Below are 72,089 nucleotides of genomic sequence, written 5' to 3'. Positions count from 1 at the left end.
AAAAAAAGAAGAAAAAGAAAGAAAGAAAGAAAGGAGAAAAAAGAAAAAAAAGGGGGGGTGGGGTTGGGGAAGGAATCAGGAATCAAGAAGAAAGAAAAAAAAAGCACAAAACAAAACAAAAACAAAAACAAAAGACAAAAACAAAAAAACAAAACAAAACAAAAAACACGGGGGAGTATCTTCCGATTCTGTGTACTTTAAGTCCCTTGAGTTCCCCTGGAACTGGTCCGTGTCGCTGGTCTTCTGGGGGAGGGGCCTGCTGTGCTGATTCTCAGGTGTTAGCACTTGGGGGAGCTGCTCTGCCCCTGCCTGGTGCAGGGCTCAGTGGGGGTTGTTCACCCCGTGAGGCCCCGGGAGGAAGCCACAGTGGCGGGGGCAGCTCTGGAGCCCTGGAGTCAGCCCCCGCAGTAGCTCCGGGGCTCTCCGTCTGCAGGGCCTGGAGGCTCCGGGGTGGGGCCGCTGATCTGCTCAGCTCGGAGCAGGAGCGTCCTCGCTGTCCTGGGCCCTCCCGGCCTCTGCCTGTCCCGGGGGAGGCCGGATCCTGGGCTGTGTCCCGGCGCCCTGTGCTCTGGAGCCTGCGCTGTTGGATTCGCGCTCCCGCCCCGCAGCCCCCTCCGCGGAGCCGCCGCCCGAGCCCCTCCGAGCTGTTCCCGGAGCCGCGCCGCCCCCTCCGCGGAGCTTCTTCCTCCGCCCGAGCTGCCGCCGCTGAGCTGTTCCCGGAGCCGCGCAGCCCCCTCCGCGGAGCTTCTTCCTCCGCCCGAGCCGCCGCTGCTGAGCTGCTCCCGGAGCCGCGCAGCCCCCTCCGCGGAGCCACAGCCCGAGCCCCTCCGAGCTGTTCCCGGAGCCGCGCCGCACCCTCCGCGGAGCTTTTTCCTCCGCCCGAGCCGCCGCCGCCGAGCTGTTCCCGGAGCCCCGCAGCCCCCTCCGCGGAGCCGCCGCCCGAGCCCCTCCGAGCTGCTCCGGGTCCCGCCGAGCGCTGCAGCCCTTAGGGAGCTCGGCGCATCTCCCGGGGCGCAGGTGCCTGTTACTGTCCCAGGGAGCCCGAGGGCGTCTCCGCCCTCCTGGGTCCTGCTCTAACTCCCTGAGCCCCTTTCCGCGGGGAAGGTTGGTGCAGCTCCTGCTCCTCCGGGACGGGGCTCTCCTGTCCTGGGGACACTCGCCCCGGCCTCAGCCCGGCTCCTCGCGGGGCCCCTCCCCCTTGGAGGCCTTTTGTGTCTTTATTTCTTTTTCCCCGTCTTCCTACCTTGATAGAAGCGCGAACTCTTCTCACTGTAGCGTTCCAGCTGTTCTCTCTTTACATCTCAGGCCGAATTCGTAGATTTTCAGGATGATTGGATGGTTTTCCAGGTAATTTGTTGAGGACAGGTGACCTGGGGACCCTGCTCTGCCGCCATCTTGCCCCTCCCCGCCATTAAACTTTTTAATAAGGAATTGAAGACACTGATGATCCAGGACACTAGAACCAGCAATCCACTGAGCTGGGGTTTCTGATGACCATGTAGTGCAGGGGGTGGCAGATGTCCACGGAGTGGTCATAGGCCATTTCGGACAGGAGAAAGTAACCCAGTCCAGCAAAGAGTAAGAAAAAGTATATCTGTGTGATGCAGCCTTCATAGGTTATGACTTTAATCCTAGTCTGAATGTTATGGAACATCTTGGGGATAGTGGTGGAGGTGATACAGATGTCTACAAAGGACAGGTTGGTGATGAAGAAGTACATGGGGGTGTGGAGGTGGGGGTCTGACCTGACAGCCAGGATGATGAGCCGATTTCCAATCACAGTGATCAGGTACATGGAGAGGAAAAGCCCAAATATGAGGGGATGCAGTTCTGGTTTGTTTGATAATCCCAGAAGAAGAAATCCTGAAATTTGGGTATTATTGCCTGATCCCATGTGGTGGTTGTGATGAGTAGAAATTAGAAAAAATGATTAATTTCAACACAAATGGGCATTAGTAATTTGGTAGAAATGATAGCATTACAATATCATGTGCAAAAAGGAAGCAGGCATAAAAGAAAATAGATGGGGTGTTATCTTTACTAGGAGTTCAAGGGGCTCTAAAATAAGGTGACACTTGAAGAGAGACCTCAGGGAAGTCTGCATGGAAGACACAAGTTTATTTGTGGACGTGTGGGCCCTGCAGGAGAAAGAGCCAGTGCAAAAGCCCTGTGGAAGGCACCTGTTTCAGATGGATATCTAGGACTCAAAATGGAACTGGAATGGTCAGAAGACAAGCAAGAGGGCGAGTGATGAGAGGGGGTGTGAGGAATGTTGAAGAATGAGATGGCCTCCCCACTGCAGCTGAGACTTCAAGACACAGGGAGGCCTTCATTCACATGGTATTTTTGCACTTCATTAATTTGTTTCCAAGGAATCCTGCCAATAAAAATGGATCCCTTCCTTATTTCCAAGTGTTGGTTAAGACCCTGGAGTCTTGGGGGATCCCTGGGTGACTCAGCAGTTTGGTGCCTGCCTTTGGCCCAGGGCATGATCCTGGAGTCCTGGGATCGGTCTCTCATTGGGCTTCCTGCATGGAGCCTGCTTCTCCTCTGTCTGTGTCTCTGCCTCTCTCTCTCTCTATCTGTGTCTCTCATGAATAAATAAATAAAATATTAAAAAAAGACCCTGGAGTCTGTATTTTAAAGGTACTATATTGGCACACTACACATTTCTGGGACCATGTGACTACCAGGCTCTTCTCAGCCCCTCCTACAATATTTAGGAAAGAAATGATACTAGTTAAGCTCTCAACATCAAATTATCATTGCCATAAAGAATATAGAAAAGTACTCAAATTCCAGTTGGTAAGACGCCCATGATCATGTAACTTGGTGTTTTAATTTAATAGGACCATTTTGTCCCGTATTTACAGAAGTATAAAAAATTCAAAAAGAAGAGAAAATGAAGAGGAGGGAGAAACATTTGATAAGCTCATGTGGTCCTTGAGAGATATAGATGATGAGAAAGCTTCACTGGTCCTGGCTGCATTCCAGCCCTAGGTATTGCCCCTTGATGCGCAGAATAACAAAGTCACAAAAAACCAATTCTCCAAAGAGAAAACAGTGATATATTTATGCGGTGTCAGGACACCTTAATGTATGAACATCCTCTAGAAATATGAGTAAAAGGAATTAATCCACAATTGACCAAAGGAAATACTTAACTTACAAAAATATTGGGGATTTATCAAGATGAAATGGTAAAGGACTTTTCAAAAATGATATTAAATGCAACTTTTGGAATCAGTAAATGAGTTTTGAACCTTGGATCTGCCATATGATCCCTATTTGATTTTGAGAAAACAACCAATTCATTCTAAAATAATAATATTCTCACCGGAATAGTGGGGTAGTGCTATCCATCCTCCTAAGGCAGTTGACAGATTGGGTCCATATATAAAAAGTTGAGCATGGTTCCTTCCTGTTAGTATATGAATGGTTATTCTCTCTGTTCAGACGTGTTTGTACGTGTGTGTAACACACATGTTATTTGTGAGTTTGCACACGCACACAAACTTGATCATAACATATAAGGCATATTTACTGTGGATGGTTAAAAAAAAAGGAATACATTGCAGTAAAGGAAAAAATGGTTTTAATAGAAGGTCAGTGCCTGTTAATGTAGGAAAATAATATAAATAAGAGTTCATAAGAAGACCAGGTCACAGGAAAAAGGCAGTCAGCGTGGTGCTGATGTGACATCAGACTCATGGGAGCCCGCGGTGCTCCACTAGTCTCATCACAGGGTCTGCCTCAGGACCCTGACCTAATTGTTATTACTGTCCTTACTCCCTGTTTATTTGACCACACTGGTTTTTATGTGGCCCAAGTGGATAAGGCTGACTTCCCTTAAATTCCTGGCTGGGTGGCAATCCTTCCTTTGTTATCTTGGACTTTGGGGTTTGATCTTTGTTTGACACAAAATCTTTTTTTTTAAATTTTCATTAATTTTTATTATTTTGATATTTTATTATATATATATTTATTTATTAATTTTATTTTACTTTATTTTTTTCACCATTAATTTTATTTTTTATTTAATTATGTTTTGTTTGTTTTATTTTTTAAATTTACTTTTTATTGGTGTGCAATTTACCAACATACAGAATAATCCCCAGTGCTCATCACCCATACACCCCCACTCCCTGCCCACTTCCGCTTCCACCACCCCTAGTCCGTTTCCCAAGGTTAGGAGTCTTTATGTTCTGTCTCCCTTCCTGATATTTCCCACACATTTCTTCTCCCTTCCCTTATATTCCCTTTCACTATTTTTTATAGTCTCCAAATGAATGAGAACATACACTGTTTGTCCTTCTCCGATTGACTTATTTCACTCAGCATAATACCCTCCAGTTCCATCCATATTGAAGCAAATGGTGGGTATTTGTCCTTTCTAATGGCTGAGTAATATTCCATTGTATACATAAACCACATCTTCTTTATCCATTCGTCTTTCGATGGACACCGAGGCTCCTTCCACAGTTTGGCTATTGTGGCCATTGCTGATAGAAACATCGGGGTGCAGGTGACCCGGTGTTTCATTGCATCTGAATCTTTGGGGTAAATCCCCAACAGTGCAATTGCTGGGTCGTAGGGCAGGTATTTTTAACTCTTTGAGGAACCTCCACACAGTTTTCCAGAGTGGCTGCACCAGTTCACATTCCCACCAACAGTGTAAGAGGGTTCCCTTTTCTCTGCATCCTCTCCAACATTTGTGGTTTCCTGCCTTGTTAATTTTCCCCCTTCTCACTGGTGTGAGGTGGTATCTCATTGTGGTTTTAATTTGTATTTCCCTGATGGCAAGTGATGCAGAGCATTTTCTCATGTGCATGTTGGCCATGTCCATGTCTTCCTCTGTGAGATTTCTCTTCATGTCTTTTGCCCATTTCATGATTGGATTGTTTGTTTCTTTGGTGTTGAGTTTAATAAGTTCTTTATAGATTTTGGAAACTAGCCCTTTATCTGATATGTCATTTGCAAATATCTTCTCCCATTCTGTAGGTTGTCTTTTAGTTTTGTTGACTGTATCCTTTGCTGTGCAAAAGCTTCTTATCTTGATGAAGTCCCAACAGTTCATTTTTGCTTTTGTTTCTTTTTTTTTTTTTTTTTTTTTTTGCTTTTGTTTCTTTTGCCTTTGTGGATGTATCTTGCAAGAAGTTACTGTGGCCAAGTTCAAAAAGGGTGTTGCCTGTGTTCTCCTCTAGGATTTGGATGGAATCTTGTCTCACATTTAGATCTCTCATCCATTTTGAGTTTATCTTTGTGTATGGTGCAAGAGAGTGGTCAAGTTTCATTCTTCTGCATGTGCATGTCCAATTTTCCCAGCACCATTTATTGAAGAGACTGTCTTTCTTCCAAAGGATAGTCTTTCCTCCTTTGTCGAATATTAGTTGACCATAAAGTTCAGGGTCCACTTCTGGGTTCTCTATTCTGTTCCATTGATCTATGTGTCTGTTTTTGTGCCAGTACCACACTGTCTTGATGACCACAGCCTTGTAGTACAACCTGAAATCTGGCATTGTGATGCCCCCAGCTATGGTTTTCTTTTTTAAAATTCCCCTGGCTATTCAGGGTCTTTTCTGATTCCACACAAATCTTAAAATAATTTGTTCCTACTCTCTGAAGAAAGTCCATGGTATTTTGATAGGGATTGCATTAAACGTGTAAATTGCCCTGGGTAACATTGACATTATCACAATATTAATTCTGCCAATCCATGAGTATGGAATATTTTTCCATCTCTTTGTGTCTTCCTCAATTTCTTTCAGAAGTGTTCTACAGTTTAGGGTATAGATCCTTTACCTCTTTGGTTAGGTTTATTCCTAGGTATCTTATGCTTTTGGGTGCAATTGTAAATGGGATTGATTCCTTAATTTCTCTTTCTTCAGTCTCATTGTTAGTGTATAGAAATGCCACTGATTTCTGGGCATTGATTTTGTATCCTGCCACGCTACCAAATTGCTGTATGAGTTCTAGCAATCTTGGGGTGGAGGCTTTTGGGTTTTCTAAGTAGAGTATCATGTCATCGGCGAAGAGGGAGAGTTTAACTTCTTCTTTGCCAATTTGAATGTCTTTAATATCTTTTTGTTGTCTGATTGCTGAGGCTGGGACTTCCAATACTATGTTCAATAGCAGTGGTGACAGTGGACATCCCTGTCTTATTCCTGATCTTAGGGGAAAGGCTCCCAGTGCTTCCACATCGAGAATGATATTTGCTGTGGGCTTTTCGTAAATGGCTTTTAAGATGTCGAGGAAAGTTCCCTCTATCCCTACGCTCTGAGGAGTTTTGATCAGGAATGGATGCTGTATTTTGTCAAATGCTTTCTCTGCATCTAATGAGAGGATCATATGGTTCTTGGTTTTTCTCTTGCTGATATGATGAATCACATTGATTGTTTTACGAGTGTTGAACCAGCCTTGTGTCCCGGGGATAAATCCTACTTGGTCATGGTGAATAATTTTCTTAATGTGTTGTTGGATCCTATTGGCTAGTATCTTGTTGAGAGTTTTTGCATCATGTTCATCAGGGATATTGTTCTGTAATTCTCCTTTTTGGTGGGGTCTTTCTCTGGTTTTGGAATTAAGGTGATGCTGGCCTCATAGAACGAATTTGGAAGTACTCCATCTCTTTCTATCTTTCCAAACAGCTTTAGTAGAATAGGTATGATTTATTCTTTAAACGTTTGATAGAATTCCCCTGGGAAGCCATCTGGCCCTAGACTCTGTGTCTTGGGAGGTTTTTGATGACTGCTTCAATTTCCTTCCTGGTTATTGGCCTGTTCAGGTTTTCTATTTCTTCCTGTTCCAGTTTTGGTAGTTTGTGGCTCTCCAGGAATGCGTCCATTTCTTCCAGATTGCCTAATTTATTGGCTCATAGCTATTCATAATATGTTTTTAAAATGGTTTGTATTTCCTTGGTGTTGGTAGTGATATCTCCTTTCTCATTCATGATTTTATTAATTTGAGTCTTCTCTCTCTTCTTTTTAATAAGGTTAGCTAATGGTTTATCTATCTCATTAATTCTTTCAAGGAACCAACTCCTGGTTCTGTTGATCTGTTCCACAGTTCTTCTGGTCTCGATTTCATTGAGTTCTGCTCGAATTTTGATTAACTCTCTTCTTCTGCTGGGTGTAGGGTCCATTTGCTGTTTTTTCTCTAGCTCCTTCATGTGGAAGGTGAGATTTTGTATTTGAGTTCTTTCCAGTTTTTGAATGGATGCTTGTATTGCAATGTATTTCCCCCTCAGGACTGCTTTTGCTGCCTCCCAAAGATTTTGAACGGTTGTATCTTCATTCTCATTAGTTTCCATGAATCTTTTTAATTCTTCCTTAATTTCCTGGTTGACCCTTTCATCTTTTAGCAGGATGGTCCTTAACATCTACGTGTTTGAGGTCCTTCCAAAGTTCTTGTTGTGATTTAGTTCTAATTTCAGGCATTATGGTCTGAGAATATGCAGGGGACGATCCCAGTCTTGTGGTATCGGTTCAGACCCGATTTGTGACCCAGTATGTGGTCTATTCTGGAGAGAAAGTTCCATGTGCACTTGAGAAGAATGTGTATTCAGTTGAGTTTGGATGTAAAGTTCTGTGAATATCTGTGAAATCCATCTGGTCCAGTGTATCATTTAAAGCTCTCGTTTCTTTGGAGATGTTGTGCTTAGAAGACCTATCGAGGGTAGAAAGAGCTATATTGAAGTCACCAAGTATAAGTGTATTATTATCTAAGTATTTCTTCACGTTGTTTATTAATTTGTTTAAATATTTGGCAGCTCCCACATTTGGGGCATATATATTGAGGATTGTTAAGTTCTCTTGTTGGATAGATCCTTTGAGTATGATATAGTGTCCCTCTTCATCTCTCACTATAGTCTTCGGGGTAACTTTTAGTTAATCTGATATAAGGATGGCTACCCCTGCTTTCTTTTGAGGACCATTTGAATGGTAAATGGTTCTCCAACCTTTTATTTTCAGGTTGTAGGTGTCCTTCTGTCTAAAATGAGTCTCTTGTAGACAGCAAATAGATGGGTCCTGCTTCTTTATCCAGTCTGAAACCCTGCGCCTTTTGATGGGGTCATTAAGCCGTTCACATTCAGAGTTACTATTGACAGATAGGAGTTTAGTGTCATCATGATATCTATTCAGTCCTTGTTTTTGTGGATTGTTCCATTGAACTTCTTTTTAAAGGGGAATTTTAAGAGTCCCCTTTAACATTTCTTGCAGAGCTGGTTTGGAGGTCACATATTCTTTCAGTTCCTGCCTGTCTTGGAATCTCTTTATCTCTCCTTCCATTTTGAATGAGAGCCTTGCTGGATAAAGTATTCTTGGTTGCATGTTCTTCTCATTTAGGACCCTGAATATATCCTGCCAGCCCTTTCTGGCCTGCCAGGTCTCTGTGGAGAGGTCTGCTGTTACCCTAATACTCCTCCCCATAAAAGTCAGGGACTTTTTGTCTCTTGCTGCTTTAAGGATCTTCTCTTTATCTTTGGAATTTGCAAGCTTCACTATTAAATGTCGAGGTGTTGAATGGTTTTTATTGATTTTAGGGGGGGGGATCTCTCTATTTCCTGGATCTGAATGCCTGTTTCCCTTCCCCGATTAGGAAAGTTTTCACCTAGGATTTGTTCAAATACATATCTGGCCCTCTGTCCCTTTCAGCGCCCTCAGGAACCCCAATTAAATGTAGGTTTTTCTTCCTCAGGCTGTCGTTTATTTCCCTTAATCTGTCTTCATGGTCTTTTAATTGTCTGTCTCTTTTTCCTCAGTTTCCCTCTTTGCCATCAACTTGTCTTCTATGTCACTCACTCGTTCTTCCTCCTCGTTAACCCTCGTCGTTAGGACTTCTAGTTTGGATTGCATCTCATTCAATTGATTTTTAATTTCTGCCAATTGGATCTAAATTCTGCAGTCATGAAGTCTCTTGAGTCCTTTATGGTTTTTTCTAGAGCCACCAGTAGCTGTATAATGGTGTTTCTGAATTGGCTTTCTGAAATTGATTTGTAATCCAGATTTTGTAACTCTGTGGGAGAGAGGACAGTTTCTGATTCTTTCTTTTGAGGTGATGTTTTCCTTCTAGTCCTTTTGCTCAGTGCAGAGTGGCCAAAAACAAGTTGTATTGGGAAAAGGTGAAAAAAAAGAGAGAGAGAATGAAAGAAAAGAGAAAAAGAAAAAAGAAAAAGAAGAAAAAAAGGAAAAAAGAGAAGAAAGAGAGAAAGAAAAAAGAAAGGTGAAAAAAAAAGGGGTGGGGGAAGCAATCAGAAATCAAAAAGAAAGAAAAAAAACAAAAAACAAAAAACACGGGGGAGTATCTTCTGATTCTGTATACTTTACGTCCCTTGACTTCCCTTGGAACTGGTCCGTCTAGCTGGTCTTCTGGGGGAGGGGCCTGCTGTGCTGATTCTCAGGTGTTAGCACTTGGGGGAGCTGCTCTGCCCCTGCCTGGTGCAGGGTTCAGTGGGGGTTGTTCACCCCGTGAGGCCCCGGGAGGAAGCCACAGTGGCGGGGGCAGCTCTGGGACCCTGGAGTCAGCTCCCGCAGTAGCTCCGGGGCTCTCCGTCTGCAGGGCCTGGGGGCTCCCGGGCGGGTCCGCTGATCTGCTCAGTTCCAGGCAGGAGCGTCCTTGCTGTCCTGGGCCCTCCCGGCCTCTGCCTGTCCCGGGGGAGGCCGGATCCTGGGCTGTGTCCCGGGCCCTGTGCTCCGGGGCCTGCGCTGTTGGATTCGCTCCCGCCCCGCAGCCCCCTCCGCGGAGCCGCCGCCCGAGCCCCCCCGAGCTGTTCCCAGGGCCGCGCCGCCCCCTCCGCAGAGCTTCTTCCTCCGCCCGAGCCGCCGCCGCCGAGCTGTTCCCGGAGCCGCGCAGCCCCCTCCGCGGAGCCGCCGCCCGAGCCCCTCCGAGCTGCTCCGGGTCCCGCCGAGCGCTGCAGCCCTTAGGGAGCTCGGCGCACTCTCCGGGGCGCAGGTGCCTGTTACTGTCCCAGGGAGCCCGAGGGCATCCCCGCCTTTCTGGGGATCCTGCTCCAATTCCCGGGGAGGCCCTTTCCGCACGGGAAGGTTGGTGCAGCTCCTGCTCCTCCGGGACGGGGCTCTCCTGTCCTGGGGACACTCGCCCCGGCCTCAGCCCGGCTCCTCGCGGGGCCCCTCCCCCTGGAGGCCTTTTGTTCCTTTATTTCTTTTTCCCCGTCTTCCTACCTTGATAGAAGCGCGAACTCTTCTCACTGTAGCGTTCCAGCTGGTCTCTCTTTAAATCTCAGGCCGAATTCGTAGATTTTCAGGATGATTGGATGGTTTTCTAGGTAATTTGTTGAGGACAGGTGACCTGGGGACCCTGCTCTGCCGCCATCTTGCCCCTCCCCCCTCTGCACCCCTTTCTTTCCCAGAGTTAGGAATCTCTCATGGTTTGTCTCCTCTAATTTTTCCCACTCAGTTCCCCTCCTTTCCCTTTTAATCCCTTTCACTATTTCTTATATTCCCCTATGAGTGAATCTGTATGATTCTTAAACTAAGTAGTCAACCTATCAAACAAACATGCAATCTCTTGGCTCTGGTGTAGGTTGGTCGGGCTCTCAGATGATCTCGGGTAAAAGTTCTTAGGTTTTGTTCTCTTTGATCCTTTCTTGAAATACCTGCTGAGCTCTCAGACTCACCTGGGTGGGGTCTATAAGATGAAAGATCTGTGTGAAGGTCCCAATTCCTCCCTGGATGGTTGATGATGGAGACTGAAGCTCTGTTCCCAGAGAGGACAGCAGGAAACTGTGAAGCATAGGTCCTGCAGACAGACTTAGGAACTCAAAAGCAACATTCATGTCCTGTCCCACACAAGGATGCATCATGATAAGGGACTGCAACGGAAGAGGTATTTACAGTTCACTGTGTCTTCTCATTAGACACTGTTTCCATTGTTACTCCCACCCAGAGCATATTATTTCCCCATGGGCCACTAGTCTGGACAGAAAAGAGATTTTGTCCTGCCAATTCTCTGTTCCCAGGAGACCAGATTAGAAGTCAGGTCAATTCAGTTTTTATTACTTCTTCTCTATAATCTTGCCTGCCTTCTAGAGCTCTAACCTCCTTGCATCTTATTCCATTTTTGAGTTCATGTTTTCTCCAAATCTAAGACTGAGGGACCTGGTAACCAGGTCTCATGGACCTTCAAAGTATTGTCTTATGGCAGAGGTCTCCAGATCACTCTAGAAAATTGCTTTTCCTCTCTTCAACAAGAGAAAGGGATATGTTAATTTGCTATAAACATATGGGTTCTGTGCCCTTGTCTTCGTGATGTTTTTGATTAATCAGGTGATTTATGCTGATAACACAAATTAAGAGCTGCCATTTAGCGTTCCATTTAAACAAGTTTGTTAATTATGAGATATTTAAATCTTTTTAGGCACCACACACTGAGTGAGAATCCTATGTGGATTGTTTTATTTCATTTTTACAAAAGTTCACTCTGTAAGATCTGTACAGTAATGAACCCTAATCTACAGTTGCAAAAGTGAGACTCAGAAGTGTGAAATGAGATACCCAGGGTTATTAGCTGAGGGAGGGATGAGCTTTGACTGGAACTCCCCCAAGATATTTCTAGTTCTCATGCTCTAGGTCAGTGATTATCAAGCAGGGGCGATTTTGCCTCCAAAGTACACTTGACAATTATGGAGAAATCTTTGGTTGTCATAACTAGGGAGGTGCTACTGACATCTAGAGGTTGAGGCCAGGGATGCTGCCCCTTATTCTACAATGCACAGGATGGCCCCCACCACAAAGAATCATCTAGCACAAATGTCTCAATGGTGTAGAGGTTGTGAAACACTATTCTAGACCAGAACTTCTTCAATGTTAATGTATATTTAAATCACTTGAGGATTCTGTTCAAATTCAGATTCTGATTTGGCAGGAAGTGGGTGAGGCTCAGAGTTCCTGTAATTATAACTGTTTCCCAGTTGACACTGATGTTACTAGTCCAGGTCTGTGGGCCAGTCTTTGAATATTAAGGGTGTCATTCAGCATTTGAGTCAAGGATATTGTTTTAGATCTTCTCTACCAGGAATCTTCTTGCCCACCTTGGGTCTGACCTTAGGTGCTCAAATGATGGACTCAGTAGGCAAGCTTGTGCATGCTCAAGTTTATGGCTATCTCTTGAGTCCTGTCCTCCTAAGCTGTACTACCTCAGGGGAGGGATGATGCTAGATGGAAGTGATGCATAGGGCAAGGTATGGGGAAAGTGTGTGGACCTTCCATGCCTTCTCCAGGCATGCCACTCTACCAGTCTCCATGTGTTCACCAGCCTGAAAGCTCTCTGAACCATCCTTTTGGGTTTTTATGGAAGCTTCATTATATAGACATGATTGATTAAATTATTGGACATTGGTGATTAAACTCCATCTCCAGCCCCTCTCTGATCCCAGGAGATTAGGGGGTGGGAACTAAGGTTCCAGTCCTCTAATCACATAGTCCTCCTTTGCTTTCCCAAATTCACCTCATTAACCTAATAAAAGACATCTTTATGGCTCTTATCACTTAGAAAATTTGAAGTTTTAGAAGCTCTGTTCCAGAAATGGGGATGTAGACTAAATGTATGTTTTTAAGGTATAAATCACAATATCACAGTATAAATGTAGAACTGGATGAAGCCTTTATTGGAATTCTGTCACAATGCTTCCAGTTCTCACACTGGCACAGTGGTTCTCAACCAGACAGGATTTTGCCCAAAGGGATATTTGACCATGTCTGAAGTGATGCTGCTGAACATTTATAATCAGCAACACCCAACACAAATATTTATCCAGCTGAAGTGTCAACAGTGAGAAGGTGAGAAATATGATTTTAGACCAACATTTCTCCACCTTCATTGTGCATACAAATCACCAAAGTTTGTAGATAAAATGCAAATTCTCATTCATCGGGTGCCTAGTGGGTCCACGGATGATGCATTTCTAACAGACTTCAAGGTAGTGTTGATGCTTCAGGTCCTGGTCTGTGGGGCACAGTTTGAGAGTAAGGCTCTATGTTTCTGTGTTAGAGTCATGTGTGGGTAGCTTTAGGTCTTCTCCACTAGGAGTCTTCTGTGTTTGTAATTTTGAAAGAAAAATTTTTCGCATAACTCTATGGGTATTGATAAATTCTGTGTTCAATTATTTTTAATTTTTAATTTTTAAAAAGATCTTATCTATTTATTTTACAATGGGGGGGGGAAGAGAAAGAGAGAGAGGGAGAAACGGACAGAGAGAAAGAAAGAGATAGAGGGAGAGACAGCAGGGAAAAAGCAGAAGGAGAGGGAGAGGAAGATAATTTCCAGCAGATTCTGCAAGAAGAACAGAGCCTGATGCAAGACTTGATCCTGCATGGATCCCAAGATCACGACCTGAGTGGAAATAGAATCAGAAGCTCAACTGACTGAGCCACCCAGGTGCCTTGAAATTCTTTTGTATAAAGGCTCTTGAGTGTCATAAAAAAATTTATATTTGAAAAAGACTTAGTAATAGGCAAAAAAGGGCTTCCAAAACATGTCCACATCCTCATTCAAAGAACTTTTGATAATTTTTACCATTCTCACTGGTGTGAGATGGTGACATGGATGGAACTGGAGGTTATTATTGCTGAGTGAAGTAAGTCAATCGGAGAAGGACAATCTTGAGGTTTTACTCATACGGGAAATATAAAAAATAGTGAAAGGGTAATAGGGGAAAGGAGAAATTATGAGTGGGAAAAATCAAAGAGGGTGGCAAGCCATGAGAGACTCCTAACTCTGGGAAATGAACAAGGGGTAGTGGAAGGGGAGGAGGGCAGAAAGATGGGGTGACTGGGTGACGGGCTCTGAGGGCAGCACCTGATGGGATGAGCCCTGAGTGTTATACTATATGTTGGCAAATTGAACTCCAATAAAAAATATACAAAAAAAAAGAACTTTTGAAAACCTTTGTTTACAGAGCAAGGAGAATGCAGCCAGTAGATGGAATAAGGCTGCTAATCACTGATCTTGATATAAAGAGATTAGCCTGGGTTATCTAGATGTGATTAGTGTAATCACATCTACAGAGGAGAATGGTCCTTTAAACGTGAAAGAGGGAGGACAAAGAACTAGAATCTGAGAGACATTTTCAGACTCTGTGCTGTGGGCTTTGAAGATGGAAAATGTCCGTGAGACAAAAAAGGCAGGTAGCCATGGGAAAGTGAAATAGGAAAGGGAGTGAATTCCCCTCTGGAGTATCCAGAAGGATCAAAGCCCGGCAGACTCTTAATTATAGCCCAATGAGACCCATTTTGGGCTTCTGACCTTCTAGAAACATAGGATAAATCTTTGTTTTAAGCCACTGATGTGGTCATTTGTTACAGCAGGAATTGAATACAGACATTTGTTCAGAAAAGTATTTTTTGTAGGAATGAAGTTTGAGCCTTTCAACTCATTCAGTCAACTTCCCTTGGGTAAAGGCATTTGATATTGAAATCCCACCTAAAATGGAAGGAGAAAATCAGTTTCAGCTTGGAGATAATCTGCCCCTTTAGCTGGACAATGATTTCCCACTGCAGAAATACAAATGTGGTCATGATTCTGAGGACTTTGAAGATTTGAGATAAAAAGAACCAATTTCTTATTAAAATTAAGGTCACCCATTCTACTTAAATGTTTGTGTCAAAATTCTACGTTCTATGTTGATTCAAATATTTGTTCTTTCAATATATATTCCCTCCAACTTCCAGGTTTTTTCAACACAATAGATGAGATCTAAATAAGTTTCTGTGTGTCTACATAAATGTGTGTGAACATGTTTATTTGAGATAAAGATGTATACAAATGTACACACACATACACATACATTCTTAACCTTGAACATTTCCTTGGACTTCAACAAAGTGCTTCTATACATTTATTTTAGAAGACTATAATAAAGACAGGCTTGGTTAGGGTTCTTTCAGGTCACCAAGAGAGGCTGGAAGGAGATGCCTCTTTGCACAAAAAATGTGACCTTAATCATATGTCTGGATGGGAATTCAATCTCTCTAATGAGTCATTCTTTGATCCTGAGTATATATATGGATGATAAAGAATTGATGATATTGATATTGTTCAATCATCACCCATTTCATAGTTGTGACAAAATTTAGAAAGGAGGAGATATTTCATTTAGAGCAAAGAGTCCTATTTCTATGTTGCAGAAAGAGAAAGACATTTCAGTAAAACATCATAAACATGCCAACCAAACCAAACCAAAACAAAACAAAACCAGCCAAAAACCATGCCAACCAATTCTTCATGCCAACAGAAAAAGCCCAAATTTTGTGCATGGACACCAAACTTCATACTTCAATGAATGGATGGACAGCATACAATGAAATATTTTGCTCAGTAATACAAAGTATACTTTCAATTTTTCTTCATCATATTTAAGATCTTCCCTAGCTCAAAGGCAATATGAAGTTAATCTATTTTAATATTTGTTTCTGTGTAGACCCCAGTTGGAGACATGTACTTGGTAATCATTTTTTCCCATCACTGTGGTAGGCATGGTGGACATAGCTGGATAGGAGAACATGACCCTAATAAGGAGAATGGAACTCAAGACTACCTATAGACAACATATAAGTTAGCCTACATTTTCAGGATAAGCAGTGAAGGCAATGATGTACAAAGTATTGATGTGCACTAAAGAGAAAAATGGGATCTCATACTTCCATTTATTATAAAATTATATAAATATCCTTAGTTAACAAACTATTTTTTCTACATGAAAAATATGACTCAATGTTGGACAGGATGCGGAGAAAAGGGAACCCTCTTACACTGTTGGTGGGAATGTGAACTGGTACAGCCACTCTGGAAAACTGTGTGCAGTTTCCTCAAAGAGTTAAAAATAGACCTGCCCTACGACCCAGCAATTGCACTGTTGGGAATTTACCCCAAAGATTCAGATGCAATGAAACGCCGGGACACCTGCACCCCGATGTTTCTAGCAGCAATGTCCACAATAGCCAAACTGTGGAAGGAGCCTCGGTGTCCATCGAAAGATGAATGGATAAAGAAGATGTGGTTTATGTATACGATGGAATATTACTCAGCCATTAGAAACGACAAATACCCACCATTTGCTTCAACGTGGATGGAACTGGAGGGTATTATGCTGAGTGAAGTAAGTCAATTGGAGAAGGACAAACATTATATGTTCTCATTCATTTGGGGAATATAAATAATAGTGGAAGGGAATAGAAGGGAAGGGAGAAGAAATGTGTGGGAAATATCAGGAAGGGAGACAGAACATAAAGACTCCTAACTCTCGGAAACGAACTAGGGATGGTGGAAGGGGAGGAGGGTGGGGGGTGGGGGTGAATGGGTGACGGGCACTGAGGGGGGCACTTGACGGGATGAGCACTGGGTGTTATTCTGTATGTTGGCAAATTGAACACCAATAAAAATAAATTTATTATAAAAAAAGAAAAATATGACTCATGACTATCCTTTTAGTAAAATAAGAGAAGATTACTTGGGATTATATATGTTCCTTGAGTAGAAAGTATCCATTTTTAAATTAAAAGATTATTTATTTATTTGACAGAGGAGAGGGAGAGAGCAAGCATAAACAGGGGGACTGATAGAGGGATGGGGGAAGCAGACCCTCACCAAGCAGGGAGCCCAACATGGGGCTCAATTCCCAGACCCTGGGATCAAGACCTGAGCTGAAGGTAGCCATATAACCAGACTGAGCCACCCAGGTGCCCCGGTAGAAAGTATTCCTTTTTTTTTTCTACTTTTGTTTATTTATTTTTCTTTCTTTTAAAAAATATTTAAATTCAATTAGCCAACATATAGTATGTCATTAGTTTCAGATGTAGTGTTCAGCTGCATATAACACCTACGGCTCATCACATTATGTGCCCTATTTATGCTCATCACCCAATTACTCCAACCCCCACCCATCTCTCCTCCAGCAACCCTCAGTTTGTTTCCTATAGTTAAGAGTCTCTTAGATTTTTCTCCTTCTCTGATTTATTCCCATTCAGTTTTCTTCCCTTACTCTATGATCCTCTGCGATATTTCTTGTATTCCACATATGAATGAAACCACCATATGATAATTCTTTCTCTGATTGACTTATTTTGCTCAGAATAATGCCCTCTAGTACTGTCCACCTCAATGTAAATTGTAAGTATTCATCCTTTCTGATGGCTGAGTAATATTCTATCTATGTATCTATCTATATGTCTATCTATCTTTCTATCTATCTATATCACATCTTTATCCATTCATCTACCAGTGGACTTCTTGACTGTTTTCACAGTTTGGCTGTCGTGGACATTGCTCTTATGAACACTGGGGTGCAGGTGACCCTTCATTTCACTACATCTGTATCTTTGGAGTAAATACCTAGTAGTGCAATTGCTGGGTCATACAGTAGCTCCATTTTTAACTTCTTGAGGAACTTCCATACTGTTTTCCAGAGTGGCTGTACCAGCTTGAATTCCCACCAACAATGCAAGAGGGTTTCCTCAGTAGAAAGTATTCTTAAGAGATCCATGGTACCCCATGATATAAATGAGAATTTCCAAATATTTTTTACCAAGGTTGAAAAAAACTTTGAAAAAGTAGGATATGGACAAAGGGGAAAACTATGTATATCAGACAGAGTAGAAGTCTAATAAAGCGAGTGTATGGAGAAGCTGAATTCAAACAAATGGAAATTCCAGGAAATAAATAGAATGAGCAGATTCTACTTCCACTGTCTGATCAAAGAATGGCAGTTCCTGGCTCTGAGGCTGTGAGTCCTGAAATCATGGGCACTTCTTCAGCCCCATGACGATTGGCCCTTACATCTCTGGAACCCCAATGATTCTTTTCAGAGCCCTCTTTATATCTTTGTTCCTCAGGCTGTAGATGAAGGGGTTCAGCATGGGTGCAACCAAAGTGTACATTACAGAGACCATTGCACTTGTGTGGGAGCTCTGGGTAGCAGCAGAGCTAAGGTACACACCAAGCATCGTACAATAAAATAAGGAGACAACTGAGAGGTGAGATGCACAGGTGGAAAATGCTTTATACTTGCCCTGAGCTGATGAGATTCTGTGTATGGAGGAAACAATCTTAGAGTAAGAGTAAAGGATCCCAGCGAAAGGACCACCAGCCAGCAGGACAGCTGCAAAATACATCACCAAGTTATTAAGAAAGGTGTCAGAACAGGCAAGTTGGATCATCTGGTTGAGTTCACAAAAAAAGTGGGGGATTTGGAAGTGTGTACAGAAGGACAGCCGCAACATCATTAAACAATGTAGCAAGGAATTCAGGATAGACATGATCCAGGACACCAGAACTAGCAGTTTACAGAGATGAGGGTTCATGATGACCATGTAGTGTAGGGGATGGCAGATGGCCACATACCGGTCATAGGCCATCACACTCAGAAGAAAGATGTCTGACACGGCAAAGAGTATGAGAAAATAAATCTGTGAGATGCAGCCTTCATAAGTGATCACTTTGCTCTGAGTCTGGATATTCAGCAGCATCTTGGGGATGGTGGTGGAGGTGAAACAGATGTCTACAAAGGACAGGTTGTCAAGAAAGAAGTACATGGGGGTGTGGAGGTGGGAGTCAGAGCCAATGGCCAGGATGATGAGTAGATTTCCAAACACAGTGATCAGGTACATGGTGAGGAAAAGCCCAAATATGAGGGTTTGCAATTCTGGTTCCTCTGATAATCCCAGAAGAAGAAACTCTGAAATTCGTGTATCATTTCCTGGTTCCATGTGGTGGAGATGACTTCAAGGACAGAAGCAAATAGCATGACTAATTTTCACACAAACTTATGTTACTCTAAGATTTGAAATGCTTTCTTTTTTATTCCAGAAATTCACTTCAATATGTTATGCCAGTAAATGGTCTCCATAAGGAGATCCCCCGTACCACTATAGTTGTGGAATTTTTGTTCCAATTACGTTTTTCACAAAAGGGCCTGTATTCTACAGTTTTAATTTAAAAATTATTCTAAGTTTTGGAAACATAAATTGAGCTCTGGTCACATTCTGGCATGTCTAGGCAAGGAGTATGGGGTGCTAAAGAACAAAATGATGGAGAAAGAATACATTAATAAATAAGAAAACTAAATAGCATTTCAGTTGGTGGCAGTGGTATGAAGAAAGGGAAAACAGGGATAAAGCAGAGAAGAATAGGGCATGCTATTTTCATGGATGTGGAGGCCATTCTGCAAACAGGAGGGCCCTGGAACACAGACCTCAAGTTAGAGAGGGAGGTAGACCAAGGATTATGGGGGAAGTGTGTGCCCGGCTGAGGGAATGGTCAATGCAAAGGCCCCAAGGAAGGTAGTTGTTTCCAATGTTCAGGTTGAAGAAGTAAAGCCAGTGCTGCAAGAGGAATGAGCAGGAGGGAGATTGAGGAGAGACACCATCAGACACGCTGAGGAGAGGAGTGTTCTCTCTGCTACCTCTGAAATCTCATGACACAGGGACTTCCCTGTCCACAGTGCCTCTCCCACTGTGTTCATCCTGTTGCAAAGGCATCCCAGGAATTGAACCAGATCCCCTTCTTAGTGGCTCTCTTGATTGAGTCCTGGCCCTTGTGTTGTGTCATCTTGGGATTTAGGAGTCCTGGCACCCTGCTGTGAGGACAGCTCACGCTCTATAAGTCACACACCCACAGGATACCATGGCTTCCTGGGTTGTGTTATTTTCCTGTCTTTCTCAGCCCCTGCCATCTTGGTGATGCCATGAATGGATCCAATCCAAATAGGCCAGATCAATGATCTCTTACCTGCAAAATGTAGAAATGGCTCCCAGAAGTGCAAATTCTTAAACCTCTCAGCCAAATAATAATATATATGTATTTCAGTGTACACTCCCCGCCTCCGAATGAGCAAACAGATAAATCAACACCTCAGAAAAGGAAGTATATACAAAACAAAAGCTGGGCATTTTAATGTCAGGCATAGAAGACTTCTATTTCCTTTATCTCCTGCATCATTATTTGGCTGATTCATTTCTGTGTGGTCTGATAGGGGTTGAAGTTAGTCTCTTTCTCCCTTTACTTATGTGGCATCTTTTCATTGATTTTTTTTGGGTTTTGATTTATCTTATGACAAACCCAAAGGGCACACTAATCCTCAAGCTGGATTTCATCCAATGTGTGAAGGGGTCCCCAAGCATGCCCTATAATCCTGCCCACACCATGACAATTATAACTTTTTGTACTCAATAATTTGCTTTGTATCATTCTGTCAGTAGATATTATATCATACACACAATTATTTCATTGTACTCTTCCCTTACTGTGATGATACATGATTCAAAAGTGCAGAGGCTTCATCTTCTTTTTCACTTTTATTTTTTCACCAAGTTACATGAATATATGTGCTTAGCAAAAAGCTTAAAGAATAAAAAAAGCCCTCTAATACAAATATAGAATGAAAAGATTGAAGGGATTACAAAATCAGGTTAAAATGCAAAATAAGTAGTTTCAAAACAACTGTCCTAGGTAAATTTGTATGAAAACCCCAAACAAACTGAATTGGGATATAAAATAGCAATCATTAATGACATCAATATGGATTAATAATTAAATTGGGAAAAACCTAGAAAGAATATAACATGTAGTGTTCCTAGAATGTTCTGGTCCATGGCAGATGCTCAGGTTTTACTTGTTAAATGAGTCAGGAATTAGGTCTCAGTGTATAGAGATTTTATTTATTTATTCATGAGAGGCACACAGAGAGAGGCAGAGGGAGAAGAAGGCTCCCTTGTGGGCAGCCCAACGAGGGATTCGATCCCAGGATCCTGGGATCACACCCTGAGCCAAAGGTAGACACTCAACCACTGAGCCACCCCAGGTCTTAGTGTATAAAGACTTTTTCCACATGGCAAGATTGTATTTCAATCATTGGAAAAGGTTGAATTGCTAAATAAATGCTAGCATAAAGGGATATATGTTTGGAAGGATATGAAATTCATACCACCTCTCAGATCTTACTAAACCCCAAGGTAAGTATAACTATTCAATATATTAGAATGTCAAGAGAACTACAGATAAAATTTACAGTGTGGCAACATCACTTAAATAAAACAAGAAACTCAGGAGTAATAGTAAATAAAAAGCAAAATTTTTTATAGTAAAAATATGTTTCAAAAGTCAATCAAGAAATAATGCTCCAAGGAAGTCATTTGAAATGCTGATAATATTTTAAAAATAAAAGAGAGAGGGGGAGACAGAATAATGAATGAGTATATAATGATAAAAGCCAATCAGAAGGGTCATAAAAAATATGAAGTTCACTGAAACTGAGGATGGTTTAAGAAAACAACAAGAAATCTCTCTTTCACCCAGCAGCCAGTGGTAAAACTTGTAGAGCTTTACATTCTTTGTACTTGGAACTTTGAAACTGGTAACTAAGGGGTTACTGTGAATTTGCTGGCGGAAAAGTGAGTGTTACAAGGTTGAAGGCAGAACCTGAAGGCTGCTGTGTTCCAAATACTAATAGTCTTTAACTCAGGGTTCCTCTGTCTCTGCACTAAGGAAATTCTGGCCAGAGCCTGTTCTGGGGTGGGGTGTGTGCTGTGCATGGTAGGGTGTTAAGAGTATCCCTGGTCTCCATCCACCCCTCTCCAGTGTGACAGGCAAAGCTGGCTCCCGACAGTGATCAATGTCACCCAGGGAACAAAATCACAACTGATATAGTACCACACATTCAGTTTAACACTCTCAACATACTTTTTCTAGCATTGCTATAAAAGTAATTTAATGATAAAGAATATGAAAGACTTTCAAAAGTGTGAGTAACTGTTACCCTGTGAAATTGACATTAGCACTAATAATACATTATTTAATGAAGCAAAAAACAACAAACAGTGATCATTCACTTTGGGCTAAGTTGAATTGGCTCTCAGATGATGATGGATTCAATGTTCTTGGCTTCCATTCTCTCTGACCCTCTCGTCTACAGTCCACTGGGGTGTTGGACTCACCTGGCTGGGTGTCTGACAGGAAGGTCACCTTGTGGAAGTCTGACTTCCTCCCTGGATCGCAGATGATAGGAACTAAAGCTCTGTCATCAAGCAAGGCAGCAGGAAGGAGTAAAGCATTGGCCCCCAGCCAGAATTAGGACTCTGAATGAAGAGACAAGAAGCATGGTCTTCACCGTCCAAGGTTGCAGGGGGTGAGACTGGAGATGAGGAGATATTACAGTTCCCTGTGTCTGCTCATTAGGTGGATTTCCCTCTTGTGACTCCAACCTCTGAGTGCATTATTCCCAAGTGGAAAAGTCCTCTGGACAGAAAGATTGTTTTCCTAATGAACCTCAATTCCCAAAAGACTAGGTTAGAGGTCAAGTGAATCCAGTTTTGTCTTTTTTTTTTACTCCTTTCCCCTAATATTGCTCCCTTCCCAAGGTGTGAATCTCCTATCACCGTATCTCTGTTCCAATTTATAATTTTCTTCAAATCTAAGACTGAGAACTTACCTGGATTAGGTCTCTCTCTCTCTCTTTTTTAAATTTAAATTCAATTTGCCAACATATAGTATAACACCCAGTGCTCACCACATCATTGTGCCCTCCTTAATGTCCATCACTCAGTTACCCTTCTTCCTACCCACTTTCCCTTCATCTATCCTCAGTTTATTTCCTAGAGTTATGGTTTATTTTCCTCTCTAATTTTTCCCTATTCGGTTTTCCCTCTTGCCCTTATGATCCCTCGTACTATTTCTTATATTCCACATATTAATGAAACCATATGATAATTATCTCTCTCTGATTGACTTATTTAACTCTCAGCATAGTGCCCTCCAGTTCCATCCACATCAATGTAAATGGTAGGTATTCATCCTTTCTGATGGTTGAGTGATATTCCATTGTATATATATAACTAATGCCTTTTAGTTTTGTTGATTGTTTTCTTTGTTGTGTAGAAGCTTTTAACCTTGGTGAAGTTCAATAGTTCAATTTTGCTTTTGTGGAAACAAAAAGCTGGGGCATTACAATACCTGACTTCAAGATATCCTACAAAGTTGTGATCATTAAGACAGAATGGTACTGGCACAAAACAGGCATATAGATCAATGGAACAGAATAGAGAACCCAGAAATGGACCCAAGGCAACCAACAGAGGGACTGGGTGGCTCAGTCAGTTAAGTGTCTGCCTTCAACTCAGGTCATGATCCCAGGGTCCTGGGATTGAGCCCTGCATTGGACTACCTGCTCAGTGAGGATCCTGCTTCTCCCTCTGCTCCTTCCCCTGCTCATGCTCTCTCTAGTTCTCTCTCATATTCTCTCTCTCTCTCTCTCAAATAAATAAATAAATAAATAAATAAATAAATATTTAAAAGGCAACCTAGGGAATGGGAGAAGGTACTTGCAAATGATATATCAACTCTATGGTCAGCTAATCTTCCACAAAGCAGGAAAGAATATCCAATGGAAAAAAGATAGTCTCTTCAATAAACAGTGCAGGGAAAATTGGACAACCACATGTAGAAGAATGTAACTGGACCATTTTCCTATAACACACACAAACATTAACTCAAAATGAATGAAAGACCTAACTGTGAGAAAGGAATCCATCAAAATCCTAGAGGAGAACACAGGCAGCAACCTCTTTGACCTTGGCCAGGGAAATTTCTTGCTAAACATGACTCCAAAGGCAAGGGAATCGAAGGTAAAAGTGAACTATTGGGACTTCATCAAGATAAAAGCTTCTGCAAAGTAGAGGAAACAGTCAAGAAAACTAAGAGGCAATCTATGAAATGGAATAAGATATTTGCAAATGCCATATCAGATAAAAGGCTTGTTTCCAAGACCTATAAAGAATTTGCCAAACAACCAGAAAACAATCTAGTCAAGAAATGGGCAGAAGATATGAACAGACATTTATCCAAAGAGCACCTACACATGAATAACATACACATGAAAAAATGCTCCACAGTACTTGGAATCAGGGAAATATAAATCAAAAGCATAATGACGGGCACTGAGGCGGACACTTGACGGGATGAGCACTGGGTGTTTTTCTGTATGTTGGTAAATTGAACACCAATAAAAATTAATTTAAAAAAAAAGCATAATGAGATACCTCACACCAGTCAGAATGGCTAAAATTAACAAGACAGGAAACAACAAACATTGGCGAGGATGTGGAGAAAGGGGAAGCCTCTTATAGTGTTGATGAGAATGGACGGTGTCATAGCCACTCTGGAAAACAATATGAAGATTCCTCATGAAATTGAAACTAGAGCTACCCTACAACCCAGAAATTGAACTACTAAGTGTGTGTCCCAAAGATACAGATGTAGTGACCCAAAGGGACACTTGCACCCCAGTGTTCATAGCAAGCAATGTCCACAATATCCAAACTAAGAGCTGAGATTTCCACTGACAGATAAATGGATAAGGAGTTGTGATATGTATACACAATGGAATACTACTTAGCCATCAGAAGCAGTACTTGCTATTTACAAGGATGTGGATAGAACTAGAGTGTATTCTGCTAAGAGAAATAAGTCAATGAGTGACAGATAATTATCATATGGTTTACTAATATGCGGAATATAAGAAACAGCATAGAGGATCATATGATAAGGGAGAGAAAATTGAATGGAAAGTCATTAGGGGGATCCCTGGGTGGCGCAGCGGTTTGGCGCCTGCCTTTGGCCCAGGGCGCGATCCTGGAGACCCGGGATCGAATCCCACGTCGGGTTCCCGGGGCATGGAGCCTGCTTCTCCCTCTGCCTATGTCTCTGCCTCTCTCTCTCTCTCTCTCTGTATGACTCTCATAAATAAATAATAAAAAAATTAAAAAAAAAGGAAAGTCATTAGGGAGGGAGAAAAACCATGAGAGACTCTTAACTATAGGAAACAAATTGAGGGTTGAAGGAGGGAGGTGGGTGGGGGATGGGGTAATTGGGTGGTGGCCATTAAATAAGGTATGTTATTTGATGAGCACTAGGTGTTATATACAACTGATAAATCATTGAAATCTACATGTGAAGCTAAGTAGGTAGTTTATGTTAGCTAATTGAATTTAAATTAAAAAAGAAATTTCCAGGCATTTGTGATCTAAGTTTAGAGAAACCATTAGCGATATATGAAAATGGAAAAGGGTAAAGAGTCTGTATACGAGACAGAGCAGAATCTTAATAAGTAACTTACTCAAAGGTATGGAGAAGTTGAATTCAAACAAATGGAAATTCCAGGAAATAAATAAAATGAGCAGATTCTACTTCCACAACCTGATCAAAGAATGGCATTTCTGGCTCTGAGGCTATGAGTCTTACAATCATGGGCACATCTTCAGCCCCAGGATGACTGGCCACTGCATCACTGGAAACCCGAAGATTCTTTTCAGAGCCCTCTTTATGTCTCTGTTCTTCAGACTATAGATGAAGGGGTTCAGCATGGGTATGACTGTGTACATCACCGAGGCCACTGCACTTGCGTGGGAGCTCTGGGGAGCAGCAGAGCTAAAGTACACTTCTAGGCTTGTAGAGTAAAATAAGGAGACAACCAAGAGGTGAGATGCACAGATAGAAAATGTTTTATACTTGCTCTAAGCTGATGAGATTCTATGTATGGGGGAAACAATCTTAGAGCAAGAGTAAAGGAACCCAGTGAAAGGACCACCTGTCAGCAGCACAGTCATAAAATACATCACCATGTCATTAAGAAAAATGTCAGAACAGGCATTCCTGATTACTTGATTGAGTTAAAAAAATGAGGGATTTCCGTGCCTGTACAGAAGGACACCCACAACACCATTAAGCTCTGTAATAAGGAATTCAGGACACCGATGATCCAGGACACTAGAACCAGCAGTCCACAGAGCCAGGGATTCATGATAACCATGTAGTGCAGGGGGTGACAGATGGCCATGAAGTGGTCATAGGTCATTGTGGACAGGATAGTCATCCAACTCTGCACATAGTAGGAAAAAAACACATCTGGCTGATGCAGCCTGCATAGTTAATGATTTTGTTCTGAGTCTGGATGTTCCACAGCATCTTGGGGACAGTGGTGGAGGTGAAACCATGTCTACAAAGGACAGGTTGGCAAGGAAGAAGTACATGGGGGTGTGGAAGTGGGAGTCAGAGCTGCCGGTCACAATGATGAGCATATTTCCAGACACAGTGATCAGGTACATGGAGAGGAAAAGCCCAAATATGAGGGGCTGCAGTTCTGGTTCCTCGGATAATCCCAGAAGAAGAAACTCTGAAATTCATGTAACATTTCCTGGTTCCATGTGGTGGAGATGACTACTAGGAAGGTAGAAAAATAACATAATAATTTTCAAGGAAATGGCTTTCATTTATTTGTAACTCTTTATTTTTAAACTTCAATTTAAATTCACATTAGCTAACATATAGTGTAATGTGACTTTCAGTTGTACAATTTTGTGATTCAACACTTCCACATTATACCTGTTACTCATCTTGGCAAATGCACTCCTTAATCCCCATTACTTACTTCACTCATCCCCTCACCCACTTTCCTCTGTCAATCAGCACTGTGTTCATTGGAGTTAAGGGTCTATGTCTTGATTTGCTTCTGTGCCTCTTTTTTCCCCCATGATCATTTGTCTTGTTTGTTAAATTCCAGATATAAGTGAAATCATACACTATTCATCTTTCTCTGACTTTTTTTGTTTACAATAATATACTCTAGGTCCATCCATATCACTGCAAGTGACAAGATTTCATTCCTTTTTCTCGTAAAACAATCAATGTGATTCATCATATCAGCAAGAAAAAAACCAAGAACCATATGATCCTCTCATTAGATGCAGATAAAGCATTTGACAAAATACAGCATCCATTCCTGATCAAAACTCTTCAGAGTGTAGGGATAGAGGGAACATTCCTTGACATCTTAAAATCCATCTACAAAAAGCCCACAACAAATACCATTCTCAATGGGGAAGCGCTGGGAGCCTTTCCCCTAAGATCAGGAACAAGACAGGGAGGTCCACTCTCACCACTGCTATTCAACATAGTACTGGAAGTCCTAGCCTCAGCAATCAGACAACAAAAAGACATTAAAGGCATTCAAATTGGCAAGGAAGAAGTCAAACTCTCCCTCTTCACCCATGACATGATACTCTACATAGAAAACCCAAAAGCCTCCACCCCAAGATTGCTAGTACTCATACAGCAATGTGGCAGTGTGGCAGGATACAAAATCAATGCCCAGAAATCAGTGGCATTTCTATACACTAACAATGAGACTTAAGAAAGAGAAATTAAGGAGTCGATCCCATTTACAATTGCACCCAAAAGCATAAGAAAGACAGTCTCTTCAATAAATGGTGTTGGGAAAATTGGACATCCACATGCAAAAGAATGAAACTAGACCACTCTCTTTCACCTTTTTAAAAGTTATATTCCACTGTATTTATATGCTACTACTTCTTTATCCATTCATTGGCTGATGGACACTTGGCCTCTTTCCAAAGTTTAACTATTATAGAAAATGCTGCTAAATGTTATTTTTTTGAATTGGTATTAAAAATAGAATTAATAGAATTTAAAACATTCTTGGGTAAATACCTAGGAGTGCAAATTATGGATTATATGGGAGTTTTATTTTCAACTTTTTGAGGCACCTTCATATTATTTTCCACAGTGGCTGCACCAGTTTGCATTCCCACCAACAGTGTAAGTGGGTTCCCTTTCTCCGCATCCTCACCAATATCTCTTGTTTCCTGTGTGATTAATTTCAGTCATTCTGACTGGTATGAGGTTAATATCTAATGGTAGAGTTGATTTTTATTTCCATGATGATGGTGATGTGGAGCATCTTTTCATGTGTCTGTCAGCCATCAGGACATCTTTGGAAACGTGTCTATTCATCTTTGCTGCCCACATATTAACTGGATTATTTTTTTGTTCAGTGTTCAGGTTGATATGTTCCTTATATACTTTGGATACCAATAATTTTCCTGTTTGTCATTTACAAATATCCTCTCCCATTCTGTAGATGAAATAATACCTATTTAAAGATGAAATAATACCTATTCTACTAAATCTCTTTCAAAGGACAGAGAGGGAATTCTTACAAACTCGTTTTATGAGGCCAGCATCATTTTAATTCCAAAACCAAAGATCCCACAAAGAAGAGAATTATAGACCAATATCCCCGAGAACATGGATGGAAAAATTCTCACTAAGGTACTAGCCAATAGGATCCAACAGTATATTAAGAGAATTATTCATCATGACCAAGTGGGAATCATCCCCGGGATGCAAGGGTGCTTCAACACTTGTAAAATATTCAACGTGATAGATCACATCAATGAAAGAAAAGACAAGAACCATATGAGCCTCTCAATAGATGCAGGGAAAGCATTTGACAAAATACACCATCCATTCCTAAACAAAACTCTTGAGAGTGTAAGGATACAGGGAAAATTCCTCAATTTCTTAAAAGTCATTTATGAAAAGCCCACAGCAAATATCATCCTCAGTGAAGAAAAACTGAGAGCCTTTCCCCTAAGATCAGGAACATGACAGGGATGTCCACTCTCAACACTGTTATTCAACATAGTACTAGAAGTCCTATCTTCAGAAAACAGACAACAAAAAGAAATAAAAGAAATTCAAATTAGCAAAGAAGTCAAACTCTCACTCTTCGCAGATGACATGATACTGTACATAGAAAACCCGAAAGACTCCACCCCAAGATTGCTAGAACTCATACAGCAATTCGACAATGTGGCAGGATACAAAATCAATGCCCAGAAATTAGTGGCATTACTTTTTTTTCTTTTAATTTTTTTTATTGAAGTTCAATTGGCCAACACATAGCATAACACCCAGGACTCACCCTGCCAAGTGCCCCCCTCAGTGCTCAGCACCCAATCACCCCAAACCCCGCCCACCCCCCCTTCCACCACTCCTTGTTCATTTACCAGAGTTAGGTATCTCTCATGTTTTGCACCCTCACTGATATTTTCCTTTCCCTCAATTCCCACTTTTTTTTGTTTAATGTCTTTAGTCCCTATAAATCTGGATCAGTTCCTGTCTTGTCTTTCTTTTTATCATGTTGTAGCTCAGCCCTTTAATTCGTTTTTTTGTTTTTGTTTTTTTATTGTAAATTTATTTTTTATTGGTGTTCAGTTTGCCAACATATAGAGTAACACCCAGTGCTCATCCTGTCAAGTGCCCACCTCAGTGCCCGACACCCAGTCACCCCCACCATCCGCCCACCTCCCCTTCCACCACCCCTAGTTTGTTTCCCAGAGTTAGGAGACTTTCATGTTCTGTCTCCCTTTTTGATATTTCCCATTCATTTTTTCTCCTTTCCCCTTTATTCCCTTTCACTATTTTTATATACCTCAAATGAATGAGACCATATAATGTTTGTCCTTATCGCATTGACTTATTTTACTCAGCATAAGCCCACCAGTTCCATCCATGTCGAAGCAAATGGTGGGTATTTGTCATTTCTTTTTTTTTAAATAAATTTATTTTTTATTGGTGTTCAATTTGCCAACATATGAATACCACTCAGTGCTCATCCCATCAAGTGCCCCTCTCAGTGCGCATCACCCAGTCACCCCACCCCCCACCCACCTCCCTTCCTACCACCCCTAGTTCGTTTCCCAGAGTTAGGAGTCTTCTATGTTCTGTCTCCCTTTCTGATATTTCCCACTCATTTTTTCTCCTTTCCCCTTTATTCCCTTTCACTATTTCTTATAGTCCCCAAATGAATGAGACCATATAATGTTTGTCCTTCTCTGATTGACTTATTTCACTCAGCATAATACCCTCCAGGTCCTTCCACGTCGAAGCAAATGGTAGGTATTTGTAATTTCTAATGGCTGAGGAATATTCCATTGTATACATAAACCACATCTTCTTTATCCATTCATCTTTCGATGGACACTGAGGCTCCTTCCACAGTTTGGCTATTGTGGACATTGCTGCTAGAAACATCAGGGTACAGGTGTCTCGGCGTTTCATTGCATCTGAATCTTTGGGGTGAATCCCCAACAGTACAATTGCTGGGTCGTAGGGCAGGTCTATTTTTAACTCTTTGAGGAACCTCCACACAGTCTTCCAGAGTGGCTGCACCTTTTCACATTCCCACCAACAATGTAAGAGGGACATTTTCTCCGCATCCTCTCCAACATTTGTTGTTTCCTGCCTTGTTAATTTTCCCCATTCTCACTGGTGTGAGGTGGTATCTCATTGTGGTTTTGATTTGTATTTCCCTGATGGCAAGTGATGCAGAGCATTTTCTCATGAGCGTGTTGGCCATGTCTATGTCTTCCTCTGTGAGGTTTCTCTTCATGTCTTTTGCCCCTTTCATGATTGGACAGTTTGTTTCTTTGGTGTTGAGTTTAATAAGTTCTTTAAAGATTTTGGAAACTAGCCCTTTATCTGATATGTCATTTGCAAATATCTTCTCCCATTCTGTAGGTTGTCTTTTAGTTTTGTTGACTGTATCCTTTGCTGTGCAAAAGCTTCTTATCTTGATGAAGTCCCAGTAGTTCATTTTTGCTTTTGTTTCTTTTGCCTTCCTGGATGTATCTTGCAAGAAGTTACTGTGGCCAAGTTCAAAAAGGGTGTTGCCTGTGTTCACCTCTAGGATTTTGATGGAATCTTGCCTCACATTTAGATCTTTCATCCATTTTGACTTTATCTTTGTGTATGGTGCAAGAGAGTGGTCAAGTTTCATTCTTCTGCATGTGCATGTCCAGTTTTCCCAGCACCATTTATTGAAGAGACTGTCTTTCTTCCAATGGATAGTCTTTCCTCCTTTATCGAATATTAGTTGACCATAAAGTTCAGGGTCCACTTCTGGGTTCTCTATTCTGTTCCATTGTTCTATGTGTCTGTTTTTGTGCCAGTACCACACTGTCTGGATGACCACATCTTTGTAGTACAACCTGAAATCTGGCTTTGTGATGCTCCCAGCTATGGTTTTCTTTTTTAAAATTCCCCTGGCTATTCGGGGTCTTTTCTGATTCCACACAAATCTTAAAATAATTTGTTCCTACTCTCTGAAGAAAGTCCATGGCATTTTGATAGGGATTGCATTAAACGTGTCAATTGCCCTGGGTAACATTGACATTTTCACAATATTAATTCTGCCCATCCACGAGCATGGAATATTTTTCCATCTCTTTGTGTCTTCCTCAGTTTCTTTCAGAAGTGTTCTGTAGTTTTTAGGGTATAGATCCTTTACCTCTTTGGTTAGGTTTATTCCTAGGTATCTTATGCTTTTGGGTGCAATTGTAAATGGGATTGCCTCCTTAATTTCTCTTTCTTAAGTCTCATTGTTAGTGTATAGAAATGCCACTGATTTCTGGGCATTGATTTTGTATCCTGCCACACTACCACATTGCTGTATGAGTTCTAGCAATCTTGGGGTGGAGGCTTTTGGGTTTTCTATGTAGAGTATCATGTCATGGGTGAAGAGGGAGAGTTTGACTTCTTCCTTGCCAATTTGAATGCCTTTAATGTCTTTTTGTTGTCTGATTGCTGACGCTAGGACTTCCAGTACTATGTTGAATAGCAGTGGTGAGAGTGGACCTCCCTGTCTTGTTCCTGATCTTAGGGGATAGGCTCCCAGTGTTTCCCCATTGAGAATGATATTTGCTGTGAGCTTTTCGTAGATGGCTTTTAAGATGTCGAGGAAAGTTCCCTCTATCTCTACACTCTGAAGAGTTTTGATCAGGAATGGATGCTGTATTTTGTCAAATGCTTTCTCTGCATCTAATGAGAGGATCATAAGGTTCTTGGTTTTTCTCTTGCTGATATGATGAATCACATTGATGGTTTTACGAGTGTTGAACCAGCCTTGTGTCCTGGGGATAAATCCTACTTGGTCATGGTGAATAATTTTCTTAATGTGTTGTTGGATCCTATTGGCTAGTATCTTGTTGAGAATTTATGCATCCATGTTCATCAGGGATGTTGGTCTGTAATTCTCCTTTTTGGTGGGGTCTTTGTCTGGTTTTGGAATTAAGGTGCTGCTGGCCTCATAGAACAAATTTGGAAGTACTCCATCTCTTTCTATCTTTCCAAACAGCTTTAGTAGAATAGGTATGATTTCTTCTTTAAACGTTTGATGGAATTCCCCTGGGAAGCCATCTGGCCCTGGACTCTTGTGTCTTGGGAGGTTTTTGATGACTGCTTCAATTTCCTCCCTGGTTATTGGCCTGTTCAGGTTTTCTGTTTCTTCCTGTTCCAGTTTTGGTAGTTTGTGGCTCTCCAGGAATGCATCCATTCATCTAGATTGCCTAATTTATTGGCATACAGCTGTTCATAATATGTTTTTAAAATCGTTTGTATTTCCTTGGTGTTGGTAGTGATCTCTCCTATCTCAGTCATGATTTTATTAATTTGAGTCTTCTCTCTCTTCTTTTTAATAAGGCTGGCTAATGGCTTACCTATCTTATTAATTCTTTCAAAGAACCAACTCCTGGTTCTGTTGATCTGTTCCACATTTCTTCTGGTCTCGATTTCGTTGTGTTCTGCTCGAATTTTTTTTTTTGTTGTTCTGCTCAAATTTTAATTAACTCTCTTCTTCTGCTGTGTGTAGGGTCCATCTGCTGTTTTTTCTCTAGCTCCTTTATGTGTAAGGTTAGCTTTTGTATTTGAGTTCTTTCCAGTTTTTGAAATGATGCCTGTATTGCGATGTATTTCCCCCTTCGGACTGCTTTTGCTGCATCACAAAGATTTTGAACGGTTGTATCTTCATTCTCATTAGTTTCCATGAATCTTTTTAATTCTTCCTTAATTTCCCGGTTGAAACTTTCATTTTTGAGCAGGATGGTTCTTAACCTCCACGTGTTTGAGGTCCTTCCAAACTTCTTGTTGTGATTTAGTTCTAATTTCAAGGCATTATGGTCTGAGAATATACAGGGGACGATCCCAATCTTTTGGTATTGGTTCAGACCCGATTTGTGACCCAGCATGTGGCCTATTTTGGAGAAAGTTCCATGTGCACTTGAGAAGAATGTGTATTCAGTTGAGTTTGGATGTAAAGTTCTGTAGATATCTGTGAAATCCATCTGCTCCAGTGTATCATTTAAAACTCTCATTTCTTTGGAGATGTTGTGCTTAGAAGACCTATCAAGGGTAGAAAGCACTAGATTGAAGTCACCAAGTATAAGTGTATTATTATCTAAGTATTTATTCACTTTGGTTATTAATCGGTTTAAATATTTGGCAGCTCCCACATTCAGGGCATATATATTGAGGATTGTTAAGTCCTCTTGTTGGATAGATCCTTTGAGTATGAGATACTGTCCCTCTTCATCTCTCACTACAGTCTTCGGGGTAAATTTTAGTTTATCTGATATGAGGATGGCTACCCCTGCTTTCTTTTGAGGACCATTTGAATGGTAGATGGTTCTCCAACCTTTTATTTTCAGGTTGTAGGTGTCCTTCTGTCTAAAATGAGTCTCTTGTAGACAGCAAATAGATGGGTCCTGCTTTTTTATCCAGTCTGAAACCCTGCGCCTTTTGATGGGGTCATTAAGCCCGTTCACGTTCAGAGTTACTATTGACAGATAGGAGTTTAGTGTCATCATGATATCTATTCAGTCCTTGTTTTTGTGGATTGTTCCCCTGAACTTCTTTTTAAGGGGAATTTTAAGAGTCCCCCTTAACATTTCTTGCAGAGCTGGTTTGGAGGTCACATATTCTTTCAGTTCCTGCCTGTCTTGGAAGCTCTTTATCTCTCCTTCCATTCTGAATGAGAGCCTTGCTGGATAAAGTATTCTTGGTTTCATGTTCTTCTCATTTAGGACCCTGAATATATCCTGCCAGCCCTTTCTGGCCTGCCAGGTCTCTGTGGAGAGGTCTGCTGTTACCCTAATATTCCTCCCCATAAAAGTCAGGGATTTCTTTTCTCTTGCTGCTTTAAGGATCTTCTCTTTATCTTTGGAATTTGCAAGCTTAACTATTAGATGTCGAGGTGGTGAACGGTTTTTATTGATTTTAGGGGGGGATCTCTCTATTTCCTGGATCTGAATGCCTGTTTCCCTTCCCCGATTAGGAAAGTTTTCAGCTATGGTTTGTTCAAATACATATTCTGGCCCTCTGTCCCTTTTGGCGCCCTCGGGAACCCCAATTAAATGTAGGTTTTTCTTCCTCAGGCTGTCGTTTATTTCCCTTAATCTGTCTTTATGGTCTTTTAATTGTCTGTCTCTTTTTTCCTCAGTTTCCCTCTTTGCCATCAACCTGTCTTCTATGTTTCTCACTCGTTCTTCCACCTCGTTAACCCTCGTCGTTAGGACTTCTAGTTTGGATTACATCTCATTCAATTGATTTTTAATTTCTGCCTGATTGGATCTAAATTCTGCAGTTATGAAGTCTCTTGAGTCCTTTATGCTTTTTTCTAGAGCCACCAGTTGCTGTATAGTAGTGCTTCTGAATTGGCTTTCTGACATTGAATTGTAATCCAGATTTTGTAACTCTGTGGGAGAGAGGACTGTTTTTGTTTCTTTTGAGGTGAGGTTTTCCTTCTACTCTTTTTGCTCAGTGCCGAGTGGCCAAAAACAAGTTGTATTGGGAAAAGGAGAAAAAGAGAGAGAAAGAAGGAAATAGAAGAGAAAAAGAAAAAAGAAAGAAGGAAGAAAAAAGGAAAAAAGAGAAGAAAAAGAGAAAGAAAAAGAAAGGGGGAAAAAAGGGTGGGGTAAGCAATCAGAAATCAAAAAGAAAAAAAACCCACGGGGGAGTATCTTCCGATTCTGTATACTTTAAGTCCCTTGACTTCCCCTGGACCTGGTCCGTGTCGCTGGTCTTCTGGGGGAGGGGCCTGCTGTGCTGATTCTCAGGTGTTAGCACTTGGGGGAGCTGCTCTGCCCCCTGCCTGGTGCAGGGCTCAGTGGGGGTTGTTTACCCCGTGAGGCCCCAGGAGGAACAACCACAGTGGCGGGGCCAGCTCTGCAGCCCTGGAGTCAGCCCCCGCAGTAACTCCGGGGCTCTCAGTCTGCAGGGCCTGGAGGCTCCGGGGCGGGGCCGCTGATCTGCTCAGCTCGGGGCAGGAGCGTCCTCTCTGTCCTGGGCCCTGCCAACCTCTGCCCGACCCGGGGGGAGGCCGGATCCTGGGCTGTGTCCCGGCACCCTGTGCTCCGGGCCTGCGCTGTTGGATTCGCTCCCGCCCCGCAGCCCCCTCCGCGGAGCCGCCGCCCGAGCCCCTCCGAGCTGCTCCAGGTCCCGCCGTGCGCGCTGCAGCCCTTAGGGACCTCGGCGCACTCTCCCCCGGGCGCAGGTGCCTGTTAGTGTCCCAGGGAGCCCGAGGGCATCCCCGCCCTCCTGGGTCCTGCTCTGACTCCCTGCGGGCCCCTTTCCACCCGGGAAGGTTGGTGCAGCTCCTGCTCCTCCGGGACGGGGCTCTCCTGTCCTGGGACACTCGCCCCGGCCTCAGCCGGCTCCTCGCGGGGCCCCTCCCCCTTGGAGGCCTTTTGTTTCTTTATTTCTTTTTCCCCGTCTTCCTACCTTGATAGAAGCGCGAACTCTTCTCACTGTAGCATTCCAGCTGTTCTCTCTAAATCTCAGGCCAAATTTGTAGATTTTCAGGATGATTTGAAGGTTATATAGGTAATTTGGTGCGGACAGGTGATTTGGGGACCCTACTCTTCTGCCATCTTGCCCCTCCCTCCAGAAAACAATTTAATAAAACCAGCAATATGCCACCAGTCTTTCCTCTTAATGAATACATCTTACAAATGTACCGTGATATTCCATATTTCAATGAGTAGATGAAGTGCCTGAGAAAGAAATTCTTTTCTTCAAAGTCTGCATTCTTAGGAAGAGCAGTTAATGTAGTGGTAAACAAAGGATCATGTTCACAGAAGTGAAGCACAGTGGTCTCAGATTTTTCTCTGTCATAAACTTACATAAAAGCTGTGATGGCTAGGAGTAGATTTTCCAGAGTAGTAGTACTCAGTTAAACAAAAGAATACTCACTATGATACATTTTATTTGAGAAAAAATTATTCTTAACAGATCCATGTGGTCCTTTGAAATAACTGAGGATTTCCAAATATTTCACATCCAAAGTTAGAAATAACATTGAGAAAGTAGGGAATGAGAAATGGAAAATCTCTGGAATATCAGAGATATCACAAAGCTTTATAAAGTGTATACTATGTATACATACATTATACTATATATATATATATAGTACACATACATTATGCAGAGAGGTCAAAAATCATAAAATAGAAATTCCAGGAAATAAATAAAGGAGGCAAGTTCTACTTTCACAAACTGCATAAGAAAATCACAACTTCTGACTGTAAGTTAATGGGCTCTGCGATCATGGGCACCTCTTCAGCCCAGAACAGTTGGCCATTTTAGAGCTGACATTCTAGAAAATCTCATAAGAGTCCTCTTAATATCTCTGTTCCTCAGGCTGTAGATGAAGGGGTTCAGCATGGGGGTGACCACCGTGTACATCACTGAGGCCACTGCACTTGAGTTGGAGCTCTGGGGAGCAGCAGAGCTAAAGTACACTCCCAGGACTGTACAATAAAATAAGGAGACAACTGAGAGGTGAGATGCACAGGTGGAAAATGCTTTATACTTGCCCTGAGCTGATGAGATCCCACGTATAGAGGAAACTATCTTGGAATAAGAGTAAAGGATTCCAGCAAAAGGAACACCACCCAGAAGCACAGCTGCAAAATACATCACCATGTTACTGAGAAAGGTGTCAGAACATGCAAGTTGTATCATCTGATTGAGTTCACAGAAAAAGTGGGGGATTTCCAAGACTGTACAGAAGGACAAGCGCAACACCATTATGCTTTCTAACAAGGAATTCAAGATGCTCATGATCCAGGGCACCAGAACCAGCAGTCCACATACCCGAGGGTTCATGATGACCAAGTAGTGCAGGGGGTGGCAGATGGCTACAAAGCGGTCATAAGCCATCACAGTCAGGAGAAAGATGTCTAATCCTGCAAAGAGTATGAAAAAATACATCTGGCTGAGGCATCCTTCATAAGTGATCACTTTGCTCTGAGTCTGGATGTTTATCAGCATCTTGGGGACGGTGGTGGAGGTGAAACAGATGTCTACAAAGGACAGGTTGGCGAGGAAAAAGTACATGGGGGTGTGGAGGTGGGAATCAGAGCTGACAGCCAGGATGAGGAGCAGGTTTCCAAACACAGTGATCAGGTACATGGAGAGGAAAAGCCCAAATATGAAGGGCTGCAGTTCTGGTCCTTCTGAAAACCCCAGAAGAAGAAACTCTGAAACTCCTGTAAGGTTTCCTGGCTCCATGGGTTGGAGGTAACTACCAGGATATAGAAAAATAAATGACTGATTTCACACAAGCAAGCATTAGTAACCTAGCATAAGTTTTACCACTTGACCATATTTTAGAGTCAAGAAATTAATTTCAATATATGTTTGTGGTCTTGTCCCCATTAGGGCATCCCCAGCACCATTTCTCATCAGGAATTCTGCTTCTACCTCAATCCTTTATATATATATATATATATATATATATATATATATATATATATATTCTTGCTTTATTGAGAATATTTTTCATTCCTTTAAGGAGAATGTATTGAGTATTGACCATGTATAGACAAAGTATACAGGGTGCTGATAAACAATGTCCTTATAATCCTATGGTTTTTAAAAAGATTTTATTTATTTATTCATGAAAGACACAGAGAGAAGGCAGAGACGTAAGTAGAGGGAGAAGCAGGCTTCTCGCAGGGAGCCTGATGTGGGACTCGATCCCAGAACTGAACTCTGGGTTCACACCCTGAGCTGAAGGCAGATGCTCAACCCCTGAGCCACACAGGCATCCCCTTATAATCCTATGTTTAAGAGAGAATATAAGCAAATACAAAGAGACAAATAACATGTCAGATGGTGAGAAAAGCTGTGAATACACGGAAAGCAGGTATAAAAGAGAGAGTTGATGGGGTGTTATTATTATTATTATTTTCCTGGATGTTCACACAAGACCTGCAAAGAAGGTGACAGGTGAACAAGACCTTGAGGGAAGTAGGAAAGTAGGTGGAGTTAATCTCAGAAAGTGTGTGCCCAGCAGGGGCAATAGCCAGGGCCAATGCCCTGAGGAAGCTGCTTGATTCAGAAAACCAAGGCTCGAAAGGAGCCAGGGTGTCAAGGGGAAGAAGCAAGAAGGAATGTGATGAGAGATGGTGGCAGTGTGTGTTGAGGAATGAAGCAGCCACCCACTATGGCTGAAAATTCAAGACACATGGAATCCCTCATCTGACTAGTTTTGCAAGACTTTCTTAATTTTGCTATAGAGATGTCCTGTGAATTGAAATGGACACCCCTGTTAGTAACTACTATTGATCGAGTTCTGGCTTCTGTTAATAAGAGTCAGTCTAGATGTGAGCCCTGGTAACCCTGCTCTGAGGATTGCCATCAGTGCGTGCACGCACACACACACACACACACGCATGCACTGTCCTGCTATGGCCTCCTAGTCTACTGACTGCCATGATTTTTTTATCCCCACCCACACTATGTAGAGCAGTAGTGGATACACATCAACCTGGCTAGTCTCTATCTTCACCTGAAGAGTGAAGAAATGGTACCCAGAAATTCCTATGGGCAAATAATCTTGGGGATGCCTATCGGTATGCTCATTTTCTGCCTAATACCAATTTAAAGAAACATGGACAATCTGCTCAATAAATACACAGAGAAGGAGGAATGACATGGACATGAGAGGGAAGACAGATCCAACAGTACAGGTGGCCCCTGAGAGACTGGCCAAGAGAAGAAAAAGTGTCTTTGGTTCTGATGACATTCCTGACCTCCTTAGATCCCCTTGATGTCCAGCAAAAATAATAAAGGAGTGAAAAGCCAAAGTAGTGATATTTTCATGGTGTGAAACATGTTATAGATGGAATGCTGTGAGAGAAAAATGAGCAAAAGCTATAAACCAACACTTTACAACAGGAAAGATACAAAGAACAGCAGCTGGACTGTTTTAATATCATGGAGGAGAAGGCTTGCTTTGCCTGTGGCCAGTGTGTATTTATTTGACCAAGCACTGGTTATTTGGCCCAGTGAGGGGTGAAGCAAGTCCTTCCTCACTTGTTTTATGTGACATATTTTCTTTGTTATTATGGTTTTTTTGGGTTAGATCTTTTTGACAAGTCCAATGGACACTCTCTGGTCCTGGTTCCTGTCTTCACTCCAGGTCCTGCTTGCTACATCCTGCACTCACCATGACAGTCTATCCTCTTACTCAAGACAGCTTCTCCATGTGATTTTTCCATGGGGACATTATGTAACATACACATTTATTGTATTGCACTCTGCCTTTGGCACTTTGTGCAGTACCAAGTGAGCAGGCACTTCATCTACATTGTTCATTTTATTTTTCCCAAACTATGGGAGTAGATGTGTCTTTATATAAAAGCACATTTAAGAAAATGAAAATTACGGAATAAGAAGAGTGGGAAAGGAGATGAAACCCATTACCTAGGGTGATTTTACACAACTGTATTAAAGAAAACTAAAAGGAATGTGAAAAATAAACTAAATATGAAATACCACACACTAACTGAATAGTATCAATATTAATTAGTAGTTAATTTAGCGAACACCTTGACATAAGAGAATATATCATAAAATGTATCTAGAACTTTCTGGCACATAATGATTGTTCTGTAATGATTTGCTGAATAAGTTAGGAATTAGGTCCCAGTAGACATGGGCATTTAACATATAGGACAGTTGCACTTCAATCAGAGAAGATTGGACTGTTGAATAAAAGCTGCCACAAGTGGCTATCTGTCCAGAAGTAAATGAATTGGTTCTTTATTTTACCCACCTTTATTTATTTTTTAAATTTCTTTTTATTGGAGTTCAATTTGCCAACATATAGCATAAGACCCAGTGCTCATCCCATCAAGTGCCCCCCTCAGTGCCCATCACCCAGTGGCCCCAACCCCCCGCCCACCTCCCTTTCCACCACCCCTTGTTCATTTCCCAGAGCTAGGAGTCTCTCATGGTCTGTCACCCTCTCTGATATTTCCCACTCATTTTCTCTCCTTTCTCTTGTAATCCCTTTCACTATTTTTTTTATTCCTCATATGAATTAAATCATATAATGTTTGTCCTTCTCCGATTGACTTATTTCACTCAGCATAATACCCTCCAGGTCCCTCCACGTCGAAGCAAATGGTGGGTATTTGTCGTTTCTAATGGCTGAGGAATATTCCATTGTTATTTTACCCACCTTTAAAAAAAATCAGAGGGATTAAAGATACCAGTATGAAAGTAAACAATCCTTTGTAGATGAACATAGAAAGAAGTGCATTTAAAATCTACGAGTGGGAAAAACCATATGATTAAGTGAGAAAATCAGAAGAAAAAGGAAGACATATATAACTCCATAAAATTAAAACAATTTTTATGGTAAAAAAAAAAAACAACCAAAAATTGGTTGAATAATAACAACTTTGTAAATGTCATTTGAAATGCAGTTAAGGGTGGGAAATAGGGATGCAATGTATGGACAAATAATAGTAATAATAATAATAATAATAATAATAATAAACACCAATGGGGATCTAATATACAAATCATTGCTCAAGGTGAGTGATAGTTTGAGAAAACTACAAAAAAGATTTCTCTCTCATGCCCACCATCTAGGAAAACCCAGGAAGTGCTACCATGTTGATTGGGGCTGGAACTTCTTAACTCACAGTGAAAGGGGAAATCTCTAATTTTGCTGGAAGAAATAAGAATTGTGGAACAATGGGGAAACAACCTGAAGTTGTTAAATATAAGAGTAAAAGAGTAATAATATAAGGGTAAAGAGTAAAAGATATTTTTTTTATTTTTCTTAACCTCTGCACTGACTGATATTCTGGACCAGATCCTTCTCTGTGGAGGGTCTCCCTATGCACTGTAGCATCCTTGACCACCACCTGCCCCCTCCAGTGTGATACTGAAACATGTCTGGATATTGCTTCAATGTTCCTTGAGCAACAAGATGGCTGCTGGTTGAGAAGACTGGTTTTAAGTTAACAATCTCCAAATATATTTGTAGCAGTGACATGATAGTATTTCTTTCAGAAAAAATATGAATGGCTACTGATTACGTGAATAGCACTGCCACACCATGAAATGTTACACAAACATGACATCAGGAGCTAGGATGATATTAGTTGATTGGAAGCAAGTCCATGGGAAATAATTGAGAATAAAGGAAAAGTGAACCCAAGTTAGAAAAAAAAGATTGCACTAAAACATAAAGAGCATTTATGATGTGCATAGGATCTTATTGAAGCATTTGTATGAAAATGCATGAATATGTATACATGCATAAAATGGAAGAGAAGTTGTAAAAGAAACTAAGAACTTATGGAACAATGAATGTCAATGAGAATGACATTCAGTTAAGTCTATTGTTTCTAAACAACTGTATTGAATGAAAAGAGTAAAATGGAATGAAAATCTACTACTGACTTATATAAAGAACTACAAGAACAGTAACTTAATGACACCAAAAAGGGTCACTAATTCTTTCACTATTTCCTATATGAATGAAATCATATGATAATTGAGTGGGGAAAAATTAGAGAGGGAGACAAACCATGAGAGATTCCTAACTCTGAGAAACAAACAAAGGGTTGCAGAAGGGGAGAAGGGTGAGGTGATGGAGTAACTGGGTGATGGGCACTAAGGAGGGCACATGATGAGATGAGCACTGGGTGTTATACTATATGTTGGCAAATCAAATTTAAATGAAACATTTTTAAAAGGCTCCCTAATTCTGATTTGAGATTAAATTGCCCAAGACTTTGAAATAAAAGGATATGTCAGAAAGGCATTTATGACATGGGGGGAAGCAGTAACTAAGGTGTAATTTCACCTTAAGTAAAGATCTATGGATCCAAATAACCAATAGAATGGAAAGGTGATCTTTAGTTAAATGGTAAAGAAAAATCCCTTCCAGGTGATGGCCAAAGGTGATGGAACCTTCAGAAACAGACCTAACTGCAAAAGGCCAAAAAGAGCACTAAGAAATAATGGAGATGTGAATAAGTGAGAAACATGTATAAAGTCTAATATATCACCACTAAGGATGAAACACTTTCTTTTTAATGTATAGTAAGGACTGACACATGAGGAATATTAAAGTGTCTGCTGAAGTCTTTCAGTAAGAAAAAGAAAAAGAGAGAGAAAAAGAAAAAAGCAATGCCATGAGATGGAATGTACAGAGTGGTGATCGCAGTGAATAACAGCGTGTCACAGTTGCCAGGAGAGTAGAGCTTAAAAGCCCTCATCACAAGATAAAATCTTGTTGACAGGGCAGCCCCGGTGGCCCAGTGGTTTAGCTCGAGCCCCACGTCGGGCTCCCTGCATGGAGCCTACTTCTCTCTCTGCCTGTGTCTCTATCTCTCTCTAGCTCTCTCTGTCTCTCATGAATAAATAGATGGAATCCTTAAAAAAAAGAAATCTTGGTGACGAAGCATGGTGACAGGTGTGGTGATCATTTTGCAATATATGCAAGTACAGAATCATTATGTTGCACACCTGAAGGTAATAGGATGTTATATGTCAATTATATCTCAATAAAATGTTTTTATTTTTATTTTTTTAAATTAAAATTTATTTTTCGTATATTTTTTATTGGAGTTTGATTTGCTAACATATAACCCCCAGTGCTCATCCCGTCAAGTGCCCGTCACCCAGTCACCCCCACCCCCCGCCCACCTCCCTTTCTACCACCCCTTGTTCGTTTCCCAGAGTTAGGAATCTCTCATGTTCTGTCTCCCTTTCTGATATTTCCCATTTGCTTCGACATGGATAGAACTGGAGGGTATTATGCTGAGTGAAATAAGCCAATCAGAGAAGGACAAACATTATATGGTCTCATTCATTTGGGGAATATAAAAAATAGTGAAAGGGAATAAAGAGGAAAGGAGAAAAATGAGTGGGAAATATTTTTTAAGAATTTTATTTTCAAGCAATCTCTACACCCAACATGGGGCTTGAACTAAAAACCCAAAGAGCAAGAGCCGCATACTCCATTGACTGAGCCAGCTGGACACCCCAAAGATCAAATTTTTAGAAAGGAACGAAAACAGTCTTATAACACTATCCAAAAGCAAAGAAGTTGCATAGACAATTTTTAATAAAGAAGCTCCAAATGACCAATAAACCCACAAGTACAGTCAGCCTCACAGGTTCTAAAATAATGCAAAGTAAAGCTCATTAGCATACCCATTTTCATCTATTACATACATTTTTTTTTCATGTGAGCTCCCAGAAGGAGAGAAGATAATGTTTGTATGTTTCATGCACCGCTATTGCAAGGATGTATTTGCAATCAGGGCTTGGTCTGGATCTTTCTCATTTATGTGGAAACACAGTTTAAGATGTCTCATCTTAAAATAAAAGGACATGCCCTCACCTCCCTGTTTCTCTCTCAACAGCTAATACCCTATTTGTGGACTCTCATTAATGAATAAGATCCTTGCCCCTCAGTTCTACCTTTTTTTTAAAGCTTTTATTTATTTATTTATTCATGAGAGACACACACACAGAGAGGCAGAGACACAGGCAGAGGGAGAAGCAGGCTCCACTTAGGGAGCCCGACGTGGGACTTGATCCAGGGACTCCAGGATCATGCCCTGGGCGGAAGGCAGGTGCTAAACCGCTGAGCCACCCAGGGATCCCTCAGTTCTACTTTTATTGGAAGCACATTATGCCTCCCCATTCCTTCTAACCGGGCTTCCATTTACACCATTTAATTGTCAGCAGAGATACTGCACTTCTGATTGCAAGGTTTACTTTTCTTTTCAGCATCCTAAATAAATACACTAATTTGCTGGTAAAGCCAGTAAACAACTACAGTGATCTCTGCATTCTGGGCTATGCTGAATGGATTTTCAGTGGCCTCAGGTACAAGTTCTTGCCTTCAGATCCCTCTGATCCTCTCCTGCAGTGTCTGTTGGGCTATTGAACTCACCTGCATGGGAACTCAGAGAGCAAGTTTTCCCTTTGCAAGTCACAATTCCTCCCTGGATAGTTGATGATGGAGATTAAGCTCTGTCCCCAGACAAGACATCAGGAAGGCATCAGGCATTGGTTTCCCAGCCAGACTTCAAAAGCAACAATGATGTTCTGTCCAACCAAAATACACACTCTGAGGTTCTGTAGCAGAAGAGGTATTTACAGTTCCCCACATTGCTCATTAGCCACATTTCTCTTGGCACTCCAACCTTTAAGTGCATGATTTCTCCTGGGGACACTGGTCTGGGAAGAATGGAACTATTTCTGATTCTCTGTTCCTAGGAGACCCTATTGCATGCTAGGTGAATTCAGTTTTTTTTTTTTTTACTTTTTCTCCATTAATTTCCTGCTTCCAGGGGTCTAAACTTCCCAGCACTTGATCACAACCCTGACTGAAAGTTTTCTCCAAAATTTAATACTGAAGAATTCATCTGACTAGTTCCCTTAGGTTTTCAAACATTGAGTTATGGTGGAGACACCACCTCTGATATCTCTAGAAAATGACTATTTCCTTCCTCAAGAAAGGAGAGACAGTTGTTCCTTTCCTCTAAAATCTTGGATACTGCACTCCTTGGCTTCATGATAATTTAGCCAACATAATAAGGAATTTCATAGGACACAAGTTGAGCATTGTCATTCAGTCCCTCATTATGAAGTGTTTATTAATTATAAAAGATACGTTTACATTTCATGCACCATGACCTATCTTAGCACATTATAGGGATGTGTATAGTCCCTATAATTCTGCTGTAATGTATATAAAGCAAGTAATGGATGGAGTTTTGATTAAATTATGTCAGAATGCTTTTAGTTCTGAAATTCTGGCATGATGGTTCTCAACTGGGGACTTTTGGCCATATCCAAAGATATTTGCCAAATACCTATAACCCACAGGTGAGGATCCAACACAAGTAATTATCCAGCTCCAATGTCAACAGCAAGAAGGTGAGAAATATCAGTGAGGGTGACAGAACATGAGAGACTCCTAACTCTGGGAAATGAACAAGGAGTAGTGGAAGGGGAGGTGGGCAGGGGGATAGAGTGACTGGGTGATGGGCACTGAGGGGGGCACTTGATGGGATGAGCACTGAGTGTTATACTATATGTTGGCAAATTGAACTCTAATAAAAAAATACAAAAAAAATCAGAACAGTAATTAGAAAAAAAAAAGCTGAGAAATAGAATCCTAGACAAGCTCTTCTCTACCTTCTTGTGCATACGAATCAGCAAAGTTTGTAGTTAAAATGCAAATTATGACTCATCTGGTGTCCAGTGGGTCCAGACACTCTGCATTTTATACAAGATTTTATGTATTTTAAAAAATTTATTGGGGGAAGCAGTGATAGAGGAAGAGAGAGAGTGTCAGGCAGACTCCATGTTGAGCTTGGAGCCTGACATGGCGCCTTGACCTCACAACCCTGAGATCATGACCTATGCTGAATCCTAGAGTGGGTCACTTAGCTGACTAAACTCCCCAGGGGTCCCTGGAGACTCTGCATTGTTAATAAGCTCCCAGGTGGTGTGGATCCTGGTCTCTAGAGCACGGTTTGAGAGCCAAGCTGTGGTCCTGTGTTAGAGTCATGTGTAGGTAGTTTATGTCTTCCTTGCACATATTTTTGAAAGAATAGTTTTTCACTCACTCTTTGCAAGGTAAAAATTCTGCACTCAGTTTTTAAAATAGAAGAATAGACTCTAGAGACTCTAAATAGACTAGACTCTAAATAGACTCTAAAATAGAGAATAGACTCTTTCAGGATATCAACTAATACCTACAAAAAGAATTTGGTAGTAGGCACAAAAAGGACCTCCAAAAGATGTCATCCTGAAGAATGTTTGAAAATGTTAGTTTACTTAGCAGGGTAATTACGATAGCAGATAGAATAAAGTTACTATCCTACAATAAGAAGATAACCTTGGAGTATCCACTTTGGACCAGTGTAATTACAATGGGTCTTTATTTGTGGAAAGGCGAGGAAGAAGAATGGAGTCAGAGAAACATTTGAAACTACTGCTGTGGTAGTTTTGCAGATGAAGGCAAGGCCATGAGCCAAGGAATGTGGGGCCACTGGATACAGGATCCTGGCTCATAGACTTTATTATTTAGCCCAATGAGACTCCTTTTATGCTTCTGATCTCTAGAACTTTCAAAGAATTATTTATTTTTTGACACTAGGGTAGTAATCTGTGACAACAGTGAAAGGAATCTAATAAGGATATTTATACAAAAACATATTTTTTAAATTTTTGTATATTTTTTATTGGCATTTGATTTGCCAACATATAGTATAACACACAGTGCCCATCCCATCAAGTTACCCCCTCAGTGCCCGTCACCCGAAAAGGTATTATTCACAGGAGTTGAGTTTGAGTCTCTCAAATCATTCGCTTAGCTTCCCTTGGGCCAAGGCATTTTGTGTTGAAATCCCACATTAAGTAGAGAAATTGGTTAGTTTGGATAGATTTGGCCCCATTACATGGTACAGAGAATTCTCGACTGCATAAATATAGATATAGTTCTGATTTTAAGGCCTTTGAGGCATTAAGATAGGAAAAACAATTCATTATTAAAATTAAGTTACTCTAAAAATCTTTTAAAATATTTATTTATTTATTTGATGGGGAGATAGAGGGAGAAGAAGAGAAAAACTCAAGCAAACTTCACATTGAGTGCAACAGACCCCCATGTTAAGTTGGATGCCAGGACCCTGAGATCATGACCTGAGTCGAAACATAAGAGTCAGGCACTCAACCCACTGTGCCACCCAGGGCCCCATCCTAAAATGTTTTTTTTTTTTTTTACATTAAGTCACTTATTCTACTTTAAATCTTTCAGTCAAAATTTCTACATTCTTTTTTTTTTTATGATAGTCATACAGAGAGAGAGAGAGAGGCAGAGACACAGGCAGAGGGAGAAGCAGGCTCCATGCACCGGGAGCCCGACGTGGGATTCGATCCCGGGTCTCCAGGATCGCGCCCTGGGCCAAAGGCAGGCGCCAAACCGCTGCGCCACCCAGGGATTCCCTCTACATTCTTTCTGTTTCATGTTCATGCAAACATTCATTTTCATTTCCATATTCTGCAACCTTTATGTCTTCTTTCAATGTAATAGATTATAAATGAGCACATGTATCTGTGCACATGTGTATGTGAGCCTGTTTATTTGAAAGAAAGATTTACACAAGTGCGCACACACTCACATACATACACATGATCCTCACTCTCAATTGTTTTCTTTGAACTCAATAAAATGTATCCAATTTTTATTTATTTTCACAATATTCATTTCAAAGTCTACATTACCTTCAGAAATAAGGAAACTCATGTCTAGGTCAATGACATTTTTAACAGTAACATAAAAATGTAGATAAAACTTCCTATGCATCTTCTCAAGTTCTTACAAATGGATCCATGTAATTCAAACATGGCACTTTAATTCAGCAAATTGTACATTTCATATATGAACAGCTTACTCTATGTAATAATACTCCAGTAAACTAGTTAGAATGTAAAATTCTAATGCTGTATGACTCATGTTGGATTGAAAACACATATAGCTGAAGGGGATGGGAGAAAAGTCTTATAACTGGGAAGAAGGCAAAGTATCACATACGGATATGGAAATGGTAAAATTAAATTAAGGCAGCTTCATTGGATAAATTATTTTTCCATAAACTATAAGATTAGCCTATATATATAAATGGAATAAATATCATGTATTAGTTGAAGAAAGATGTGAACTACAGTTCCATACCACATCGTGGACGACCTTTAGAAATATAACGAAGGGACTGATAATTAGTGCAAAATAGATCAGAACAACTCTCCACTAGACAATCTCATGCAATTATAAAGGCATGATATTAAGACATGTGTTTTCATATTGGTTTGTTTTGCTTTCCCAGTGAAGAGATACAATTATAAAAGCATCTAGACATGAAAGAAATTATAAAACTCTACTTCCCAAAAAAAAAAATCTGCTTCTTCCAATTTTAGGCATTTGTATAGATATTTGGGGACAGATTTTTTTTTACTTTCATATTGTTTTATTTACTTTTTAAATTTTAAAACAGCTAAATGAGTGTGTTACTTTAGAATACAATAAAGTATCTAGAACTTATTTTTTGTCAGTGTATCAATAACTTTTTCCTGTTTATTGCTGAGTAGTATTGTGTTGTAACCATTGTTTTTTTATCCATTCACCTATTTTTTGGTATATTTTTTATTGGAGTTCAATATGCAACATATAGCATAACACCCAGTGCTCATCCCGTCAAATGACCCCCTCAGTGCCCGTCACCCAGTCACCCAATCACCCTCGCCCACCTCCCCTTCCACTACCCTTTGTTCATTTCCGAGAGTTAGGTGTCTCTCGTGTTTTGTCACCCTCACTGATATTTCCACTCATTTTCTCTGCTTTCCCCTTTATTACCTTTCACTAATTTTTATATTCCCCAAATGAATGAGACCATATAATGTTTGTCCTTCTCCGATTGACTTATTTCACTCAGCATAATACCCTCCAGTCGAAGCAAATGGTGGGTATTTGTCGTTTCTAATGGCTGGGTAATATTCCATTGTATACATAGACCACATCTTCTTTATCCATTCATCTTTTTTTTTAATAATAAATTTATTTTTTATTGGTGTTCAATTTTCCAACATACAGAATAACACCCAGTGCTCATCCCGTCAAGTGCCCCAGTTTGGCTATTGTGTACATTGCTGCTATAAACATCAGGTTGCAAGTGTCCTGCTGTTTCATTGCATCTGTATCTTTGTGGTAAATCCCCAGCAGTGCAATTGCTGGGTCGTAGGGCAGGTCTATTTTTAACTCTTTGAGGAACCTCCACACCGTTTTCCAGAGTGGCTGCACCAGTTCACATTCCCACCAACAGTACAAGAGGGTTCCCCTTTTTCTGCATCCTCTCCAACATTTGTGGTTCCTGCCTTGTTAATTTTCCCCATTCTCACTGGTGTGAGGTGGTATCTCATTGTGGTTTTGATTTGTATTTCCCTGATGGCCTGTGATGCAGAGCATTTTCTCATGAGCTTGTTGGCCATGTCTATATCTTCCTTGGTGAAATTTCTGTTCATGTCATTTGCCCATTTCATGATCGGATTGTTTGTTTCTTTGGTGTTGAGTTTAATAAGTTCTTTATAGATCTTGGATACTAGTCCTTTATCTGATAGGTTATTTGCAAATATCTTCTCCCATTCTGTAGGTTGTCTTTTAGTTTTGTTGACTGTTTCTTTTCTGTGCAGAAGCTTTTTATCTTGATGAAGACCCAATAATTCATTTTTGCTTTTGTTTCCCTTGCCTTCATAGATGTATCTTGCAAGAAGTTGCTGTGTCCAAGTTCAAAAAGGGTGTTGCCTGTGTTCTCCTCTAGGTTTTTTTTTTTTGTTGTTGTTGTTGTATCCTCTAGGGTTTTGATAGATTCTTGTCTCATATGTGGATCTTTCATCCATTTTGAGTTTATCTTTGTGTATGGTATGAGAGAATGGTCTAGTTTCATTCTTCTGCATGTGGATGTCCAATTTTCCCAGCCCCATTTATTGAAGAGACTGTCTTTTTTCCAGTGGATAGTGTTTCCTGCCTTGTTGAATATTAGTTGACCATAAAGTTGAGGGTCCACTTTTGGATTCTCTATTCTGTTCCATTGATCTATGTGCCTGTGTTTGTGCCAGTACCACACTGTCTTGACGACCAAAGCTTTGAAGGAAATAAAAGGCATTCAAATTGGCAAACAAGAAATCAAACTCTCCCTCTTCACCGATGACATGATACTGTACATAGAAAACCCAAAAGACTCCACCCCAAGATTGCTAGAATTCATACAGCAGTTTGGCAGTGTGGCAGGATATAAAATCAGTGCCCAGAAGTCAGTGGCATTTCTATACACTAACAATGAGACTGAAGAAAGAGAAATTGACGAGTCAATCCCATTTACAATTGCACTCAAAAGCATAAGATACCTAGGAATAAACCTAACCAAAGAGGTAAGGGATCTATACTATAAAAGCTACAGAACACTTCTGAAAGAAATTGAGGGAGACACAAAGAGATGGAAAAATATTCCATGCTCTAGGATTGGAAGAATTAATATTGTGAAAATGTCTATGGTACCCAGGGCAATTTACATGTTCAATGCAGTCCCTATCAAAATACCATGGACTTTCTTCAGAGAGTTGGAACAAATCATCTTAAGATTTGTGTGGAATCAGAAAAGACCCCGAATAGCCAGGGGAATTTTAAAAAAGAAAACCATAGCTGGGGGCATCACAATCCCAAAGGTTTTGAATAGTTGTGTTTTTATTTTCATTAGTTTGCATGAATCCTTTTAATTTTTCTCTAATGCCCTGGTTGACCCATTCATTCTTTTGTAGGATGCATTTTAACCTCGAAGTGTTTGAGTTCCTTCCAATTTCCTCTTGTGATTGAGTTCATGTTTCAAAGCATATCATCTGAAAATATGCAAGGAATAATCCCAGTCTTTTGCTATTGTTTGAGACCTGATTTGTGGCCCGGGATGTGATGTATTTTGGAGAATGTTCCAGATACAGTTGAGAAGAATTTGCATTCTGTTGTATTAGGATGGGATGTTCTGTATATATATGTGAAGTCCATCTGGTGCTATATGTCATTCAAGGCGCTTGTTTCTTTTTTGATCTTTTCTTTAGATTATCTCTCCATTGCTGAGAGTGGGGTGTTGAAGTCCTCTACTATGAATGTATTTTTATCTATGTGTTTCTTTACTTTGGTTATTAATTGGTTGATATAATTATCAACCCAATTAACTGCATAAATACTTATAACTGTTAGATCTTCTTTTGGATAAACCCTTTACATATGATATAGTGTCCATCTTCATATCTTACTAAAGTCTTTGGTTTAAAATCTAACTTATCTGATATGAGTATTGCTACCCTAGCTTTCTTTTGAGGTCCATTTGCATGATAAATGTTTCTCCACCTCCTTATTTTCAATCTGATGGTGTCTTTAGGTCTAAAATGAGTCTCTTGGTGACAGCATATGAATAGGTCTTGCTTTTTAAAATCCAGTCTGATACCCTGTTTCTTTTGATTGGTCCTTTTAGCCCATTCACAATCAGAGTAATTATTGAAAGATATGAATTTAGTGCCATTGTATTACCTGTAAAGTTCCTGTTTCTGCAGATTGTCTCTGTGTCTCTCTGGTCAATGTTACTCTTGGACTCCCTCTTTGCTTACAGGGTCTCCCTTAATATTTCTTGCTGAGCCTGTTTGATAGTCACATATTCTTTCAGTTTCTGTCTTGGAAAGTATTTATCTCTTCTTCATTTTGAATGGCAGCCTTGCTGGATAAAGTATTCTTGGCTACATATTTTTCTCATTTAGTTCCCTGAATATATTCCACCAGCACTTTCTGGCCTGCCAGGTCCCTGTGGATAGATCTGGTGTCAATATAATATTTCTCCTTCCTAACGTATAGGAATCTCTTGTCTCAAGCTGCTTTCAGGATTTCTCTTTATCGCTGAAATTTGCAAGCTTCACTATTCTGTGTCAGGGTGTTGATTTATTTGATTGATTTTGGTAGGGGTCTTCTCTACATCTTGAATATGAATGCATGTTTCCTTTTACAGATTAGGGAAGTTCTCAGCTATGATTTGCTCAGATGTACCTTCTGGCCTTCTCTCTCTCTCTCTCTCTCTCTCCCTAACACTAACACTTCTCTCGGCCCTCAGGAATTCCAATAATTTTTTTTTTTCATGGCATGACTTATTTCTTGGAGCCTCTCCTCATGGGTTCTTAGTTGTTCTTCTCTCTTTTCCTCAGCTTCTTCCCTTTCTATCCACTTGTCTTCTATGTCACTTATTCTGTCTTCTGCCTCCTTTACCCTAGCTGTTAGATGATCCAGTTTAGATGCATCTCAGTTAGAGTATTTTTAATTTTGACCTGATTAGATCTCATTTCTGCTCTACGAGGTTCTCTAGAGTCTTTTATGCTTTTTTCAAGCCCAGCTAGTATCTTTATAATTGTTATCCTGAATTCCATTTCTGTCATTTTACTTAAATCCATATCCATTAGATCTGTGGCAGAGAATATTACTTTTGGTTTTTTCTTCTGTCATGAATTCCTCCTCCTAGTCATTTTGTCTAGTGAAGAATGGCTGAAAGAATGAAGAGAATAAAAAATATCAACCACAGTCCAAGCAAAATACACACTAGACAAATTGAAGTGGTCAGAAACCAGAAAAGGACAAAGATAAAGAAAACAAACAAACAAAGAAAGAAACAAACAAATGAAATAAAAGAAAAGAAAAAAAAGGGGGCTAATTTGGGGAAACAGTTATAATGTCACAGAATGGGAAGAACAGGGTCATCTACTAAGTGCTGAGTGTATTTTGGTCTCTGTGTTAGAAGATACTAAATTCCAAAATTATAAGGAGCATAATACTTTCTCTCTCTCTTTATATATATGTTTAAAGGAAGCCAAAGATGAAGAATATATCTGTAGCATATAAATGTAAAAAATGAAAGTAAAAAAAAAGACTTAAAACTAAGAATTGATAAAAATAAGAAAATGGTTACAATGGGAAAAAAGAAAAAGGAAAAAATTGAAAAATTTTAAACTGAATGATAAATGAATCATAAGTTAAAAACCTTGGGTTCTATATACCATTTCCCCCTCTGCTGGGGTTTTGCATTCCTGTTTGCTCTGAAAGTTGATATTCACCTGTTCTTCTAGGTGGTCATCAGGGAAAGGGGCCTGCAGGGCTGATTCTCACTTGTTTGTGCATGGGCAGAGTTGCACCACCCCTTGCCAGGGGCCCTGGGTCAGTGTAAGCTGTTTGCTGTGTGTGGCTTTTGTTTCCTGAAGGCTTTCTGCTCTTCCCTAGAGGGTGAAAATAAAAATGGCCAGGCTCCATCTCAGGTGTGTGCCAAACTCTGCAGACTCCTATGGTTCCTGCCCACTCTGATTCTCCAGGAGAAGGCAGAGGGATACTGAATGGTGCAAATTGCAGGGCTCCAACAGGGAGAGCTTTGGCCAGATCAGTGCACACTGGCTCTGCTTTTCCCAGGGAAAGGTGGAGGGTTGCTGAATTCTAGTCCTTTGTAGGGTTGACTCAGTGAGTGGCCTCACAATTGGGCCACAGTTCGGGATTTGTGGTGAGGCGTGCTGTCAGCCCCCTCCCAGGCTTACTTCCTACACCAGTTTCTCTGCTCCAATGTTTGGGAGTTCTGCTGCCTCAGAGACTTCTGTTCTTTCTGTGCCTCCAGGGATATTGAGGCCCTACTGTCCCACCTGGGATGCTGCCCCACTTCACTGAGAACCCTAGGCAGGGAAGTGTCTCACTGGAGCAAACTTCGAAAGGTCATGATTTTGAGATTAGGGCTGTATCACTTCCCAGGAGCCAGCTTACACGGGGTCCCTCCCACTGCCATTTCTCTTCTGATATTCCCTCTTGATTTCTCTTCTCTGTATTCCTACCTTGCAGAAAGTGGTCACTTTTCTATTTGTATAATTCCAGCCACTATTTCTTACATCTCAGGTTGAATTCATAAGTGTTCAGGATGATTTCATAGTTATTTAGCTAATATGATCCTATGAAATGAGGATCCTTACTCTTCTGCCTAGCATTTTTCCACCTAGTGGTGACCCACTTTCTTGCCTTCACCAGCTTCTAGACACTACCTGCATTCCTTGTTCCATGCCCCTCCCCCCATCTTCAATGCCTTCAGTGGCTGGCTGGGTCTTTCTCATGTCTCATCTCTGGGACCCTAATTGCTATCTCCTTTTACCATTCACTGAACCTGTGACTCCACAGACTTTATATGGATGACCCTAGATAACTTCTATTTTAAGGTTGGGTGATTAGAAAACTGAATTCCTTATATAACTTTAATTCCTTTTCTCTTGTAACCTAACATTTTCACAGGTAAGGATTGGGATGCATGCATTTTGGGAAGGTCATCATTCTGCCTACCTAACATACCACATGATACAAATTTGCCCAAATATATATAAGCTGAAATCTGTTACTGTCCCTTTTCGTAAACATGTGTTTTCCTACTGAAAATGGTGAAATAGGGTATTTTTCCCCAAAAGAGTACCACTTTTGACAGTAACTCATGGTTCAGAGTACCTTGTGGAAGTCTAGGCATCCAATGAAGAAACTCAAGCCCAACTTGACACAAAAAACACCCAATATTGTACACAGTAAAGAGAATAAGAGGAAGAAATACACTTTACCCACATACTGTCTATCCCAAGGCAGCACACTCAGTGTCACGAGAGATATTCTCAGCCAGGGACTTCTCCCTGGGGCAGAAGGAGGGATGAATGTGAGTGTGGAAGTGAGCACCTGACTTCCCCAGCTGTGCAGAAAGATGCCAGTGACACCTACTTCATTCCCAACCCACTCAGAAAACTGTCCCAAAATTAACAAGGCAGGAAAGCACAAATGTTGGAGAGGATGTGGAGAAAGGGGAACCCTCCTGCACTGTTGGTGGGAATGTGAACTGGTGCAGCCACTCTGGAAAACTGTGTGGAGGTTCCTCAAAGATTTAAAAATAGACCTGCCCTACGACCCAGCAATTGCACTGCTGGGGATTTACGCCAAAGATACAGATGCAATGAAACGCCGGGACACCTGCACCCCGATGTTTCTAGCAGCAATGTCCACAATAGCCAAACTGTGGAAGGAGCCTCGGTGTCCATGGAAAGTTGAATGGATAAAGAAGATGTGGTTTATGTATACAATGGAATATTACTCAGCCATTAGAAACGACAAATACCCACCATTTGCTTCGACGTGGATGGAACTGGAGGGTATTATGGTAAGTGAAATAAGTCAATCAGAGAAGGACAAACATTATATGGTCTCATTCATTTGAGGAATATAAAAAATAGTGAAAGAGAATAAAGGGGAAATGACAAAAAATGAGTGGGAAATATCAGAAAGGGATACAGAACATGAGAGACTCCTAACTCTGGGAAACGAACTAGGGGTGGGGGAAGGGGAAGTGGGCGGGAGGGTGGGGGTGGGGGTGACTGGGTGACGGGCACTGAGGGGGGACACTTGATGGGATGAGCACTGGGTGTTATTCTATATGTTGGCAAATTGAACACCAATAAAAAATAAATTTACAAAAAAAAAAAGAAAGAAAAAAAGAAAACTGTCCCAGAGGTAGAGGAAGCCTTGACTCACTTCCTATCCCAGGAGACCTAATTTGGTGTCATTATGAGCTGAGGGAAATGTGGAACTTAGATGGTCACAATAGTTCCTGTGGATGGAGCACCTGTTCTGTCCCAGGGAATTTCCTGTGAGCTCTAAAATATTACCAAGTTCTCAGACCAAATTCTTAGATGGAATTTCTCCAGTTTACAAATAAGGGAATAAAGACTTGGAAGTTTCATTTCCCATCCCGAGGGAAAGGAGACACCTATAAACTTGTTTGACCACCTAAAGTCAGATCTGAGGTGGGTGGGGGATTCTGGGAGAGGAAGAACACATTCAATGCTGACACTGGACCACAGCCTTACCATAAAATGTGTACAGACCAAGACAGGCACCATAAATGACTGGCAACTAGTTATAGATGCAGACTCTCTGGGTCACCTTAGTCATACCAGTAGTAGCACTTCCCAAGCTATGACAGTCAAAAATTTCTCTAGATATTTCCAAGTGTTCTCTAGAGGCAAAAATCATCCCCGGTTGAGAACCACTGGCCTATCTTGTTGCACTCCAGTGAAAGTACATCAGTTCATAATGACCCAATTCATAATTCTGGGTCAATCACTTAACCCTTCCAGTCTCATTTCTACAAATGTGGAATCAAGCTCATCATTTTATGGCCTTCATAGAATAGGTTTTGCAAAAAATAAATGACACTATCCATATAGTATTCTAAGCTCAGCTTGTGGTACATTAAACAGTCTAAAGAGATCTGTTATAATTACCAACTGTTTTATAAATGAAGAACTAAATGTCAACATTTAACCCATATTAAAAACACAAAACTCCTAATTGATTTGTCAAAGGAATTAAGAATCCAAAATTGTTGTACCATGTTTTATTAGTAAAGGAACACACTTTTCTTATTGGGGACACAAGAGCAATTTTCTAGAGCTATCAGGAGTTGCTTTCCCACCACAAGTCAATGTTTTTCAGACCCAGGGACATGGTCAAGACAGGTTCCTCAGTCTTAGATTTGGAAAAGACTTTCACTAAGGGCTGTGAAAGTTTCAATGTTAGAGCCCTTGAAGCCAGGCTAGTTCAAGGAGGAGTAAAAAAAAAAAAAAAAAAAAAAAAAAAAAAAAAACAACAGTGGATGCACTCGAATTCTAGCCTGGTCTCTTGGGAACAGAGAATCTACAGGAAAAAATACCATTCTGTCCAGATAATTTCCCATGGGGAGACATGCTCAGGGGTTGGAGTAATCATGGAAAATATGTCGAATGAGCAGGAGTAGGAACAGATACAGCAAACAGAAGGAGCTGTAAATATCTGCTCTCCTACAGCCACTGGGCTTGTTCAACCTTGAGCTGGAGGAGACATGGTTTTTGCATTTGGATTCCTAAGTCTGCTGAGGGACCTGAACTTCACTGCTTCCTGCTGTCCTGTCTGGGAACAGAGCTTTGTTCTTCATCATCAACCATTCAGGGAGGAATTCAGATCTCCACCTGGAGACCTTCTTCTCAGAGACTCAATCCAGGTGGGTCTCAGAACTCAGCAGGTATTCAGGAAATGTTCAGGGAGAATGGAAGCTCCAAGCTTTTACTTAAGGTCACCTGACAGGCTAACCCAGCCTAGCCTGGAGCCAAGGGTCACGGTGTTTGTTGGTGCAGTGAACTCATTCAATTAGTGTCAATTGGTTTAATATGTAAAAAGGAAGTACTTGTTGAACTTAGCACAAAAAAGATTTGGGATGCTCCTTGACTATGTACAATGCACTGGTGATATTTTTATTCTTCCCTATTTATTCTATTCTATTTTTACAAACCACTGTCTGACCCCAAAAATGGTCCCAATCTCAGAATATAGAAAACATTGCTCTCCCACCTCCTCCATTCCTGTGCTAGTAGCTCCCTGCTTCTGTTCTTTCTCTCATCACTGGCAACTTCTGTGAGGAGATTCTCTCATTTCTTCATGCAAGATGTGTTTATTCCTAATCTGTCCCTATTCTATATCTATTCCATCTAAACTAAGTCTAGGAGTAAAGGGCAGGAGTATATGTGTAACACGTCCAGGGCACTCAGTCTACCAGGGAAATATATGTGGATTTAAATAAAAGTTGCACAGTGATAACTCCTGCATCTAAATCATTTCAAGAGAAATTATTCTTTTTCTGTGAGAATGTTAAAAAAAAAACCCCACAAAGATTCACGAAGGAAATGACTCCTTGCAATTTGAAAGAGGAGATGGGATAGATAGAAAGGAAATGAAGAATCCCAAACAGACCAGTGGGTGACTCCAAGCAGAGGGAAGCAGGTGTATGGAGGCTCTGAGCCTGGAGACTGGGCTTCAGGTGAAGCTATCACTCAAGGTCACTGTCTGTGACATGGATGTGGATTGGGCAGCGTAAGTGGGAGGTGGTGGGTGAGTCAGGGTAGGCAAGCCAAGTGTTGGAAGTTATGGAATTTGTGGTTCAGTGTCCAGTGAGGAGTCACTGGGAAGGGTTTCAGGTAGGGAGTTGGATACTTAAGTTAACTGCAACATAGAAAGATCTCCCTGGGCAAAGGTGAATATTGGTTAGAAGGCGCCAGCCTGTGGTAGGTGGAGAGATGACACAGGACTGAACTAAGACTGTGGAATTGGGGAAGTGATGGGGACAATGAAGAGAAGAGAAAATTCAGTCAAAATTCATCAGCAGTGATAAGCACTCGGTATCAACAGGAGGGAACTATGCCAAACTCTTTCCATAAATCTGAGGAAGATGGACATCTCTAGTCCTACTGTTTGGTGGAGGAAAGTTAGAACAGTTTGGTTGCTCTCCAAGTTCAAATAGCAAATATGTGTAACCACAATTCAAAATCCACGTTTCTGATTATCAAGTTTTGCATTTTATATCATTTAGAAAAGTTCTTTTGGCAAATAATCTTCTAAAGTCCCCCACTTTTGTTGTACTGTGTGTATTTCCTTTTGTGAATTGTGGGTGTCTTCCCTTTGCTTATTATTCTGGTGGGATCTTCAAATGTCTTGATAATGTATCATCATCTCTACTTTTTCTTTTGGATACATTGCCTTTTGCTGATTTATTATTCTGGGCATCAAAGTGCTATAAGTGGGGCTGGAGGGTTGCCAGAATCAAGGATGCTTGCTCCTCCTCACCATCCCTAGGGGCCACCTGAACTTATTAGATCTTTCTCCTCACTTTTCTTTCTCAAAGTTGTTGGAACTGATTTTTTATGTTTCTTTACATATTGGACAGAAAATGATCCTATTCAAATGGAGACCCATGTGCTCGCTTCGGCAGCACATATACTAAAATTGGAACGATACAGAGAAGATTAGCATGGCCCCTGCGCAAGGATGACACGCAAATTCGTGAAGCGTTCCATATTTAAAAAAAAAAAACAACAACAAATGGAGACCCATGATTATATGCTCATAGGAGACTTAACTCCTGGGATTTGGATGTGGTTTGACATTTTTAGAGGAAAGACAATCCATGTGGACAGCTGGCCTTATATCATTTTTTGCCTAATTATTGTAGCTGGAGGGGAGAATAGCCTGGTGGTGATTTTTAAAACAATTAAGGAACAAATGAAAAGCAGACTGGTGAAGAGGAGTGGGAGATACAGGCCTCCAGTTAAGGAATGAATGAGTCCCGGGAATAAAAAGCCCAGGGAATATAGTCAGTGATATCATTTAGTGTTGAGTGGTGACAGATGGCAGCCCACACATGGTGAGCACGGTGTAATGTCTACATTCATTGAATCACTGTGTTGTTCACAAAACTAACGTTACAGTATACATCACCCACACTCAGATATTATAAATTAATTTTACTTTTTATTTTTTATTTTTTTATTTAACAAATAGGCAGAATTTATTTCAAATCTCCATTATGGATCATTAAGGCATTGAGGAAGAATGTTAAAGCAAGAAAAAAGAGCAACCACTCCCATTTGTTCTGTCCCAATCGATTGTTCCATTTCTTCATCTTATTTGCTATAATCTATATGTTGTTTATTCACCTGAGTTTTTGGTTCTCAACTGCATTTCCACAAGGCTGTAAACAACAAGAAGGCACAGTCCTTCACATCCCACGTCACATGCAGGGAACAGTGCAGTACTTGGCCCATTTCACTGAATCTGTGGCAACAGAGTAATTTTAAAAAGACCAACTCTTTTCTCATAGCCTTTGCACTGGTTGTTCTCCCTGATGGGCACACCTTTCCCTGGGTAACCATGTGTGTCCTGCTGAGGCCTCTGTATAAATGTGTGCTCCCTACCTGAGCAACCAGTAAAAAAATGGCACCTCTTTCCTTTCCTTTTTACTGACTTTTTCTTCACAGCACCTGTCGCCTTCTGATATTCTATTTGATCTTCTATCTGCTTATCTTCTGTCACTGAACTGTGCAGACATTTGTGTCCTGACCCAATCTCTCTGCCTGGAGGCTAGTCAGTACTCAAGTTCATTCCTCAGATGTGTGACAGAATTTCTCATTAAAAGTACAGAATCCATGAGTACTTGGGAAGAAGGCCAAGTGTGGGATGCACATTCCTACTTGGAGCTGGCATGGGGGAGGAGGTGCAAAGGGGACAGGTTCCATACAAAAAGTATGGAGATTGACTTTTTGAATGCAAAACAGAAATTGTAGAATTTGAATGATATTTGTAATGTTTATAATTGAGAAAATTAGCCATGTTATTTTTTCTTTTCCCTGGTAGTCACTTCTGCTACATGGAACCAGGAAATGATTCACAAATTTCAGAGTTCCTTCTTCTGGGATTATCTGAGGAACCAGAACTGCAGCCCCTCCTATTTGGGCTTTTCCTCTCCATGTACCTGATCACTATCTTTGGAAACCTGCTCATAATCCTGGCTGTCAGGTCAGACCCTCACCTCCACACCCCGATGTACTTCTTCCTTGCCAACCTGTCCTTTGTAGACATCTGTTTCACCTCCACCACCGTCCCCAAGATGCTCCTGAACATTCAGACTCAGATTAAAGTCATCACCTATGAAGGCTGCATCACTCAGATATACTTTTTCCTCCTCTTCACTGCACTGGATGACTTTCTCCTGGCTGTGATGGCCTATGACCGCCTCGTGGCCATCTGTCACCCCCTGCACTACAGGGTCATCATGAAACCTACCTGCTGTGCACTGCTGGTTCTGATGTCCTGGATGATAAGTGCTCTGAATTCCTTATTACAAAGCTTAATGGTATTGTGGCTGTCCTTCTGTTCAGAGGTGGAAATCTCCCACTTCTTTTGTGAACTCAATCAAGTGGTCCAACTTGCCTGTTCTGACACCTTTCTTAATGACCTGGTGATGTATTTTGCAGCTGTTTTGCTGGCTGGTGGTCCCCTCACTGGGATACTTTACTCTTACTCTAAGATAGTCTCCTCCATACAAAGAATCTCATCTGCTCAGGGCAAGTATAAAGCATTTTCCACCTGTGCATCTCACCTCTTGGTTGTCTCTTTATTTTATTGTACACTCATAGGAGTGTACCTTAGCTCTGCAGCTACCCAGAACTCTCACTCAAGTGCAGTGGCCTCAGTAATATACACGGTGGTCACGCCCATGTTGAACCCCTTCATCTACAGCCTGAGGAACAAAGACATAAAGAGGGCTCTGAAAAGAATCATTGGAGTTCCAGTGATGTAAGGGCCAGTCATTGTGGGACTGAGCTGAAGATGTGCCCATGATTGCAGGGCTTACAGCCTCAGAGGCAGTAACCATTTCTTTCTTTCTTTCTTTCTTTCTTTCTTTCTTTCTTTCTTTCTTTCTTTCTTTCTTTCTTTTCTTTCTTTTTCCTTCCTTCCTTCCTTCCTTCCTTCCTTCCTTCCTTCCTTCCTTCCTTCCTTCCTTCCTTTCTTTCTTCTTTCTTTCTTTCTTTCTTTCTTTCTTTCTTTCTTTCTTTCTTTCTTTTCTTTTTCTTCTTTCTTTCTTTCTTTCTTTCTTTCTTTCTTTCTTTCTTTCTTTCTTCTTTCTCTTTTTTTTGGTATATTTTTTTTATTGGAGTTCGATTTGGCAACATATAGCATAACATCCAGTGCTCATTTGTTTCAATTCAACTTCTTTATACATTTGGGTAACTTTTTATAAATCTTCTGTTCTGTCTAATATACAGTTTCCCCTTTGTCCATTTTCATATCCTAATATTTTCCCCATCCTTGCTCACAAATGCCTGGAAGTTTCTGTATCTTGCATGGTGCTAGTTAGATTTCTTTCTTTCTTTCTTTCTTTCTTTCTTTCTTTCTTTCTTTCTTTCTTTCTTTCTTCTTTTTTTTTTCTAGTTAGATTCCTTAAAAATAAATTCATTTCAAATGACTTATACCATGCCAAGTAAATTTCCCATTGATTTCCCAAAAGAATAAGAATGAGCTATATTCTTCATATGGAAGAAACTCCACTTGGCCAGTAAGCCCTTCACATAACTTTATTGTAGATGGAAGTACAAAACTCCAGTTTTCACCTTGAATCTGTCAATCTTTTTCCATCACTACATTCACTCCTCTTCCTGATAATGTGGACTCTAACATTGTTCCCTTTGTATATCAGGCTCCTGACAAGGATGCTCATGCTAGGAAAGCTGGGGCACTCCCCTATGCCTGTGTGCTTGTGGACATTCCCACAGACACTTCCCTGACTAGAGCCTCAGCAATGGCTTCATTGTCCCTTGCATTCTTACTGTGATTATAAGACACACTTCAGTGGCACCCATCAGAGACCTCTAACAAAACCAGGTTTTTTACTTCCAGGTCCTGGGAGGCAGAGGCTGAAAGATCTGGGATGTTAGGGGTGCAGAGTTTTAGAGGGAGAGAGAGAAAGTTCACAACTGATGGCCCTCCTTTTATTTGGGTCCATGAGCAGAGCAGGTAGGGGTTCCCAGGTTCACTCTTTATTGACAAGGTTAAAATAAAAGACTGAAATTCTAGCACAGACAGGGGGAGTAGGGTCACTCATGTTCAGTATTTAGGTTATCAGGGCTCTCTGAAAAATTATTTCATGGTTGGGGGCAGCCTGAGTGCTTATGTAGTAATAGTGTCATACACCTGATAGTATGTTTATTCAACAAGGTTATCCTTGAAATGGATGCTTCAGAACTCAAAAGCTTCATATCAGGCAATTTCTCTATAAACATGCTATTGTGTTTTAAAACTAGTCTACTTGTTTTATTCTATTATTCACCTAGGTGTCCAGAATGTCTACCATAGCCACTGGCAAATACTGATAAGCAAACAAATCTCCCAGTGCAGTCTATGTGGAAAGACAACTTTGAATTAAATTGACCTGATATGATCTTAGTGTCAGAGATGACCTCAAATATGAGGGTTCATTTTCTTTACATAAATAGCCAGTAGTGGGATCTCTGGATCATAAGGTAGTTGTATTTGTAATTTTTAGGAGCCTCCAAATTTCTTTCTGAGTGGCTGTATCAGTTTGCATTACCAGCAAAAGTGCTTTCTCCACGTCCTCATCAATATCTGTTGTTTCTTGCATTGTAGATTTTAGTCATTCTGTTAGGTGTGAGGTGAGATCTCATTGTGATTTCAGTTTGAATTTCCCTGAGGATGTGTGTTTTTTGTATAGTATCTTTGAGCATTTTTTCATGTGTCTGTTGGTCATCTGAATGTCTTCTTTGGAGAAAGGTCTTCATGTCTTCTGGCCATTTTTTGAATTTAATTATTATTAATTCTTTGGTGTTAACTTCTATAAGTTCTTTATGTATATTGGAAGTTAACTCCTTATTGGATATATCACTTGAAAGTATCTTCTCCCATAAGTAGGTTATTTTTGTTTGTTGATGGTTTCTTTTGCTGTGCAGGAACTTTTTATTTTGATGTAGCCTTTTACAATATGGATAGATCTAGAGGGCATAAATACTAAGTGAAATAAATCAGTCAGAGAAAAGTTAATACCATATCACTTCACTCGCATGTGAAATTTAAGGAACAAAATGAACAAACAAAAACAGAGGCAAACACAAAACCAGACTCTTCAATATGGTGAACAAAGTAGTGGGCAGAGGGCAGGTGCATAGGGGGACGGGTGAAATCGCTGAAGGAGATTAAGAGGCTCCTGGGTAACTTTGTTGGTTTGGTGTCTGACTCTTGATTTTGTCTCAGGTCATGATATCAATCCTGAGATCAAGCCCCACTTTGGGCTCCTCCTAAGTGTGGAGTCAGCTTCAGAGACTCTCTCTTTTTCTGCTCCCCCCCATGCTCACTCTCTAAGTAATACTCATCCCGTTCCCCTCCAACACCCGGGATGAGCACTGGGTGTTTTTCTGTATGTTGGTAAATTGAACACCAATAAAAATTAATAAAAAAAAAGAAAAAAAAATAAGTAAATAAATAAATAAATAATGAATAAATAAACAAATAAATAAATACGGTTAATAAAAGAAGAGTACACTTGGGATGCCTAGGTGGCTCAGCGGTTGAGCATCTGCCTTTGGCTCAGGGCATGATCCTGGAGTCTCAGGATGGAGTCCCACATTGGGCTCCCTGCATGGAGCCTGTTTCTTCCTCTGCCTATGTCTCTGCTTCTCTCTTTCTGTGTCTCTCATAAATAAATAAATAAATAAATAAATAAATAAATAAATAAATCTTAAAAAAAAGAGTACAGTTATTGTGATGACCAGTGAATAACGCATAGAATTGCTGAGTCACTATATTGTATACCTGAAACTAGTATAGCACAGTATATTAATTATACTGGTACTTAAAATTTTTTTAAAAAAGATTTTATTTATTTATTCATGAAAGACACAGAGAGAGGGGCAGATACATAGGCAGAGGGAGAAACAGGCTCCCTGCAGGGGCCTGATACAGTACTTGACCCCAGAACCCTGGGATCATGCCCTGAGCCAAAAGCAGACACTCAACCACTGAACCACCCAGGTGTACCAATTATACTTGTATTAAAAAAATTTAAAAATTGTGAGGGAGCACCATTTCAAGCCACCAGTTTTATTACTATTCTTTTTCATGTTGTGCATCTATTATTGAGGCATGGAAGATTGGTGTCTACTTGAGGGGGTTTATTCTTTGAGGTGAAGGATTGCTTAGTGTCTTATATGTTTTATCACCCAGTTACCTTCTTGTTTCTACTTGAAAATTTCTGCCGCTACCTGCTAATATGACCCTATTATTACATGAAATAGCTCCCTTTTCCTAATATTTGTAACAAATGCTAAGGGATGGTGAATGAACAGCATCAGTATCACCCATTTTGTACCTCCTTTGTGCTCTGAAGGAGAATTGGATGACATTTCACTGGAGAGTTTAATGTGCTGTCATTCCTGTGGTTCAGGGTCACCAGTTTTTCTGCACAAATATGCATGCCCTTCAAACTACCCCCTTACCTGCAAGGAAGCCCACATATAGTCATTTGTTCATAAAGTCATCAGAAAAAAACTTTTTTTTTAAAGATTTTATTTATTTATGAGACACACACACACACACACAGATAGATAGATAGATAGATAGAGAGAGAGAGAGAGAGAGAGAGAGAGGCAGAGACACAGGCAGAGGGAGAAGCAGGTTCCATGCAGGGAGCCTGATGTGGGACTCAATCCCAGGTCTCCAGGATCATGCCCTGGCCGAAGGCAGTGCTAAACCGCTGAGCCACCAGGGCTGCCCTTTTTTTTTTTAAGAAAAAAAATACTTGAATCACAGAATGGTCATGACTGTTCTTCTTAAGGTCAGATCATACATCACAAATAAAAAGCAGTGCATGTTCTAACTGCCTCATGACTGTTTGCTTGAATTATTGTGTCAGTCAGCTCTTGCTGTATAACAGGTTGCCCTTGTCAAAAGAGACATAATAATACCTTTACGATCAAATGGAATTATATGCTGGGGTGTGTTTCCAATCTCTGTTGGGTCCTCATAGATCTGGTCAGGTGTGAATGTCTACATGGTGTTTCTAAGAGTGAACCATGGTGTTGTGCGTGGCTATAGTGCTCTTCTGTCTCAGCCACTTTATCAGCTTTTATTATTGCGTTTCCATATGTAGGATCTTATATTTATAGAAAACAATTCGTTTATCATAGGAATCAGCTAAATTTAATTCCAATATTTGTACAACCATGTTAACATCTGGCTTTCTTCTCCATTAGAAGTACTATCTCCCACCCCTTCCCCTTCTTAAGTGAGAATGAGCTGCTCTGGATCCTACCTGTAGCCATGCAGCATGATATATATATATATATATATATATATATATATATATATATATATTTTTTTTTTACTGAATAAATTATTGGAGTACAATTACACACAATAACGTGTATGTTATGTCAGTCTCATTATTAGAGTATAGAAATGCCACTGACTTCTGGGCATTGATTTTGTATCCTGCCACACTGCCAAATTGCTGTATGAGTTCTAGCAATCTTGGGGTGGAGTCTTTTGGGTTTTCTATGTACAGTATCATGTCATCGGCGAAGAGAGAGAGTTTGATTTCTTTGCCAATTCGAATGCCTTTAATGTCTTTTTGTAGTCTGATTGCTGAGGCTAGGACTTCTAGTACTATGTTGAATAGCAGTGGTGAGAGTGGACATCCCTGTCTTGTTCCTGATCTTAAGGGAAAGGCTCCCAGTGCTTCCCCATAGAGAATGATATTTGCTGTGGGCTTTTCCTAGATTGCTTTTAAGGTGTTGAGAAATGTTAAGGAGTCAATCCCATTTACAATTGCACCCAAAAGTATAAGATACCTAGGAAAGAGGTAAAGGATCTATACCCTAAAAACTATAGAAAACTTCTGAAAGAAATTGAGGAAGACACAAAGAGATGGAAAAATATTCCATGCTCATGGATTGGCAGAATATAAATTGTGAAAATGTCAATGTTACCCAGGGCAATTGACAAGTTTAATGTAATCCCTATCAAAATACCATGGACTTTCTTCAGAGAGTTAGAACAAATTATTTTGAGATTTGTGTGGCATCAGAAAAGACCCCGAATAGCCAGGGGAATTTTAAAAAAGAAAACCATAGCTGGGGGCATCACAATGCCAGATTTCAGGTTGTACTACAAAGTTGTGGTCATCAAGACAGTGTGGTGCTGGCACAAAAACAGACACATAGATCAATGGAACAGAATAGAGAACCCAGAAGTGGACCCTGAACTTTATGGTCAACTAATATTCGATAAAGGAGGAAAGACTATCCATTGGAAGAAAGACAGTCTCTTCAATAAATGGTGCTGGGAAAATAGGACATCCACATGCAGAAGAATGAAACTAGACCACTTTCTTGCACCATACACAAAGATAAAGTCAAAATGGATGAAAGATCTAAATGTGAGACAAGATTCGATCAAAATCCTAGAGGAGAACACAGGCAACACCCTTTTTGAACTTGGACAAAGTAACTTCTTGCAAGATACATCCACAAAGGCAAAAGAAACAAAAGCAAAAATGAACTGTTGGGACTTCATCAAGATAAGAAGCTTTTGCACAGCAAAGGGTACAGTCAACAAAACTAAAAGACAACCTACAGAATGGGAGAAGATATTTGCAAATGACGTATCAGATAAAGGACTAGTTTCCAAGATCTATAAAGAACTTACTAAACTCAACAGCAAAGAAACAAACAATCCAATCATGAAATGGGCAAAAGACAAGAAGAGAAATCTCACAGAGGAAGACATGGACATGGCCAACATGCACATGAGAAAATGCTCTGAATCTCTTGCCATCAGGGAAATACAAATCAAAACCACAATGAGGGATCCTGGGTGGCGCAGCTGTTTGGTGCCTTCCTTTGGCCCAGGGCGCGATCCTGGAGACCCGGGATCGAGTCCCACGTCGGGCTCCCGGTGCATTGAGCCTGCTTCTCCCTCTGCCTGTGTCTCTGCCTCTCTCTCTCTCTCTCTCTCTCTCTCTCTCACTATCATAAATAAAACAAACAAACAAAAAAAATTAAAAACAACAACAACAACAACAAAGAAAAAAACAAAACCACAATGAGATACCACCTCACATCAGTTAGAATGGGGAAAATTAACAAGGCAGGAAACCTCAAATGTTGGAGACGATGCGGAGAAAAGGGAACCCTCCTGCACTGTTGGTGGGAATGTGAACTGGTGCAGCCACTCTGGAAAACTGTGTGGAGGTTCCTCAAAGAGTTAAAAATAGATCTGCCCTACGACCCAGCAATTGCACTGTTGGGGATTTACAGCAAAGATACAGATGCAATGAAACATCGGGACACCTGCATCCCGATGTTTCTAGCAGCAATGTCCACAATAGCCAAACTGTGGAAGGAGCCTCGGTGTCCATCGCAAGATGAATGGATAAAGAAGATGTGGTTTATGTATACAATGGATATTACTCAGCCATTAGAAACGACAAATACCCACCATTTGCTTCGACATGGATGGAACTGGAGGGTATTATGCTGAGTGAAATGAGTCAATCGGAGAAGGACAAACATTGTATGTTCTCATTCATTTGGGGAATATAAATAATAGTGAAAGGGAATGGAAGGGAAGGGAGAAGAAATGGGTAGGAAATATCAGAAAGGGAGACAGAATATGAAGACTCCTTCCTCTGGGAAACGAACTAGGGGTGGTGGAAGGGGAGGAGGGCGGGGGGTGGGGGTGAATGGGTGAGGGGCACTGAGGGGGGCACTTGACAGGACGAGCACTGGGTGTTATTCTGTATGTTGGCAAATTGAACACCAATAAAAAATAAATTTATTATTAAAAAAATAAATAAAAATTTAAAAAAGTGTACACTTAGGCGAATTAAAGGATCTGCATGAAAATGAAGAGCATGTAGTGCAAGTTTCTATTTCTGTACAATTTAAGACTGTATATAAGTTTCCTTTTATTTTTGAAAAATTTTTTATTGGAAAAAAATTTAATTGGAAATTTTTTTTATTTATGCTAACATATAGCATAACACCCAGTGCTTATCCCACCAAGTACCCCCCTCAGTGCCCATCACCCAGTCACCCCAACCCTCTGCCCACTTCCCCTTCCCCCACCCCTAGTTCATTCCCCAGAGTTAGGAGTCTCTCATGTTCTGTCTCCTTTTCTGATATTTCCCACTCATTTTTTCTCCTTTCCCCTATATTCCCTGTCACTATTTTTTGTATTCCCCAAATGAATGAGACCGTATAATGTTTGTCCTTTTCTGATTGACTTATTTCACTCAAGATAATACCCTCCAGTTCCATCCATGTCGAAGCAAATGGTGGGTATTTGTCGTTTCTAATGGCTGAGGAATATTCCATTGTATACATAGACCACAAATTCTGTATCCATTCATCTTTCGATGGACGACACCGAGGCTCCTTCCACCGTTTGGCTATTGTGGACTTTGCTGCTATAAACATCGAGGTGCAGGTGTCCCGGAGTTTCTTTGCATCTCTTTGGGGTAAATCCCCAGCAGTGCAATTGCTGGCTTGTAGGGCAGGTCTATTTTTAACCTTTTGAGGAACCTCCACACAGTTTTCCAGAGTGGCTTGCACCAGTTCACATTCCCACCAACAGTGTAAGAGGGTTCCCTTTTCTCCACATCGTCTCCAACATTTGTGGTTTCCTGCCTTGTTAATTTTCCCCATTCTTACTGGTGTGAGGTGGTATCTCATTGTCGTTTTGATTTCTATTTCCCTGATATTAACAGGCCTTCCAACTTTTGTCTACCTCATTCTAAAATTTACACAGTAGATCATTTGTCATTCATGCTGTCCCACAAATAGTTTTTTGTTTACGATTTATGACAGGTTTATGTTACTTCTGTTTGAATTTCTATATTTCCCATGTGGTTTTATGTTGAATATTAGGGGAGTAGAGCCAGTTAACATTTAGGGAGTTATCTGTTTTCATCTTGAGGTGGCCAATATGGGGATGTGGAATTTTTATACTAGTTATAAAGGTTTGGCATGGTACTTTTGGTACATTGTGGCTTCACAAGGGCCAGTGTTAAAACTGCTTCCATGTCTAAGCAAAGAAAACTGCCTACATATTGGTTTGTCCTGGTGGGGAATAAAAGGGATAATTGGTTCCAGATACAGGTGTAGTTATTGTGGGACTTTAAGGTTTAGAGCACTTACAAGGCTGTAGTAGAAGTGGGTATCCCGTAGATACTACATGTGAACCACTAGTATCTGTGGAATACTCATTCTCAATGTGCACACCTTTGACTACAGTTGCAGAAGTGTTCCTTTAGTTGTGACCCAACTTACTCTGGATAAGGGCAGAGATGGTTCACATTCCATTATTTGTAAAGTTACCTGCCGTTTGCTTTCATTATTTTTGCTACACTCCTTTTTTTGTATTTAAATGTTTTAGGCAACCTAAGAACAAATGTACAAGTAAAGATGCAGTAAAAATGAATTGCTTGATATCCATTACTTTATGTATATCAAGCATAGCAGCAAAACAAAAATCCCGTGTACTTAACTTTTTTTTAGGGTTTTTTTTTCGTTTGTTTTGTTTTGATTTTTTGCTTTTGTGATTTTTTTTTTTAATACTTGCCTAACATGCATGTGCTGTAAAAATAGTTAACAGGGAAATAACTTGAGATGATGGCTAGCTTTTTTAAATGTCTTATGAAATTTTCATGAACAATCCAAGCATAATTGTTAAGAACACGTGTACTAAGTTCATGTAAGTGGAATAAAAGTTTTATGAATGGAAAAAAAAATAAATCTTTCATCCATTTTGAGTTTATCTTTGTGCATGGTGTAAGAGAATGGTTTAGTTTCATTCTTCTGCTTGTGGTTGTCCAGTTTTCCCAGCACCATTTATTGAAGAGACTGTCTTTTTTCCAGTGGATAGTCTTTCCTGCTTTGTCGAATATTAGTTGGCCATAAAGTTGAGGGTCCACTTCTGGGTTCTCTATTCTGTTCCATTGATCTATGTGTCTGTTTCTGCGCCAGTACCACATTGTCTTGATGACCACGGCTTTGTAGTACAACCTGAAATCTGGCATTGTGATGCCCCCCACCCCCGCCGGCTCTGGTTTTCTTTTTAATACTCCTCTGGTATTCGGTGTCTTTTCTGATTCCACACAAATCTTAAGATGATTTGTCCAACTCTCTGAAGAAAGTCCATGGTATTTTGATAAGGATTGCATTAAATGTGTAAATTGCCCAGGTAACATTGAAATTTTCACAATATTAATTCTTCCAATCCATGAGCATGGAATGTTTTTCCATCTCTTTGTGTCTTCCTTAATTTCTTTCAGAAGTGTTCTGTAGTTTTTAGGGTATAGATCCTTTACCTCTTTGGTTAGGTTTATTCCTAGGTATCATGCTTTTGGGTGCAATTGTAAATGGGATTGACTCCTTAATTTCTCTTTCTTCAGTCTCATTGTTAGTGTATAGAAATGCCATTGATTTCTGGGCATTGATTTTGTATCCTGCCACATTGCTGAATTGCTGTATGAGTTCTAGCAATCTTGGGGTGGAGTCTTTTGGGTTTTCTATGTACAAAGACTGTACATAAGTTTTAATACCTTTCTTAGGTAATTACTAAAATTTTAAGCATCCTGAACATCATATTCTTTATTTCTGAAGGTAATGTGGGATTCTAAACATAACTTTATGTGGACATTGTTGTTAATGAATAAAACTTGTGGAACTTCTTTTTTAACTCAAAGAAAACATTTGAGACTAATGGTTGTGTCTTGAATGTGTGTGTTTGCATACATTTTCTTTGAAGGAAACTTACATGAGTACACACAGATGCATTTATGATTTTCTATTTTATGTTGATAGGAATCTTGAGGAACCTGGAGATGAGAGTAATAAAAAAGAATAAAGTTTAAATTTATGTGAAATAAAAGGATGTGGAAAACAAAGATGTAATTACAATGAGTGACCTTAATTTTGATCCTGAGTTCCTTTTCCTATGTCACTGTCTCAAAGACCTCAGTGTCAGACCACACTTATATCTATGCCATGAGGAATTCAGTGTGTCAGATGACAGGGCACAAGAGAACCATATCAGTTAAAAATTTCCTTTCTAATATTACTTAGCCATCAGAATGGACAAATACTGGACAAATACCCACCATTTGCTTCAACATGAATGGAACTGGAGGGTACTATGCTGAGTGAAATAAGTCAGTCGAAGAAAGACAATCATATGGTTTCACTCATATGTGGAATATAAGAAATAGTAAAAGGGACCATAAGGGAAAGGAGGGAGACCGAATGAGGAAAAATTAGAGAGGAAGACAAACCATGAGAGACTCCTAACTCTGGGGAGACAAAAAGGTTGCATAAGGTGAGTAAGGTGGGGATGGGGTGGGGTAACTGATGACAAGTATTAAGCAAGGCACACCATAGGATGAGCACTTGGAATTATGCTACATGTTGGCAAATTGAATTTAAATAACATATTAAAAAGTAAATAAAATATATACAAAATAAAATATCCTTTCTACCTACTGTGGGCTTTTAATATATTAAAATTTCCCTTATCCAAGGGAAGCTGGTGATTGAATTGAGAGCCTTAAACTCAGTTCCCTCAAATAATTTTGTTGACTATGTCCATATGAGATTCCTCCTGCTGATGCAAAATATCCTCCCACTGGTTGCTTAAAGCAAACACGTACGTGCTCTTACAGTTCTGGAGTAGAAGCTTGGAAGGAGTCTCATTAAACTATTAGCAAAATGTCTGCAAGGTTGGGTTACTTCTAGAAGCTCAAAGGAGGATCTATTTCCTTTCCAAGTCCAGTCTCTCTTGGTGGCCTCCTGCATTCCTGGGTTCATGACTCTACCTCCACCTTCAGGGCCAGCATGGGAGGATTTCCAAAGTCTCTCTGACACCAACTCTTTTGTCTCCCTCATCAACATATGGAGGACCATTGTGATTACCTGAGTCCCACCTGGACATCATAGGTAATCTTTTTATCCTTTTGCCTTTTTTTAACATTTATTTTTTATTTTTTGTTTAATTTTTAAAAAGTATAATTAACATATAGTGTTTTATTAGTTTCAGGAGT

General features: G+C 40.6%; 3 protein-coding genes, 1 non-coding gene and 1 pseudogene across 4 annotated transcripts; 2 read left to right on the top strand and 3 right to left on the bottom strand.

Moving 5' to 3' along the window:
• Positions 1-17,786: 17,786 nt before the first annotated feature.
• On the bottom strand, positions 17,787-18,719 carry LOC121495321 (olfactory receptor-like protein OLF4). The gene has a single exon (XM_041762604.1). The coding sequence runs from the start codon at positions 18,717-18,719 to the stop codon at positions 17,787-17,789; it is 933 nt and encodes a 310-aa protein (XP_041618538.1).
• A 6,528-nt stretch (positions 18,720-25,247) lies between these two features.
• LOC121495090 lies at positions 25,248-26,108 on the bottom strand (annotated as a pseudogene).
• Positions 26,109-36,255: 10,147 nt separating this feature from the next.
• LOC121495089 (olfactory receptor-like protein OLF4) lies at positions 36,256-37,209 on the bottom strand. Its single transcript, XM_041762380.1, has one exon. The coding sequence runs from the start codon at positions 37,207-37,209 to the stop codon at positions 36,256-36,258; it is 954 nt and encodes a 317-aa protein (XP_041618314.1).
• A 21,190-nt stretch (positions 37,210-58,399) lies between these two features.
• On the top strand, positions 58,400-58,506 carry LOC121496421. The gene has a single exon (XR_005989227.1). It is a non-coding gene; the product is annotated as a U6 spliceosomal RNA (small nuclear RNA).
• Positions 58,507-59,849: 1,343 nt separating this feature from the next.
• LOC121495088 (olfactory receptor 7A17-like) lies at positions 59,850-60,782 on the top strand. The gene has a single exon (XM_041762379.1). The coding sequence runs from the start codon at positions 59,850-59,852 to the stop codon at positions 60,780-60,782; it is 933 nt and encodes a 310-aa protein (XP_041618313.1).
• The last annotated feature ends 11,307 nt before the right edge of the window (positions 60,783-72,089 follow it).

Source organism: Vulpes lagopus, chromosome 7 (genome assembly GCF_018345385.1).
Source record: "Vulpes lagopus strain Blue_001 chromosome 7, ASM1834538v1, whole genome shotgun sequence".
In the NCBI taxonomy this organism is placed as follows: Eukaryota; Metazoa; Chordata; class Mammalia; order Carnivora; family Canidae; genus Vulpes; species Vulpes lagopus.
This window is presented reverse-complemented; position numbering and strand designations above follow the sequence as displayed.

Coding starts and splice junctions, on each gene's coding strand:
- LOC121495321 (XM_041762604.1), bottom strand. CDS start 18,719: ATGGAACCAGGAAATGATACACGAATTTCAGAGTTTCTTCTTCTGGGA.
- LOC121495089 (XM_041762380.1), bottom strand. CDS start 37,209: ATGGAGCCAGGAAACCTTACAGGAGTTTCAGAGTTTCTTCTTCTGGGG.
- LOC121495088 (XM_041762379.1), top strand. CDS start 59,850: ATGGAACCAGGAAATGATTCACAAATTTCAGAGTTCCTTCTTCTGGGA.